The sequence below is a fragment of the Prunus avium genome, chromosome 8 (assembly GCF_965620075.1).
Source record: "Prunus avium chromosome 8, drPruAviu1.hap1.1, whole genome shotgun sequence".
NCBI classification, from domain to species: domain Eukaryota; kingdom Viridiplantae; phylum Streptophyta; class Magnoliopsida; order Rosales; family Rosaceae; genus Prunus; species Prunus avium.
The window spans coordinates 24,021,585-24,084,801 of record NC_142291.1 but is presented as its reverse complement, the minus strand read 5'-3'; the positions used below and the strand labels follow the sequence as shown (position 1 = coordinate 24,084,801).

Sequence of the window (63,217 nt, the reverse complement as noted above, 5' to 3'; positions counted from 1 at the left end):
TTCTAATTTAGAAAACACAGAAACATTATCTATAGCAAAATAGAAAAGCATGCGAACTCTTTTCACTTTCTCTTTCCACATCGTCACTATTCTTTGGTGCAATGACAGATTTTACAAGGACTCGATCTATCCTTTTCTCTTCTTAGATTTATACATGCAAATTGAGAACTTTCTCTCCTCTCTCTCTCTCTCTCTCTCTCTCTCTCTCTCTCTCTCTCTCTCTCTCTCTCTCTATATTTCATTGCTCTGTTTTTGCCTCTCTAAAATTTTCTTCAACCTCCATAGGCACGATAGATATAGAAGATTGAAACCTAACAAAACTCACTACCAAATTAAGTGGTGCAAGTAGGATAACACTGTGCAACTTTGATAATGACAAATAAAGAGGGAGTGAAGAGAGACAGTGAAAAAAAAGAGGGGAGGTGGGGGTAGCACTCGTGGTGTGGAATCTATGAGTTGGGAGAAGAAAAGTCGAGAAGATGGACGTAAAATTGTGAAAAAACCAATGCTTCATCGTTTTGTTAATAAGAGAAGAAGATATATATATTTTTTTCTACCATTGAAATTTTATTATATTATTTTAATTATATTTTTTTTAATGGATGAGATATTAACAAAAATGACTTTGAAAAACCACTCATATACTAGTTACACAATCCATTATATTATTCTCAAATTGTACTACCAGACACGTTTTCACTGTTTTTGTTTTCTGAAACTGTTTTCGAATTCAACTATCATTCTCGATTTTTGAAAATGCAAATTCATTTTTTTGTTTTCATTTTCTGAAAATATTCTTTGAAAACGTTACCAAACGAGCCCTTAGATGATAAGAGAATGACACAAAAATCTTTGCAAAGGACTTGTACCTCAATTGGTTAGAAGTATTTATCTTTCCACACGAAGTTCTAGATTCGATAATGACTAACCACGAGATAGCAAAATACAGCAACTCAAGTAAAAAATGCATCCCCAATGGTCTAAACCCCAAGTTGGACGGATACAACAAAAGCCACACATTTAAGAAGATGGTTGCAGCCCATAAAACCCAAGCATGCCCCACTTACGCGATAAAGTATGTTGCAATGTATACTCCGGTCTGCTCTGCTAGTGACTCAATCGATTCATGACAACAAAACACATGAGATAACCCTTTAATCTTTTGAGACTTCAATTGATGTGCCGTATAAGCTTCCTTCTCGATCTAACTATTGCACATCCAAAACTAAATATTCTTGTGATCTTAAATTCAATACCAAATATCCTATTAGCAACCATGTGTCTACTTATAAATTGTCAAAGTCATATGCATCATATATAAATCAGTTATATGATATATGATATGATATATGATGGATAGGTATAAAGCCGGTTGTTAGACATATGATGGAGATTACCAAGATACATTTGCTTCTCTTGCCTCTAGCTACTAATTTAGAATTACCATTATTACATGCTAATACAATACATGTTCTTTTTGTCTCTAGCTGCTAATTTAGACTGACCATTATTACATGTCAAAAATATCTACTTTCATGGAGACCTACAAGAGAGTTGTTTATGGTTCGGGAAGTTTACTACATCTATGAAGAAATTTGAATATACTCAAAGTAATTCACACCATACCTTGTTCTTGAAGTGTCCGAATGGCAAACTCACTACTTTGATCTTATATGTTGATGATATGGTGCATTACTCGTGATGATGATGAGATGAAAAAAATTGCAAAAGTATCTTGCGAAGGAATGAAAGTGCTTCCTTGGGATAGAAGTTGCTAGATCAAAACATGACATTTCTTTGTTTCAACGAAAGTATGTTTTGGACAATTGATATGGACCTTCATATTAGCCACATGATTCATCTGAATAGTAACTTCACTTAAGTTTAATGAAATGATCTTGTGGCTAATATGAAGGTCCACATGAGAGGTCCATATATGGCACTCTCACTATAGAATTTTTGGGAGTTCTCTTTATTTAATTGGGCTTTAATAGGGTTTGCACAATTCCTTATTTAAGTGGGATTGAGAGTTCTCTTTATAAATGACCAATTTAACATCACCCAAATTTATCAAGTGTGCATGCATCACAAGAATTTTGCGTTTTTTTTTTTCCTTCTTGCACATGATATGAAAGCTTGTCGACAACAGTTGTAGGTTATTTGTAATGCTATTTTTTTTCTATGACTTATGAATGACATTGGTATTGTTTAAATTATAAGGATATTTGGTTGTCATTTTTTTTTACTAAAGCTTTTAACCTTTCAAAATTGCACCTTCGTTAAAAAATTCTTGGATCTATCAGTGCCCAAAAGTGAGTTTTCTACATAAATATATATATATATATATATATGCGTTCATTCTCTCTTGCAATTAACATTATATCTGTTCTATTATAGTTGATTTGATTAAATAGAAATTTATAATAAAATAATACATATGTTCTAGAAAGTTTGGTTTACAATCGTACACTAGATATGGGTGCTATGCGGTGCAGGTTATGTTCTAGGTGAAAAGTTACACCTTATTGACCTATTAATTTGAACTTTCTTTAAAATGAAGAACAAATTAGATGGTTCTTTTTAATTTTTTCACTCAGAAATCAGATGGTTCACAACATCCTAAATTGTTATTCATCTCTCTCTCTCTCTCTCTCTCCTAATGTAATGAAATTTTAGAGATAGGAAGAGAGAGAAACTTCACTGCAAGAAGAAATAGTAATGGAGGGATGTAATCCACATATGTTTTGATCGAAAAATCCTTCAAAAAGGCATCATGCGTGACACATGACTATATAAACTTTTGTAATGGATGCCACTATTTGTGTCCATTAATTAAATTAACACACTTTCAAAAGTTTAGGAGGCTTGGTCCAATGGATTTTGAATGGGTTATGCAAATAGTATACACCTAAAAGAATCTAGAATCTTTTTCATTTTGTTTCTATTGTTGAGACGTTCAAAACTAGACATGGGTGCTATGCGGTGCAAGTTATGTTCTAGGTGAAAACGTTATACCTTATTGGCCCATTAATTTGAACTTTCTTTAAAACGAAGAACAAATCAGATGGTTCTTTTTATTTTTATTTTTTTTATCACTCAGAAATTATATGGTTCACAACATCCTAAATTGTTATTCAACTCTCTCCCTCTCCTACAGTTATGAAATTTTAAAGAGAGGAAGAGAGAGAAACTTCACTGCAAGATAGTATCTTTTTTATTTTGTTTCTATTTGTATAGCAATAATATAATGTTGAGACATTCAAAACTCGACATCTTATACTCAACCCAACACAAGTCAGGCAAGTAGGTCTGAAACTAGTTTATTTATCAACAACCAAACAAGAAAACTAGTTTAATTCGTCAATTCTGTCAATGGACTTTTAGTGAAAAATAGTTGTTTAAACAATCTACAATATGAAAATAAAAAATAGTCGTTAACTTTTTACACCTAAATATAAATAGAGCTTAAAAATAGAATCCACGTTTTCTTGTGTTATTCGACAGAGTTTGGTAGGCTTGGTCAAGCTTGGAGACCTTATCAGATCACTCGTTCTCTAAATTAAAAACCAATTTATTTATAGATTATTCGTTTCACGTGGAAAAACCTAGATTTCTTGCCTATAAATATGAACCATTATTTGCATAAGCCTTCCATCCCTACTTCAAACACTTCATTTAAACATCTCTCGTTCTCAAAACACACTTCCTTTTCAATCTCTCTTCCAATGGCACCTGCAGTAACTTCATTAACTGAGGCATCCAATGGTCATGAAACCGAAGTTGCAAGCATCAAAAGACTAGCTGCCTCAGCTGCTCTCAGTTCTGTACCTTCCGAGTACACTTATACCAAAAATCCTAATGAACAAGGAGATGCAAATGACCCCGAACACTCAATCCCCACCATTGATTTTGCTCTTCTCACCTCTGGTTCTCCTGATCAACGGGCAAAAGTGATCGAGGAGCTAGGAAGAGCTTGTGAGGAATGGGGCTTCTTCCAGGTATGTACTTCCTTTTGTGTCAATCACAGAGAAATGCTCTTTCGTGATGCTTATGTTGCCAGACTATGAATATTAAGTTGATTTTGTTTGTTTTATATGCATTAACGCATGTGATGAAAATGAAGCTAATCAAACATTAAATGTATTCATGCTGGGTTTAATAGGTGACCAACCATGGTGTACCAGAGAGGTTGATGAAATCAATGATCGATGCGTGTCATAGATTTTTTGACCTACCGGAGGAGGAGAAGAAGGAGTTTCAAACAAAGAACCTGTTGGACCCAATTAGGTGCGGTACCAGTGCCAACGTCGCCATTGAAAAAGTTCGTCTATGGAGGGATTTCCTCAAGGTCATAGCCCACCCTGAATTCAACTCACTCTACAAACCTGCTGGATACAGCGAGGTTTCACTGGAGTACAGCAAAAGAACCCGAGAAGTAGCCACAGAAATATTGAAGGGAATATCAGAGAGCTTAGGGTTGGAGGCTGACTACATAGCAAAGGCCATGAACTGGAACCGTGGCTTACAAATTCTGGCCGCAAATTACTACCCGGCGTGCCCACAGCCTGATAAAGCGATCGGCATTCCTCCTCATACCGATCATGGACTGGTGACCCTCCTCATCCAGAATGAGATGGGTGGCCTTGAAGTCAAGCACAAAGACCAATGGGTGTTGGTGAATGCTACTCCGGGAGCTTTTATTGTTAACATTGGTGACCAAATTCAGGTACCAAAATAACACCCAACTTTTTTAAATCCAAAACCCATCTTATCTAAGAATTACAAAATCTAATAATTCTCTACTTATTTTCATAAATTAATGGTACCGATTTTTTATGAGTATGGTTAATTCTTTGTGGCAGATTTTGACAAACGACAAGTACAAGAGCATATGGCATAGGGCTGTTGTGAACAACAAAGCTACAAGGATATCAATAGCTGTGCCCCATGGACCCTCACTGGACACACCAGCTTTACCAATCCCAGAGTTGTTAGAGAGAGAAGGCCAAGCCCCAAAATACGTTGGGATGACATATGAGAAATTCATGGAGCTTCAAGCAAGCCCTGCTGCCCTCACCAAGCCTTGCTTAGATCACCTCCGAATCTAGGCTATCTCGACGATCCAATGAAGAGTAGTAGCTTCTTTTATTTCTGGTCTTCAAAAATATATATTGATTATGCGTTAAGTATATATTCATGCTCTGTGTTTTCAGATAGGCTTAGAAGTTATTTAATTATGCGTGAATTCATTGTGAAATTCTCAGCAAAGAGCAATTCATGTAATACAAAATTATCTATATTATAATTTATATATATAAGAAAATTATTTAATAGCATGACTATCTACCCTAAATAGGGAACTTGTTTTGGGGATTAATTAAGAAGATCAGAGAATGGAGAGAAGATGGAGAAGACGGGGATCCACCGTCATTGTAATGCTTTGAAAACCGTCGTTAAATCGACCGCCATCTTTTTGGATGTCAAACTACGACGGCTTTTCACCGTCGTTGTTTATCTGTAAAGTCGACGATTTTTAAAGAAAATCGTCGTTGTTTAGAGGTAAAGATCGTTAATTATAGGAGGAAAGACGACGGTTTTATTAACCGTCGTGTATTGTAGGTTAAGATGACGGTTTTTTATTAAAACCGTCGTGGATTGTAGGTTAAGATGACAGTTTTTTATAAAAACCGTCATCTTTACATATAATAGACGACCCTTTTTAAAAAAAAAACCGTCATATTTACTTCACAATAGACGACCCTTTTAAAAAAAAAACCGTCATCTTTACATAAAATAGACGACCCTTTTTAAAAAAAACCCGTCATCTTTACATATAATAGATGACCCTTTTTTATAAAAACCGTCGTAAATTATCTGTAAAGACCATGATTTATTATAAAAATCGTCGTCTAATAAGTTCCCAAACTGCTACATTTTAGTTCCTTTTGATTTCCTATGATACTATACAACGATTTTAACTAGAAAACCAACCATAATGCTTTATTAATGAATATATATACTCAAAAATAGTTTCTTTCATAAAACTTGAAGATTCAATAGTTATTACATAGTTAACCAATCTTTATTCTACAACAAACATAATTCCTACCAATTAAATATAAATATTCAATTGATACATATGGTAATTAAGTAGTACATTCTTTTCCTAACAAGACCTACATACTCCTAATCCAAGCCTTCCTCATCCAAACATACAAATGATGCGTAACTGAAGTCTCCTCCACATCATCCCTGTAAATAAATCAAAATGACAGAGAGAGAAAAACAGCTAAGATTATAACCATATAAAATTAGGTGGAAGAGAAATTTTACCATTGGACCATATTTCCATAGAAAACTTGTAAAATGAGCATAAAAAAGACCATCGAGAACTTGCAAAAGGAAAAATATATAAATAAAATGATGGTGAAAAGAGAAGGTAACAAATTTTCAACAACAAAAAGACATATGACTCACATAGTAAAAGACCATAGAAAACCTGCAAAAGAAAAAGTTATAAATCTGCAAATAAAAAAAAGAAGAGTTAGAGCATGATCTCTCAAAAGAAGCACAACAGTAATATACTTGGATAAGCTATTACCTTAAAGTGTCATCAGAGAAGAAGAGCAATAGATATGGCTGAAAAGGTCATAACTGATTAACAAGGTTCACAACTTGGTGCAACCATCACGATTTACAACCGAAATAATCTCAGGGAGACAAAGAACATACCAGAAACGCAAGGAGACTAATCCAGAATTCATTAGCAAGATATAGAAGGGTATTGAGAGATTATGTGACTTTCAAATAAAACCTTTCGAAAGGTAGGAGGCTAGGGTTTCGATCTTCACAATTATCAGGAGATTAGGACAATTATAGGGCTTGGACCTTCAGAGGAGTGCGAGGGCCAAGGGCATGAAATGGTGATGACAGCCATGGGCCTAAAGTGGCATGCGCGACAGATTTCGACGAGTGTTTCTAGATCGTGACTACGAAATTGAAAAGCTAATCAGACCAAGCCGTTGAGGTTGATGAGAAAGTTGAACACCTGAGATGGAGATCATCGTTAAAGAGCATGGAGATCGAGATCTTCACCATCCAACCAGCTTTAATGGTACCCATTATTTATGTATATGGTTAATTCTTTGTGGAAGATTTTGACAAACGACAAGTACAAGAGCATATGGCATAGGGCTGTTGTGAACAACAAAGCTACAAGGATATCAATAGCTGTGCCCCATGGACCCTCACTGGACACACCAGCTTTACCAATCCCAGAGTTGTTGGAGAGAGAAGGCCAAGCCCCAAAATACGTTGGGATGACATATGAGAAATTCATGGAGCTTCAAGCAAGCCCTGCTGCCCTCACCAAGCCTTGCTTAGATCACCTCCGAATCTAGGCTATCTCGACGATCCAATGAAGAGTTGTAGCTTCTTTTATTTCTGGTCTTCAAAAATATATATTGATTATGCGTTAAGTATATATTCATGCTCTGTGTTTTCAGATAGGCTTAGAAGTTATTTAATTATGCGTGAATTCATTGTGAAATTCTCAGCAAAGAGCAATTCATGTAATACAAAATTATCTATTATAATTTATATATATAAGAAAATTATTTAATAGCATGACTATCTACCCTAAATAGGGAACTTGTTTTGGGGATTAATTAAGAAGATCAGAGAATGGAGAGAAGATGGAGAAGAAAAGGAGAATGCATGAAAAAGAACTTGAAAAGAAAAAAAATATTTGCAATTGCTTGTAAGTATTTGTTTTCAGTTTGTGTAGCATTCCATTACAGTTTCTTACCCTCTTATCCATCCCTCTCTCATCCCTTCTTTCTCATTCTTCCTTTTAAATTTTTCCCTTGTATCTTCCATATAAAAATGAAATACGAAATGTTTATCAAACTAGTCTTTGTGATAAAATGAGCCTAATGCATGAATTATTCTTGTGACACAATTCCTGAAGATATGACCAAATTATAGGAATCAACTATGTTGCATGGACACTCCACTAAGCCCAAGAGTGGGAGTGTCATACACTTCTCAGACACCCGTGTCCAATGGCTATAGCCTTGTCCACGGTCAAACACTCTCCATATACGGTCAAGACACTCTCCGAACACGGGTCAACTAATGTGTTAATTCAATTATAATTCCTATAAAATTAATAAACTACATTTGAAAAAGAGTCCACCAAAGGGATGTCTTCAATTGAAAAAGATGCCAACAAAGGGATAAAACAGAAAGAATATAATTGACTTCAAGATGCCTACGGTATAAAGAATTCTAAGCTAATAGGTAGGCGTAATATCATCCATCTCTTAAACTAATTGTTTGTGCAAATAATCTCACGGGAGAATATTTGTAGACGATTCTTCCACCCTTTGAACTTCTTCTCTCTCGCTCCTTGCAAAATAAATTTAGGTCAATGGACCATGTTGCGTCGATTCAGCTGCACCAAAATGGATTCAGCTGCATCTTCAACTTGTGATACTCGCAAGTGCACGAGCCGTTCGGTAGTATAGCATATGTAAGTGCGAGGTCGATTCCACAGGGATTGGTGATTGAATAATCCAATTCAGTTTTCCTACACATAACAGAAAAATAAGAAAGAAAATAAATAAAATAAGAAAGAAAGAAAAGAAAATAACTCAAGTAGATAAGTTCCCAAGTTCAATTAGATTAACGGATTGATTCTAGCTAAAGTATGATTAAGCCATGGTGTTTGGTCCTAACCTTGTATTCCTAATTCCCTAATTTGATCATCTGTTGTCTAACCTAAACTAAGCATTAGGAATCCATTAAGCATAGAAGAACATTTTAAACAACCAAGTATGTATCTAATCCCTGTTGTCGAATGTCCATACATACTCTTCCTATTCATAGTTCAATTCGAATTAAAGCATGGTGTCTACTCTTAATTCAAACCAAGATAGCTAACATGCAAGCCTAAATGGTGATCAATCATTCAAACTAGCATATTAACTTATAAGCATAATGAATAAGAACAAAAACCATAATTGAAACTTGGAAACTAATCAAACTTGAAACTAAAGAAAAGAATTTACATAACAATGAAAAGTAAAGTGGAACTAAGAAAAACTTAAGGAGAATTTCAGCACAAATATTTCATTACAACAATTGAAAACTAGAAAGAGAAACTAAGAGAATTTGAGGGAGAGAAGGGAAGGGAGCTCTAGAGAAGTGTTTGAGAGCTCCCCTCCTTGGGGTTTTTTTTGAAGCTTGAAGACTTCTCTATTTATAGGGCTAAGAGGGAGGAACATCATGATGAATTCCAACACCACCATTCCTCTTTTAATACAACCCATAACTCTCACTTCATCTTGTCTATGTTAGTGTGGTTGGAATCAATTCCATCCCATACTTATTTTGCTGCTCTTGAAGCTTTCTTCACATGGGTTTTCAAAGGAGTTCAATTGTGGCTGCCTTTTGCTGCCAACCCATGTGGTTTTCTTTTGGTTGCTGAAAAGAAATGATTCTTCTGAACCAGACTTGGTGTAGGAAGGCCAGAGGTTTCAAAACGTATCCAATGGGGCTCAAATTTGGATATGTTATACTAGACACCCATTGGAACAACTTCTATGAATAAAGTATTCCCATCGGAGCAGTAGAAGTGTGCGTTTTGGGCCTTGCAAGTTGGCTGCCGAACAGAGACTGGAATTGACTCATTTCATTTCATTTCTTTCTTTTTGCTTCACATGCATGCACATGCTTCTCTTTAATAGCTCCAACATGTACCAACTTGCTCCTTTAGACTTTCATAGCTGGAATGCCTCCCTACTTCACTCATTATGTTGGGTACAAAGTCAGTTATGGCTAAAAGGAGGCACATGGCTAAAAGCTGGCAGCTGCAAATCCTCCTAAGCAGGGTTCAGTGTTGGACGGGCTAAGGACTCCAGATATGTTCAATTCGGCTGACATTTGGATATGTTATAGTACACACCCATTGGAACAACGTTCATGAAGATCTTCATCTCATCCGAGCCCCAGAGCATGCTGATCCAAGGCCAAGAAGTTGACCTACGAAACTGGGCTGGCAAGGGTTTGTAGCCAAAATTAGTTTGTCTTTAAGCTCTTCTTCCATTCACCCAAATCAGGCCTTAACATGCATGGATTGCATCATTTCCTATCCAAAGCCATCATTGTTACCTAAAACTCAATGAACTGAAAGATAAACACAAAAATGATTAAAAGCACAAGTTTAACTCAAAAACATAATCAAATCATAAGCTAGAAGGGTACAAAATGATATACAATTATGAACCGATCAGACCACACCCAGGGGGTGTTGATCAAAGGCCCTCTGATGCCAAAGTCAGTTAAAAGGATCTCGGAAGATGCAACAAATACTTAAAGGAGGGAGTTTTCGCTCACGTGGAGAGCCGGGTGGCGCGTGGTCGTGTGTAGTGTCGCGTGGCTATGTTTAGTGGCGTGTGGCCATGTGCGAAAGAGAGAGGAGAGGGTGGCGAGAGAAAGAGAGAGTGATAGAGAGTAGTTTTGCTAGGGTTTCATAATTACCTCAAATGTGGTGTATGCTTGCCTTTATATAGTCTCCTTGCTTGGCTAGGATTTGAAGAATAATTCCTTATTCAATTGGAATTATTCTTACCCAAAAATAGGTGATAGGATTACTCAAGGAGATTTGGTGGAAATTTTCATCCTTGATTTAAGGAGATATTCCTATCTTAAATTGACCTAAGGAATATTACTTTTTCCACGTGTCACCTTTCTATTGGCTGCCGAAAATATGTTTTCTCCTAAATGGCCCCCAACTTTTGCATGGCGCTTGTAGGGCATGGATTTAATAATAGGTCAATAAATTTATCTTTCGCGTTGTGGAACATTGATTTAATACGACGTTGTTTTGTAATATGCAGACGTGGATTCTGTAATATTATACGACGCGGACTAAGAACAGTTGGTCGTGTTTATGTAGGAGTTAACACAACGGCTGTTTTGTTGAACCGTCGTCTTTACTTTCTACGTTGGTGGCTTCATACCTGCTGTCGTTGTTTTTGGGTCAGAATTTAACTTTGAAGAAAACCTTTTTAATAAGACAACGCTTTTTTATTTAAATGCGTTGTTTAAAAAAAATATCCAAGCGGACCAACATTTTTTAGGTGTTTAAGTTACTTATCCACGATGGTTTTCTGTTACCGTCGTGTTTCTAAACACAACTACGGTATTTTGTTCTACCGTCGTTTTTTTCTGGACGTCTTTTTCACTTTTTGTAGTAGTGAATTCCCAGATTGGAAACTATCTTCACTTGCGATTAATTTAAGCCAAACAATTAATTTAAAAAGAAGATAAAGTATGTTGCAATGTATACTCCGGTCTGCTCTGCTATTGACTCAATCGATTCATGACAACAAAACACATGAGATAACCCTTTAATCTTTTGAGACTTCAATTGATGTGCTGTATAAGCTTCCTTCTCGATCTAACTATTGCACATCCAAAACTAAATATTCTTGTGATCTTAAATTCAATACCAAATATCCTATTAGCAACCATGTGTCTACTTATAAATTGTCAAAGTCATATGCATCATATATAAATCAGTTATATGATATATGATATGATATATGATGGATAGGTATAAAGCCGGTTGTTAGACATATGATGGAGATTACCAAGATACATTTGCTTCTCTTGCCTCTAGCTGCTAATTTAGAATTACCATTATTACATGCTAATACAATACATGTTCTTTTCGTCTCTAGCTGCTAATTTAGACTGACCATTATTACATGTCAAGAATGTCTTCTTTCATGGAGACCTACAAGAAAGGTGTTTATGGTTCGGGAAGTTTACTACATCTATGAAGAAATTTGAATATACTCAAAGTAATTCACACCATACCTTGTTCTTGAAGTGTCCGAATGGCAAACTCACTACTTTGATCTTATATGTTGATGATATGGTGCATTACTCGTGATGATGATGAGATGAAAAAATTGCAAAAGTATCTTGCGAAGGAATAAGTGCTTCCTTGGGATAGAAGTTGCTAGATCAAAACATGACATTTCTTTGTCTCAACGAAAGTATGTTTTGGACAATTGATATGGACCTTCATATTAGCCACATGATTCATCTGAATAGTAACTTCACTTAAGTTTAATGAAATGATCTTGTGGCTAATATGAAGGTTCACATGAGAGGTCCATATATGGCATTCTCACTATAGAATTTTTGGGAGTTCTCTTTATTTAATTGGGCTTTAATAGGGTTTGCACAATTCCTTATTTAAGTGGGATTGAGAGTTCTCTTTATAAATGACCAATTTAACATCACCCAAATTTATCAAGTGTGCATGCATCACAAGAATTTTGCGTTTTTTTTTCCCTTCTTGCACATGATATGAAAGCTTGTCGACAACAGTTGTAGGTTATTTGTAATGCTATTTTTTTTTCTATGACTTTTGAATGACATTGGTATTGTTTAAATTATAAGGATATTTGGTTGTCATTTTTTTAACTAAAGCTTTTAACCTTTCAAAATTGCACCTTCGCTAAAAAATTCTTGGATCTATCAGTGCCCAAAAGTGAGTTTTCTAGATAAATATATATATGCGTTCATTCTCTCATGCAATTAACATTATATCTGTTCTATTAGTTGATTTGATTAAATAGAAATTTATAATAAAATAATACATATGTTCTAGAAAGTTTGGTTTACAATCGTACACTATTTGTGTACATATGTTTGGTTTATAATAAATTTATAATAAAATAATACATATGTTTTATAATGGATGCCACTATTATTTGTGTCTATTAAATTAAACACACTTTCAAAAGTTTAGGTATTGAAGAGGTTATGCAAATAGTATACACCTAAAAGACTCTAGAATCTTTTTCATTTTGTTTCTATTGTATTAAGGCTTGGTCCAATGGATGTTGAGACGTTCAAAACTAGACATGGGTGCTATGCGGTGCAAGTTATGTTCTAGGTGAAACGTTATACCTTATTGACCCATTAATTTGAACTTTCTTTAAAACGAAGAATAAATCAGATGGTTCTTTTTTTTTTGGCTCAGAAATTATATGGTTCACAACATCCTAAATTGTTATTCAACTCTCTCTCCCTCTCCTACAGTTATGAAATTTTAGAGAGAGGAAGAGAGAGAAACTTCACTGCAAGATAGTGTCGACCTAAAAGACTCTAGAATCTTTTTGATTTTGTTTCTATTGTATAGCAGTAATATAATGTTGAGACATTCAAAACTCGACATCTTATACTCAACCCAACACAAGTCAGGCAAGTAGGTCTGAAACTAGTTTATTTATCAACAACCAGAAAAGAAAAACTAGTTTAATTTGTCAGTTCTGTCAATGGGGTAAAATAGTTGAGGTTTGAACTTTTGACTTGGACTTTTAGTAAAAAATAGTCGTCAACTTGTTACACCTAAATACAAATTATATATATACTAAACGGCAATCCAACTAAACACTGTTCTTAAGCACAGTGAATTTACGAAAATGCCTTTATTTTAAACTGTTCAGCCAGCTCTTTTTTCCCCTTCCACAGTAAAATTACGGTTTTGCCCTTGGCTGATTGTTTTCTGTTTTCCCCGTTTTGCCCTCTCTTTCCTTCGGATGTAACTAGCGGCTGTTCGTTGTTGAGAGGCGTCTGGTTCGATTTCAACTGGCTGGTTGGAGAGTTTCGGGGGCAAGGATGGGAGAGCCGGGTTGCTTCTTCGATGTTCATATGGAGGCTTCGACCTATGTTGCACAGACACGGAAACGGGGACACGGGAACGCGAACGGCGACATAGCGACACGGAAAATCTCAAAAAAGTAGGACACGGACACGGCTAGGACATGGCAATTAAAATAATAATTAATTCTCAATATTTCAAGACAGAGAAACAAGACTTTTATTAAAAATAAAAAATCAAATACAGATAAAATCATACAAAGATACAAAACACATCAAAACAGAGAAACAAAATAAAACATGGTTCACATTCATTATGTCTAATAGTCTAATACCCAATTAATAAAACAAATTCAAATATACTCAACAACTAATAACAAGACTTTTATTAAAAATAAAAAAAGCTCCAAACAGATACAATCATACAAAATACCCACACACAAAAAACACAACAGAGAAACAAAATTAAAAATCTGTGAAGCCTAACCTGAGTTTGCAAGAAGGAATCGTCCTTCTTGGTCACGATTTGCAAGAAAGAATCGTCCTTCTTGTTGTGTTTCTCTTAAAAAAAAACAGAAGAAATAATCTTCACCTCACCACCAAATTCACCTCTTCTACTACTGTGAAGAGGGAGATAAGAAAAGAAAGAGTGCTGCTATTTCCACCCACCTGTCCAATTTCCATACCCATCTTATCTTCAAAATTTTAAAGACAAATTTACCCATGTATAAAATGACTTCTAAGGTCACTGATCGGTGCATATTTACATATCATTTTGTACCCTTCTAGCTTATGATTTGGTTATGTTTTTGAGTTAAACTTGTGCTTTTAATCCTTTTTGTGTTTATCTTTCAATTCATTGAGCTTTAGGTAATAATGAGGGCTTTGGATAGTAAATGATGCAATCCATGCATGTTAGGGCCTAATTTGGATGAATGGATGAAGAGCTTAAAGACAAACTCAATTTTGGCTACAGTCCCCTGCCAGCCCAGTTTCGTAGGTCATATTGAAAGCTTTGTTTCAGCAACCTACATAGCTCGGATGAGGCCACATTCTTCATGAAAGTTGTTCCAATGGGTATGTAATATAACATATCCAACATTCAGCCCCATTGGATAAATATGGAGTCTTTTACCTAGCAAACACAGAGCCATGCTCAGGATGGATTTTATCAGCGCGCAAAATGAGTTAGCAATTTGTTTTGGCCTTAACTTCCTCCTCCGACCTTGGATTGGCCCAAATGATATATGGCTGGAAATAAGACATTCTGAACTTCAAGTTTGAGTGCTTAAAGTCTTAATTTGCTTAAGGGAAGCCCAATTCGTAAGCCCTTGAAGTTGCTGGTCATGCTGACCTCAGGATGAGCTATTATTTCTGGTTGGAAGCTTGGTCATGGTGACATGAAGATGAGCTAGGGCTGCTGGTGGGATTTATTAGTGAAGTGCATCAACCATTTCAGATTTTATAATGGAAGTGTTGTATGCATTAGTGAAGTACATCAACCATTTCAGATTTTATAAAACAAGTGTTGTATGCATTAGCCATACTTAATTCAGATTTTCAGCTTCCTTAGGCCTATATATAGTGAGGTTTCCCAAGCTTGTAAACACACCCCAAGGGGGGGAGCTCTCAAACACTTCTCTAGAGCTCCCTTCCCTTCTCTCCCTCAATTCTCTTAATTTTGCTTTCTAGTTCTCAATTCTAGCTTTCCTTTTGCTTCTTAGTTGTAATTTATTTTTCTTTGTTATGTAAATTCTTTTCTTAAGTTTTCAAGTTGAATTAGTTTCCAAGTTTCAATTATGGTTTTTGTTCTTATTCATTATGCTTATAAGTTAATATGCTAGTTTGAATGATTGATCACCATTTAGGCTTGCATGTTAGCTATCTTGGTTTGAATTAAGAGTATACACCATGCTTTAATTCGAATTGAACTATGAATAGGAAGAGTATGTATGGACATTCGACAACAGGGATTAGATACATACTTGGTTGTTTAAAATGTTCTTCTATGCTTAATGGGTTCCTAATGCTTAATTTTAGGTTAGACAACAAATGATCAAATTAGGGAATTAGGAACACAAGGTTATGACCACACACCATGGCTTAATCATACTTTAGCTAGAATCAATCCATTAATCTAAATTGAACTTGGGAACTTATTTGCTTGAGTTACTTTCTTATTTTCTTCCTTCTTTCATGTTCTTTGTTTTCGTTTCTGTTTTGTGTAGGAAAACTGAATTGGATCATTCAATCACCAATCCCTGTGGAATCGACCTCGCACTTACATATGCTATACTACCAAACGGCTCGTGCACTTGCGAGTATCACAAGTTGAGGATGCAACTGAATCCATTTTGGTGCAGCTGTATCTACGCAACAAGTTTTTGGCGCCGTTGCCGGGGATCGGTAACATTGTTTGATTCTATTTGGCTTTCCTACTTTATTTTTTTTCTTAACTGAACAATTTCAAGTTTTAAAGTTAATGACGTTAATGGACAAGTTGTGTTTGTAGTCCAACAGAAAAGGACAATTGCCCAACAAGCAAGAGAACTGGGTTTAAGTCCCAGCTTACACAACCCATTAGTGCTTGTTGCTTTGAAGCATGGAATTGGACTTGTGTTGATTTTTCCCTTTCATTTTTAGTTTTTTTTTATATTTCGTAATCCTTTAATTCCGTTTCAAGTTTTTGTGTGTTTGTTTTAGCAATGTAAATAGCTCAATAAAAATGGAGAGAGATGGCAACTTCAAAGATAGGAAGTGTGGAGTAGTGGGAGAAGTCGCGACCTCCAAGTGCATCCATGCTCGATCTAATCGCTTCAAGGGGGAGCATTTCAATCCTTTCTCTTTTTTGAATTCTGTTTATTTTCGTAGTTGTTTTTGCCTTTTGGTCCGCGTTGAGTTCTTTGTTTTTCTATGCTGAATCCAACCATATAAAGAACGTAAAATTTGGACTTACGGTTGGAAAGTTATAGCCTAAAACCTGAACAGAGGTCGAAGCTGAAAAACATAGAAACGAATCTGTCCAAATGGTGATAAACGGGTGATAGAAAGTGCTGTTTGTGTTTTTCTTTGGTTTATTGGTTTGTTTCTTTTAGTACAACTATTTATGTCGTTTGTTTGAATTTGTTTAGAGTACTTAGTTCATTTTCGTTTATGGTTTGTTGTTCCATTTTATCTTAATTTGTTTTTGTTTCTTATCTTAAAAATTTTAAAAAGATTTTTCATATGAGCTGACTTATGGTAACTCCAGTGAGCACTTCCGTCAATACAGTGTCTAGGAGTTCTATAGGCGACACCTTCGGTGTCTAAGAAGTTTGGGTTTTAAGCGGGACCATTGTGACCCCTCCAACCTTCCCGGATCCCCTGGCTGTGTTTTCTGAGGCCCTTAACTGGTCATCCGTGAGTTGCTTGTATATTTGTGTGTTTTAAAAACAATAATAATAATTATATAAAAAAAATTTGAAATTTGAAATTTGGGTTTTTATTTTTCCTTGTAAATTGCAATTTGGAACTTCTTTGTTGTTTTTTTTCTTTGTGTGGTCAGTTAGTTGTAAATAATAATAACAAAAAAAAAAAATTTTAAAAATTCAATTTGGAACTTCTTGGTTTTCTTTTATGTTTTTTTTTGTTTTATTAGGTTAGTTTATTTATTTACGTGGTGTGGTTAGTTAGTTTATTTCTGAGTGTTAAAAACACATTTTTATTCAAACATTGCATTCAAAAAGATAAAAAGTTTAAAACAAAAAAACAAAAAAACATTCAAGTAAATTAAAAATAAAAACAGCTTCTTCATCTTCATCTTCATCTTCATGGCATGCCTCTGTTTTCTCTTACTTGCAGAATCTGCAGCAGCTCCACATGGTCCTCATTTTTTCTCTGCAGTGCTTCCACGTGCTGATTGGCACAATAGAGCCACTTCTGCAAGTCCGCCACCATAGCCTTCAAGGAAGCTATTTCCTCGCTCATCGCGGCACACTCCCGTGTTCTCGCCAGCAATCGCATGCCCAAATTGGTAGCCGAGACCGCGTGGAGTACAGTTAAATTGTGGGACTCCTCCACCGCTGCCTTGTCAGACCTCTGTGCCACATGCAGATGATCTGTCGGTGTGAGCTTATTACCAATCATGCCTCCCAGCAGCGCTGCTCTGTTCGGCATTGCCTCAGAAAAGTTCGGTATTATCTCAGCAAAGTTTGAGGCCGTACCGTGATGATATGTGGAGTTTGGGAAGACATGGTTTGGAGGAACCCTTATCTGCGCATTCGGTGGCGCAAGGGACAATTCAAGGTTAAGATCATCAAGGTGAGTGCATGAGGATGCCATTGTTTTGTTTTTGGATTTTTTGATGTTTTTCTCTGAATTTGCATTAAGAAATGCGGGGTGCTCTTCTACTTCACCGAGATGAGTTTAAATAGACTTATACAGATGAGGGAGCCGAAAGCACTTCGGATCTCGAGGGTGCTATCCTGTGCTCTTTTCTCTCGGATCCCTTCATTTCCGGCGCAAATTGCGAGCACGTTTTTTTTTAAAAGGGAGCATGCTTACACTTTCACTTACTTTTGCCTCCCTGTTTTCTGATGTTTGTGTTTTTGCTTTTTTCAGTTGTTATTTTATTTTATTTATTTTCAATTGTTTTCTTCTTGTTTGTCAGGTTTCTCAAGAATTTAGTTGGAAGAAGAGACAAAATTAAAGATGCGTCTTGGACACCTGGTGCAAGAATCCCATCTCTTCTTTTAAATTCTTGTTTGAATTGCGTGTTTATTTCAGTTTTTATTTATTTATTTATTTATTTATTTATTTTTTATTAGGTTTTATAATTTAAAACTCATAGGATATTCTTTGAAGGAGCTAAATTTTTGGTAACTCCAGTGAGCAACCGCAGTCTATACAGTGTCTAGGAGTTCTTTAGGCGGCACCTTCGGTGTCTAAGAAGTTCGGGTTTTAAGCGGGACCATTGTGACCCCTCCAACCTTCCTGGAACCCCTGGCTGTGTTTTCTGAGGCCCTTAACTGGTCATCCTTAAGTTTTTCTCTTAAAAGAAGAAGCAGCTATTTGTGTGTTTACTTAACTAATAAAAATTTCATGTTTGGGTTTTCGTGTTTTTGTTTGATTGTCATTCTTTAAATTTAGGGTCAATCGTCTCTTTGAGATAGCATAACATTTTTATAAATAAAATTAAAAAAAAAAACTTTAAAAATAAATAAATAAATAAAAACTGAAATCATTTCTTCTTGGCGCTCGGTGTCTCGACCATAGGAGCTTTTAGTTTGGCCGTCTGGATGTCCACTTCTGGGTCTTCACGCACAGCCTCTTGGGGCTCATCACTTGAGCTCCCAAAGATCGCAATCTTAGCTTGAGCGTAACTACTCTCGTGATCTGCTTTCTTGCGTTTACCCGGTCGGTCTAGGTCCTCCAGCTGCTTTCGCATGTCGCGAGAATACAACTCTACCATCTTTGATAGGTTTTTATTCTCGTCCCGCAATACTTCTAGCTGGTGTCGATTCACCTCCACTATCCTTGACCTTTCCCTTTTCAAGCTTTTTATAGCACTCTGACAATCTTCAACCATACTTCGCTCCGCCGCCAACTGAGCTTTGAGCACCTCCACCTCATGGGACTTCGCAAGTAGGCGATGACCCAAACTTGCGACTATTGCTGTACTCTGCACGCTCAGTGCCAGGGCATCGCTCACGACCCGGTTGTCATCCCTTGTCCCCAGCACACGTATATCTTTAGGAGTCACTTAATTTCTGCCAACTCCAATGGCAACATCGTTGTCCAGGAGTATTGAGTCATTGACAGTCACATGCCCCCGTGCGGAAGCAAAGTAGGGCATCCATACTGGTGCCGCTGCTTGGCCTCGTGTCTGAGTCGGTGGAGCTAGGTTGAGATCCAACGAAAATGGGTAGTTAGAGGCCATTTGATTTCTCACTCTCTTTTCTTCTTTCTTTCTTTTCTCTTTTGTGTGTTTCTGAGTTTGCGTTTTTTTCACCCTTTCTTATAGACTTAGTCTTTGACAAACCCTAGCCATTACAGCATCTGAGCATTTTCTGAATTTCCAGCATTCCTTGAGTCCCACAACCTTCTCGCCTTCCAACCATACCCAACTCATTTATCACGACGTGTCTTTTCTGAACGAACGCGTTCAGTAAAGTCTTCGCGCCTTTCCATGAGCCCGTAATTTTTGCTTGTGGAGTCTGCGGCGCCTCTATGCATCGACACGTGTCTCGCCCTGTCTGTTGGTCCCTTACACTGAACCGAGACATCATGACCCATGTTAAAATCCCGCTCTTTGTGTTGCTAATCACGGTTCGATAGTTTGTTTTTACAAAACTAAATAATAATAAAAAGCCGGAAATGAAAACAAATTGTGGGTCGGGTTTCACTTTAGTTTGGGTTTCAAAGTGGGTTAAATTCACCGTGGTTTGTGTTTCGAAATTGTGGGCTTTGAGCTTCAAAATTTTTTTTTGGGTTTCAGAATTGTGTGATTAGGGTTTACTGTTTCTTTTTTTTTGTTGTTTGTTTGTTTGTGTTGTAATTTTTATTTTATAATTATTTTGTTTTTGTTTTCTTTTGTGATTTTGTGATTTTATTTTATTTTATTTGCTTTAATACCTTTCATTTGTTGTTATGACATTGTTTGTGGCTAATTTTTAAACATTGAGGACAATGCTCATTTCTAGGTTTGGGGGTATTGGAGTTTAGCAAGTAAACTTGGTTTTTCTTAAAAATTTTTTTTTTAAAATTTAAATTTCTTTCTTGTTTTGAATCTTGTTTTGTTTAGTCACTTTCCGAACACATTTGATGAGATTGTGATAAATGTTGCATGACTTAAATAAAAAATTGAATTTTATTTATTATTTATTTTTTTCCTTGTAAATTTTTATTGTAAAAAATAATAATTAATTAATTAATTAATTTGGCATCGTTCTAGCATGACATGTTCGAAACCTTCTTTGCACTTGCCATTTGTTTCATAATTTTCCAATTAAAGGATTTGCATGATCTAAAGAATTGTATGAATCATAAATTAGACTTATTTAACCAACTATATAAAGTGAGCTTTTGAACCTTGTACTTCAATTCATGAGTGTTATATACATACTCTTATTTTCTTGTCATCAAAGTTGTTGTTTGATCTCATTATTCATTGATTTGGTTGAACACTTAAAAGTCATTCATTCTTATGCAATTTGATTTCATGACATTTAAGAAGTGATATTAAGGCCCTCTTTGGATCGTTTGTGCCTTTCAAGCTAACCTTATGCATGCTTAAGCATGATTTTCCATTGTTAACCATTTTGAGCCTACATGTAAACCTTTTCTTTCATTTTACCAATTATATTTCCTCGCCTTAGCCCGAAAAACAAGAATTTACCTTTCTAAGGAACTCATGAGCTCTAATTCGGATGTGTTTTTCATGCTAAGTTTGGGAAGGGATATTACATAAAGAAAAAAAAAAATTCACTCAATTGGTGAAAGAAAAGAAAAGAAAAGAGAAAAATTGTGATTAAGTGGTGGTTGAATGAAATTTCATTTTTGGGTTTCATTTTTGGGCCTTCAAAATAAATTGGTGGTTGTTCAGGAAAGGAGTGAATCAATGTAAATGAAGGTATAAGGAGTTTTGATCATGTAAAAGAAAAATAAATTCTCATTGTGATGATTCGAAGTCTTGTAAACAATTGTTTTATGCTCTTATATTTTGAGTTCCTTGGACTTTGTTTTATCCATACCTTTCATTTCTTACTCACCTTACACCCTTGGCCCCATTACAACCTATGTTAAAGACCTAAATTGATCTTAAATGTCATGTGGTTGAATTGCATTTATTTTTCTACTTTTAAGTGTTTGGCATCCTTCTTGAGATCATATTAATGCAAGTTCTTCATCTTTCTATTGCGAGTTAAGTCCCTTATGGTTTAAGTCTAATCTCATGTTTATAACTGAGTGTTGCATTGTAGCCCTCTTCCGAGTGATTCATTTGTGAGAGGACAATTTTGGTGAGATTTGAAGTTGAATTTGTGCTTTGTATGATTTTTGAAATTATGTGAAAACTAAGATTGGGGAATTTGTTGCATTTGGCTATCACACTACCACACTTTGAGCATATTATGTTTTGACCTTTGCCGCTTTGTGAATAATGTCCAAAATTGAGCTTTTATTGTTAAAAACTTTTGAGTCATGTGCATGAGTCATTTCTCTTCAGAAAATGTTCGGAAAGATTGTTTTGAGTTCTTTTTATTTTTTTAATTGTTTTTCTTTTTGTTTTATTTTTTTTGTTTTTGTTAATGTATTTATGTTTGTTTTTGTTTTTGGTTTTGCTTAAGGACTAACAAATCTAATAAGTTTTCTAACCATTTTATTTTGCAGAGTTAGAAAAACGTTTGTGGGTATCGTATCTGTTAAACCCTCAGGAGACACAACTCCTCCTACTAGGGATGCCTAGAGGTTTAAAGGCTTGTTGCATATGCTCAATGCAATCGAGTTACCTACGAAAGTGGTCTAGTTAACTTCTTGTTTGTTTTTATCTTTGTTTTCCTTTTGTTTTGCTCGAGGACTAGCAAAATCTAGGTTTGGGGGTATTTGATCGGTGCATATTTACATATCATTTTGTACCCTTCTAGCTTATGATTTGGTTATGTTTTTGAGTTAAACTTGTGCTTTTAATCCTTTTTGTGTTTATCTTTCAATTCATTGAGCTTTAGGTAATAATGAGGGCTTTGGATAGTAAATGATGCAATCCATGCATGTTAGGGCCTAATTTGGATGAATGGATGAAGAGCTTAAAGACAAACTCAATTTTGGCTACAGTCCCCTGCCAGCCCAGTTTCGTAGGTCATATTGCAAGCTTTGTTTCAGCAACCTACATAGCTCGGATGAGGCCACATTCTTCATGACAGTTGTTCCAATGGGTGTGTAATATAACATATCAAAAATTCAGCCCCATTGGATAAATATGGAGTCTGTTACCTAGCAAACACAGAGCCATGCTCAGGATGGATTTTATCAGCGCGCAAAATGAGTTAGCAATTTGTTTTGGCCTTAACTTCCTCCTCCGACCTTGGATTGGCCCAAATGATATATGGCTGGAAAGAAGACATTCTGAACTTCAAGTTTGAGTGCTTAAAGTCTTAATTTGCTTAAGGGAAGCCCAATTCGTAAGCCCTTGAAGTTGCTGGTCATGCTGACCTCAGGATGAGCTATTATTTCTGGTTGGAAGCTTGGTCATGGTGACATGAAGATGAGCTAGGGCTGCTGGTGGGATTTATTAGTGAAGTGCATCAACCATTTCAGATTTTATAATGGAAGTGTTGTATGCATTAGTGAAGTGCATCAACCATTTCAGATTTTATAAAACAAGTGTTGTATGCATTAGCCATACTTAATTCAGATTTTCAGCTTCCTTAGGCCTATATATAGTGAGGTTTCTCAAGCTTGTAAACACACCCCAAGGGGGGGAGCTCTCAAACACTTCTCTAGAGCTCCCTTCCCTTCTCTCCCTCAATTCTCTTAATTTTGCTTTCTAGTTCTCAATTCTAGCTTTCCTTTTGCTTCTTAGTTGTAATTTATTTTTCTTTGTTATGTAAATTCTTTTCTTAAGTTTTCAAGTTGAATTAGTTTCCAAGTTTCAATTATGGTTTTTGTTCTTATTCATTATGCTTATAAGTTAATATGCTAGTTTGAATGATTGATCACCATTTAGGCTTGCATGTTAGCTATCTTGGTTTGAATTAAGAGTATACACCATGCTTTAATTCGAATTGAACTATGAATAGGAAGAGTATGTATGGACATTCGACAACAGGGATTAGATACATACTTGGTTGTTTAAAATGTTCTTCTATGCTTAATGGGTTCCTAATGCTTAATTTTAGGTTAGACAACAAATGATCAAATTAGGGAATTAGGAACACAAGGTTATGACCACACACCATGGCTTAATCATACTTTAGCTAGAATCAATCCATTAATCTAAATTGAACTTGGGAACTTATTTGCTTGAGTTACTTTCTTATTTTCTTCCTTCTTTCATGTTCTTTGTTTTCGTTTCTGTTTTGTGTAGGAAAACTGAATTGGATCATTCAATCACCAATCCCTGTGGAATCGACCTCGCACTTACATATGCTATACTACCAAACGGCTCGTGCACTTGCGAGTATCACAAGTTGAGGATGCAACTGAATCCATTTTGGTGCAGCTGTATCTATGCAACAGTCACGCAACCCACTTATTCTAGACTTCAGTTCCTTAGCTAATTTGTTGACACCTAGACACTAATTTACTCTAAGTTAACGCTGTTAATTCAAAATAAAAGTTAAAAAAAAAATTAGAAAGAAAGAAAAAAATATACCCAGGAAACAACCACCAAACAACCCACTCGACCCCACGACAACCAACCTCCCCTCCTCACCTCACCGCCAGCCACATCTCTCTCCCAACTGAGCAACTTGAGAAGGAAAGGGCGACCAGACTACCCACGCGACCAATTGTGTATTAGATGACTATATTTCTGACAAATAAGCCAGGCCATTCTTTTACCATTTGATGCACGTATGTTGTGTTCTTCTAGCCTTCTGTGTCTAGTCAGTACATAGGCAACCATCACACTAGGAGGTTGATTTGTCATTGAGGCTTAGGCAAAATGTTGAACTACTAAAACAGAAACTCAAAGAGAACCCCAGATACAAACCTTTTAAATCCTTGTTTATTTATTCGTGGGTTGATTGAAATAGTGAATGGAGAAGAAGGTTAGATTGGGATTTAGGTGGACTTAGTGGGTCATAACATAACAAAGGTTTGACAGAGGGTTTGAAGCAGTTTTGAAGCTTTTGTTTAATACAACTGAGGAGGAGGAGGCGACGGCGGCTTGGCTGGCGGTGGAAGGTACGTGGTTCTTGTTAGGTTTAATGGACTGTGCGGCGGGTGGCTGCTAAAACTCTTCATTTTCTAATTTTCTGTATTCATTTATTTTTTAATTTTTTTGTACTCAACAGTGTTAAGTTAGGGTTAAAAGTGTTAAGTGAATGTCCAGGTGTTAAGGGTATTTTAGGAATAATGGTGGGTGGAAAGATAAGATTGTATTTTTTAAAATTTAAATGGTGGGTGTGAAGATAAGGTGGGTGGAAAATAGGACATTGGGGTGGAAATAGCAGCACTCAAAAGAAAATAGAGATAGAGAACATAAAAAAAGAATTTGAAAACAAAGGGAAAAATGTGGGATTCATTTAGGTTTAAAAAGTATTTTTCCACTTTTAACCCATCTTTTTAAAAATATTTCAAATCAGTCCATTAAAGTTTCAAAAATCACATTTAGACCCCAACTTTTATTTTCAAAATTTCAATCTGGTCCCTGCCGTGTCTTGACCGTGTCGGAGCCATGTCTTGACCGTGTCAGCGACGTGTCTTGATCGTGTCCCAGCCGTTGACCGTGTCCAACGCGTGTCGTTGGCGTGTCGGCGTGTCCGACACTCCGACACTCCAGCAGTTTGGAGTGTCGGTGCAACATAGGCTTCGACTTCCATTTCCCTAAGAGCAACTTTATGTTTCTTTTCCTTCCGAACCCATCAAAGCCTCCTCCTCCTTCAAAACCCTTCCAAATTCCCAAACACCCTCCATTGCCATCTCCACTGCAAATTTCTTCGATAACCAGATCCAGCGGATGAGGCAATATCTTGAGGTTAGACACGACGACGGGCATCAATTGGCGCAACAATCTTGGTAATCTTAGAGACACAACTCGCCTTTTATTCTTCCTTGCACATACAATTTGTTTTTGGGTCTGAATTTGATGACAGAGTGAAAGTGAAACGCTAAAAACTGGAGATTTTGGTACAAAGATGGCATTTTGAATCTAAGTGTTTCTGAAGAATTTGTTTGTTGGCTGGGAGATTTTTTGTCCTTTGTACGAATTGGGGCTCATTTATTTGGTTAATTTAGGTTCATTTATTTGGTTAATTTGATTTCAGGTTCTTGGGTAATCCCTAAGGCTATATAAGAGCTGAGGTATTTATATATCACAACATATTGGTAAGCTTCAAATCAGGTTCAATTTTCTCTATTAATTTTAGTTTTTATTCTTTGACTGTAGCACTGACCTTCGTTTTTGGTGGTGTAGGGTTATGAGATAGAATTTTCAAATCTTTGATGACATATTAATATTTTTGACTTTTTCCTTTTAGTTTATGGAAGATATGATGTATTTGGAGACAGGGACGGATCCAGGAATTTTCCTTGCAGGGGTCAATGTCTAAAAGGGTAAAAACTTTCTATACAAAAATAAACTCATAAAAATGAGAAGATAATTTATAATTCATAATTAATAGAAAAAACCACATTACAATTGTCCACGACGAGTTTTCATATTCTGAAAACGTCCCATAATAGTTTCATTATCAATACTAACAAACACATCTTTCTCAATATAAACAAGTAAGCTATCACTCAACCATTGATCTCCCATTCGGTTGCGAAGTGGACCTTTGATAACATTCATAGCAGAAAATGCTCTCTCCACCGAAGCAGTCGCAACCGGTAAAGTTAAGGCTAATGTCAGAAGCGAATAGACATAATTAAATGTTCTATGCAACCCTTTCTCCACCATTTTTCTTGCAAGGCCACCGATCCCTTTCAATTGAGAATAATCATTTTTCTTGCAAGGCCACCGATCCCTTTCAATTGAAGTGTCACTCTCATCACGACCACGAAAAGGAAGACCTTGCTTCAACAAAAATCTCACACAATCAAGAGAAGCTGTCAAGCAAATACGATAATCAATGCGAGATTGGTCTGATTGCTTTATCAAAACTGTTTGGATGTGTTGCTTCTGATTCATAAGATCCACACAATATTGTCTAGATTGATTATGAACACTCCCAACACCTCCAATATGTTGCCTAATTTTATCTTTCTTCTTCCAATTTCTAAAACCCATCTCTGTGAAGGCATCACTACACCCTTGACCAATTTTGAAATTGGATTTGAAGAGATAACAATAAAGGCAAAATGCAGCATCTTTACTAATACTGTACTCCAACCAGTCAAACTCATCAAATCACTTGACATTAAAGCGTCGATCATACCCTGAAAGATCGGTTTGTGGAAATGTGTGATCTTTAGGTTGACATGGACCTTTTTGTAGATATGCCCTTCGAACTTCGTCTCGAATGTTAGGATCATAATCCAACAATTGGGGCCGAAGTCCAGGGTCTGCAGGAAGATTAGCCAAGACATCTTGCAACTCACTTTCTTTCGTACTACCCACCACATCTTTCGAAATACCCACATCTCTTACACTTGAACTACCCACATTATCCGAACTAGAAGTAGTTGATGAAAACTTTCTCTTATAATATCGATCCATAACTGTATATGTATGGTAGAAATAATCAATAGAGCATACAAACTAACAAATATAAAAACAATCTATTAAACAAATCCCTAATTTATTCAAACTAATCAAAATAAAATCACAAGAAGTAATAAAAAAATAATATTTAAGAATCTTCATAAATTAACAAACACAAAAACTAATTCAAAACATATTCTTATCACAGTTTTCAGTTTTTGCCCGGTTTCTCATGCAACAGCCAACAATACATTATTCAATTATTGAATTTCCCATTGTATCACAATAAAAAAAACAAAAAAAAAAGAATTATTTCAGATAATAGGGTATCTAGCTTAGCTACCCCTTATTTCACAATACCATGAATAGTGAAGAGCAAAAACAACTTAATAACTGCTACGAAATGTGAAATTGTTACGAAATGTGAGAACTAAGCAAAAACAACTTAATAACTGCTTGGGAAAGCTAGTAAACAAATAAGCAACTAACCTTTAAATCCCGAACCTTGGAATTTGTCCTTGGAGCCTGTTGAAAGACAAATTCAACTTTGAAATCAAATTGAATTTGGGGTTGATTTTTTTGCTTTGTTGCCGCCACTAAGGTGTCGCTGTCGCCAGCCCCGGATGGGTGGATTAGAGAAGCCGTTCGTCGGATTGGGTGAAGATTGGTTCAATATGATTAGGGGTTTGGGGATTTAGGGTTCAAAATGGAGCTGAAACTGATATGAGGAGGGGAGGTATCGGGCTCTCTGTGTTAAACAGAGTCTGCGCCCAATTTTTTGTTTTTGTTTTTTTTAAAATCCTGAGCCAAACCTGAGCCAAAATGACGTCGTTTTGGCCAGGTTTGTTTAAAAAAAAAAAGACATTAGTAGAACGACGTCGTTTTGATGTCGAGGAGGAAAAAAAAAAAGGGAAAGCGCGCAAGAGGGCTGCGCGCTGGAGAAGCAGACTTTGGCTCTTTGGGGACTTTCATCAAACACTTTGCAGGGGTCAATTTTCTCCTCTTCAATGGCAGATTTCAGAGGTTGCAGGGGTCACTTGACCACCCTTGCTCCTCTGTAGATCCGTCCCTGTAGACAGTGTAGCATCCCCATTGCAATACAGTTAGTGAAAGAACTTTTTCTTAATAAATGTTTTTTTTGTTTTCAATTCATAGTGGAAATAACTTTAAAGTGGGAAAAGATCATCAATTTTTAACAATGAGGATGAGATTTTTTTTTAAAAGGTTGGCTACACATCAAAACACTGTCAAAGATGTAGCACATGTGGCACTAATGCTCTAATTAGGGGATCACCAGGTTGTTCAAAGCTCTGTTTTAGAATCTAGAATGTCTTTATTTTTCGCTCTTTAGGTTGTTGCTTGATTTTATTTCAAATTGCTCCTCTGCAAATGATTGGTTGCAAGTCACAATTATGGGCCGTTGAACTAATTTCCAGAAACAAATTCATCACATTGGGTTAATTAATTATATAGGGTTTGGTCGATGTTTGGTTTTATGGAATTTGTTTTTTACAGAACATTTGGCATTGGTCTACACTGTTTTGCATGCATATGGATTTTGAAATGAGTTGTGATGTGTGTATTTATTTTTCTCTTTATGGTGTTGGTTACTTTTCAACCAATTAACATGTGATTCTCCTCTCAAGGAATTTGAAAAAAAACCAGTCTTCACTTCGTATAATCATATTTTCATGTTTTCATTTGTTTGTGTAAGAAAGGGAAATGTAACAAAAAGTATAGTTTCTGTTGGGGTCTATATTCTTGATATTCTTCAATACCAAGATTAGTATTGAAACAGATTAATTAATTAATTGAGACTGTCTTATCTCACAAGCAAAATCAAAATTATATTTATTAACCTAATTTTGTTTTTCTATCTTTGTATTTTAGATAGCTGTTGTGATCCTGCTTTTGTGTGGCTGTTTTTGGAAATGCTTGATAGCTTCTTTGACTACAGGTTAGTGTTTCATCCATTTTTTTAAAGACTGCATGCATGGTGGCTGTAGCTTATTGATTGCCAAATATTATGACAATTGAAAATTCTCATTTCTGTGGTTCTGTCAATATCACGGTGCATTTGCTTTGCTTAATTACAGTTTAAATGTGATTGATAATTTAAAATTTTATAAATGCATGTTTTTTCTCCTTTCCAGTTATCAATCTGTTGCCTGGGGTTTAAAATTTCTGTGCATAATGCGTAAAAGGACTAGAGATAGCAAACGAAATCAGCTGATGCAAGAAGCTCATAGTTTTGCCATTTCAAATGGTATAGAAATCTCTTATGAAAGTGTTTGTCTTGCCGATGATAAACATAAAACCAGATAAGAAAATGTGTCTGATTCTAACAATTTACCAATTATCAGTTTGAAGAAGAAAAAAGCCCATGGCAGTTCCAAAATTGCCTCTCCTACTTCCACATCAGAGTTTATGCTCTTTTCTTTTCAATTCATTCATCTCATTAACGTACACATTACATACATAATATTTCATCGTTCACAGCTTATTTCTTCATTCAATTTCTCTATATTAAGTGGTAGTTGATTGAATTGAATTTGGGCAAAGTTTCCTTTCTCATAATTGTTTTCAATTATGATTCAATTTTAAAGAAAATTTATCAACTCTTCTTTTAAAATATGATTTTTCTCAAACGTCTTTTAGAATGCAATTTGGTTTCATTCCTTTGAGCCAATGTGTTTGATTTTAAAGCATTTGCCTTGCATTAATTTTTGTGGTTTACACAAGTGATGTACATATATTTCAATTCTCCTTGATTCTAATATTTTAGTCACTCGAAATTTTTGTTCGACGTTTTTGCAGAACCATCTGCCCAAGCCTTCAGTTTTTGTTTCCATCGTTCACCTTCTTCGTTGCCTTCTTCTTTCCATCCGCTTCCATTGTTCACCTGTTTCCTCGCCTTCTTCTCTTTGGGTCATGCTAGGGAGACCAACTTGGGAGACCAACTTGGGTACCAACTCTCTAATAGAGGTGGAGCCCACCAATACAATGGGTCCCACTCTCTATTAGAGAGTTGGTATCCCAAGTTGGTCTCCCAAGTTGGTCTCCCTAGCATTTTCCCTTCTGTTTTGATTCGAAAATCGATCTCCATCTAAAAGCTGTGCGCAAGGGTAACGCCGCCGTCGGCGTACGTGGCACCGACACCATCGTTCTCGGTGTCGAAAAGAAGTCCACTGCCAAGCTCCAGGACTCCAGGTCCATCTCTCTCTTTCAAACAATGTTTTTCTGTGCTTTGATCTAACAGATTGAAAATGAGGTTGGGTTTAGGGTTAGGGTGCAAGAAAAAAAAGAGTAATTAATTTTGATGATTCAGAAAAAACAAAAAGCAGAGTAATTAATTTTGTATCTTATATTTTGATTTGTATTTGCGACTATTTGATTATGCAGCCATACTTACTAACCATTTGTTTGTTTGTCCTTGATATTTATATACGCAAAAGAAACAATTACTTCTGGAAACCCCAAAAAAAAAAAAAAGATCAACAAATAAACTTTTCATAACCTTCACCATACTGAAGTTATATTAATGATGTTCTAACAAAATTTGGAGGACTTTTGAAAAGTTAATTATGGGCAAACAATTTTAGGACAGCGCCCTAAATCTTTCTTTGGAGATGAGTTTTTGTGTACAAAACTACCAATTTTCAGAATTCCACAGAAGCTAGGAGATAGTCTAGCTGTTTATGTATGTATATAATTTGGTATTTATGTATTGTAGTGTTTATCTTGCAACTGAGGGTTGCTTTGAATATGGTTATTCTCTTAATTTGATTTGGTAAGTTTGAGTAGTTTAGAAGAAACCATGATAGAATTTTGTACTGCACTCTTCTAAAATCTTAGTGCACTATAAAAGGTGACACAAGTTATTTCAGTTAATTGTTGGGGATTCTGAGAAAGAAAGATAGATAGATAGATAGTTCTTTTGGCAATGGTTGATGTTGAAAGTTTTGAGAAACTCAAAGCTACCCAGCAATCATTAAAGGCTAGCCTAGAGAAATCTACAGCTCTTTCTTCAGCTATTGATGAAACGGGGTCTAGGATTTTGAAAATTCTTTTTGACATGTTGAACTAGACTCGATAAGGGTCGTTTAAGAACGGATTTTTTGTAAACTGGTGTTGTATATAACTTGGTTGATTATATAAACTCAAATCATGTGCTGGTATTTGCGTGAGTAAAATTTAATGACATTATCCTGTTGCCTGCATATTGTTTGCCTTTTGTATTATTGGTATGGCATTGTCATCTTTCATATATAAACAATACCAGAATGAGATAATTGTGTAATAATTATGGAAGTTGTAGTATCAGACCAAAAGTAAAACAGAATTTGTAATACATCATACATTCTGTATGTTCATTTTACTGAATTACATATCTTTGAAGAAAATTATTTCTGGATCACTTTAGGCCAGGTAAAACAAAAGGGAGAATAGTGGAGAGAAGAAAGGATGCTTTTATTTTCATAGGTTTGGAAAGATGGAGAAAATCAGTAGTTTTTCATTTTCTATGAGCCGACTTTCTCTCAGCTCTCAGCTATTTTGTAGAGTAGCTGAGAAGGAAATCTAGAGTTATTCAATCTGATCCTCTTCGTATTTTTTTTCTCTTTAGATATGAGCAATGGCGGATCTAGGATTCTCGGGCCAAGGGGTCACAGTATAAAAGTTTCAAAATTTTTTTAGAAAAAAATAACACTAGAAAAATAGAAAAATAGTACTTTCCATCCAACCTTCAATTGTACACGACGAATTTTCTTTTAAAAACATTGCATTGTAGCTTCATAAATCATTTATTTATTTAATAATTTTAGGCACTTTTGTTAATATCTCATCTAAAAGAGAATATCATTTTTTATAAAGAATAAAATTATAATGTATAGATCTGCTCTGTCTTGCCTTTCCTTTTCTCTATCTCTGTCCAAAATTAAAACTCACCCACCCGTTACCATCGCTGTAACCCACCCATTACCTTTCCTTTTCTCTCTCTGTCCAAAATTAAAACTCATTCCTTTTCTCTATCTCTGTCCAAAATTAAAACTCACCCACCCATTACCTTCGCTGTGTAACCCACCCATTACCTTTCTTTTTCTCTATCTCTGTCTAAAATTAAAACTCACCCACCCATTGCCATCGCTGTAACCCACCCATTACCTTTCCTTTCTCTCTCTCTGTCTAAAATTAAAACTCACCCACCCATGACCATCGTTGTAACCCCCCAACCCACCTCCCTATCTCTCTCTCTCTTTGGGGACTTTCGTCAAGTGCATTCAGTGCACCTAAGGGGTCAACAAGCTGCTGGCCTGAGACCTCCACAGCCAAACGCCGACATCCCAAGGGGTCAATTGACCCCTCTTGTCCCTTGGTGCGTAAGCCCCTGGATATGAGGACAACATAATGAAAATTTATTATGTAAAACATTTCTCATCCACCCCTCCCTGACAAGGACAAGTTAGGTTAAGGGAAATCAAAATAGGGGCAGCTCTATTCATGCAAGACATGAAAGAGAAAGGTTAAAAGAAACTGAACTCAGGAATTCAACATGGTTGAATGAATCCCATGGAAGGAAACTAGACACACATTACAAAACTTCAGTATTATACGAAGTTGTCCCTCACACCAGCCTACAGACACTTAATAGTTTTCGAGATTGAACAGGAATTCACAAGCAGAGTGGAGTAAAAAAATTTAACATTTCAAGGGAAATTTGTACCTGGAAACAGCATAGGCAAGGACTCCAATTGACACTGAACCAAGAAAAATCCCACTCCAGAATAGTACTTTTGTGCGTGATGTAAGATCTACAACCATTTGATCCTTAGACATCTCAGAGCTACAAAAGATACAATATTAGTTTAGGGCAATTAAGCAACAAATAAATTTACCTCCCTACAGCCACACATTATCAATCAGGGAGGGTGAATGAATAAAGGAAATAATTGGAATCTTCACAAATAAAATTTGAAAAAGGTAAAGCTGTATATAATATTTCTATCCTATCGTTGAGCTTTAAGAATTGTTCTTCCGTATTACATTTGTCTTCCTCTAAATTCTCTCTCAAGTCAATTCCCTTAATTTTTTAAACATGTTTCATTTAAAACAAAAGTGTGTTTTAATAAGTGTCATATGATACTACCCTATAATATATCTATATACACACACACAATGATCTATACTCTTTGTTCATTATGAATGAAAGTAGTTTGTGCTACTTGCATTCAATATATTAGTCTTGCTCTACACAAATGAAATACTACAATTGTCAAGCGCGAATGAATATACTTATCTTATATGTGTTGTTTCATGTATAAAAGAATTTATAATTAAAAGTTTAAATGAAGATAGTTTAATTTTTTTTTAAATATACACATACATATAATATTTGTATGTGGGTAGTAAAATATATATGAATATAAATATATCCATAGTTCTTTCTTTATGTTTGTGCGGTGTCTTTCAGCTTCCAAATTTTGCTTCAGTTTCTTTCTACACTAGCCACTGATTTGTGTTGGACTTTCTATTTATCGTAAATCATGTGCTTTTATACCATTATCACAAACAGAATCTCTGTGGATTTTTATCATATTTTTCCTTACCGAATAATGATTCTGCTATTTATGGATCCTTTTCTTTTCTTAATGTTGCTTAATTGCTGTTTTGCTTTAGCAAAGTGTTTGAGTTTGATCATATTAATTTGATCTTTCTGTTAATAGGAGGTTTTTACCCAAGAATGCAGGTATAAATATTCATATATATAGTGCCTTGAAAGAGTTTTACAATAAAGGATCCTTTATATATATTCCCAATGTGTCTTCATTTGGTTACAAAAGGATCCTTTATATAGTTCTACTGGGTTAGTTTTTTTTTTATTAAAATAAATAACATATCTATGCTTAGAAAATATGAATGTAACCATCCTCAATCTGTTCTTAGTTTGTGAGTTCTAATTTTATTGAGATCCCTCTTTGAGTAGGAGAAATCCGGCAGCCTAATACTTTATAAAACTATTTTTCAACTTGGTTATGCTAAGCTAGATTCAAGCTTTCTAGAACTCTAATATTTGTGTTAATTGGAAAATCTGATATAGAACAATACTCATGTCAATGTCTATCGATCTATAATTTTGCTAACATTTTAATTAATTTGATTAATTACTTGATTATGGTTGCATTGTGATATTGTCAATGTTGATTATGGTTGCATTATGAATCTTTCTTGCTTTTTCTCCTCTTCTTATAAGATTCTCTCTACTTATTATATAGGTCTAAAAACCATTTAAACCACTATTGAATTACGTATAAATGAAATTTTTGTATGCTGAACGTTTGAGAATACTATTAAATTGTTATATTTACAGGTGAATTTTTTTAGGAAATATCCGTTTTTCGGGGGAGACTGCCCGTTTTTCGACAGAAATGTCAAACCTTTTAAGTAATTTTAACTTGAAATAAGGGCAAAAGACATTTTAGTCATATGTGCCTAACACATAAAAGAATTAAAAACTAAAAATTATATTTAGTTCCTTTTCTTCAATTTTTCTTCAATATATCCAACTATAATTATTTTACCTCTTTTCAACTTTTTCTTTAGATGAATACAGAATTTAAAATATGTTTACTTTGTGTTACTTCAATTGAAAACCCATCTACAACTTGCTCATTAGTTCTCTTACTCCAACATTAAAGTTTGTATTCTCTCTTTTACAATTCACTCATCTCATTAAAATACATATTAAAACATTTATAACTTTCTTATTAAATTGTTAAATTATATTATTCCTATTTATACATAATTAAATATTTATGATTATTGTCCTAACTCAATTTTCCCCATTCATCAACATTAACACTTGCTATTTTCCCACTTTTTTATAACAGAGTGAAGACCTCCATCAAAGAAAAGAAAAGTCAGGAAGAAATTGCAAAACAAAGCCCAACCAATTAAACAACATGCTGTTCAAAACTATCCAAATTTTGTTATTGTAATAGCCGCTTTCCACTATTAGCATCTCAATGTATATACAAACATGTCGACTATTTTAACATAACAAGTAGCTTATTAAATATGTTATTACTTCCTTTTTTGCCACTTATACTAAGTTAAGCATAATGCTACAAGTTAAATCTCATTGTATATATAAATAATCTTATTTTGTCTACGTAATTTCAAAACCCGCAGCATTGCGCGGGCTCTTTTGCTAGTAGAGCTTAAAAATAGAATCCACGTTTATTTATAGATTATTCGTTAACTTGTGTTATTTGACAGAGTTTGGTAGGCTTGGTCAAGCTTGGAGACCTTATCAGATCACTCGCTCTCTAAATTAAATACGAATTTATTTATAGATTATTCGTTTCACGTGGAAAAACCTAGATTTCTTGCCTATAAATATGAACCATTATTTGCATAAGCCTTCCATCCCTACTTCAAACACTTCATTTAAACATCTCTCGTTCTCAAAACACTTCCTTTTCAATCTCTCTTCCAATGGCACCTGCAGTAACTTCATTAACTGTGGCATCCAATGGTCATGAAACCGAAGTTGCAAGCATCAAAAGACTAGCTGCCTCAGCTGCTCTCAGTTCTGTACCTTCCGAGTACACTTATACCAAAAATCCTAATGAACAAGGAGATGCAAATGACCCCGAACACTCAATCCCCACCATTGATTTTGCTCTTCTCACCTCTGGTTCTCCTGATCAACGGGCAAAAGTGATTGAGGAGCTAGGAAGAGCTTGCGAGGAATGGGGCTTCTTCCAGGTATGTACTTCCTTTTGTGTCAATCACAGAGAAATGCTCTTTCGTGATGCTTATGTTGCCAGACTATGAATATCAAGTTGATTTTGTTTTTTTTATATGCATTAACGTGTGTGATGAAAATGAAGCTAATCAGACATAAAATGTATTCATGCTGGGTTTAATAGGTGACCAACCACGGTGTACCAGAGAGGTTGATGAAATCAATGATCAATGCATGTCATAGATTTTTTGACCTACCGGAGGAGGAGAAGAAGGAGTTTCAAACAAAGAACCTTCTGGACCCAATTGGGTGCGGTACCAGTGCCAACGTCGGCATTGAAAAAGTTCGTCTATGGAGGGATTTCCTCAAGGTCATAGCCCACCCTGAATTCAACTCACTCTACAAACCTGCTGGATACAGCGAGGTTTCACTGGAGTACAGCAAAAGAACCCGAGAAGTAGCCACAGAAATATTGAAGGGAATATCAGAGAGCTTAGGGTTGGAGGCTGACTACATAGCAAAGGCCATAAACTGGGACCGTGGCTTACAAATTCTGGCCGCAAATTACTACCCGGCGTGCCCACAGCCCGATAAAGCGATCGGCATTCCTCCTCATACCGATCATGGACTGGTGACCCTCCTCATCCAGAATGAGATGAGTGGCCTTGAAGTCAAGCACAAAGACCAATGGGTGTTGGTGAATGCTGCTCCGGGAGCTTTTATTGTTAACATTGGTGACCAAATTCAGGTACCAAAATAACACCCAACTTTTTTAAATCCAAAACCCATCTTATCTATGAATTACAAAATCTAATAATTCTCTACTTATTTTCATAAATTAATGGTACCGATTTTTTATGAGTATGGTTAATTCTTTGTGGCAGATTTTGACAAACGACAAGTACAAGAGCATATGGCATAGGGCTGTTGTGAACAACAAAGCTACAAGGATATCAATAGCTGTGCCCCATGGACCCTCACTGGACACACCAGCTTTACCAATCCCAGAGTTGTTAGAGAGAGAAGGCCAAGCCCCAAAATACGTTGGGATGACATATGAGAAATTCATGGAGCTTCAAGCAAGCCCTGCTGCCCTCACCAAGCCTTGCTTAGATCACCTCCGAATCTAGGCTATCTCGACGACCCAATGAAGAGTTATAGCTTCTTTTATTTCTGGTCTTCAAAAATATATATTGATTATAAGTTAAGTATATATTCATGCACTGTGTTTTTTTTTTTGGCTGAACCATGAGGTGGTCCTGGATGGGCCCCAACTATGGGTGGCACATGATCTGTGTTTTCAGATAGGCTTAGAACATATTTAATTATGCGTGAATTCATTGTGAAATTATCAGCAAAGAGCAATTCATGTAATACAAAATTATCTATTATAATTTATATATAAGAAAATTATTTAATAGCATGACTATCTACCCTAAATAGGGAACTTGTTTGGGGTTTAATTAAGAAGATCAGAGAATGTAGAGAAGATGGAGAAGAAAAGGAGAATGCATGAAAAAGAACTTGAAAAGAAAAAAATATTTGCAATTGCTTGTAAGTATTTGTTTTCAGTTTGTGTAGCATTCCATTACAGTTTCTTACCCTCTTATCCATCCCTCTCTCATCCCTTCTTTCTCATTCCTTCTTTTAAATTTTTCCCTTGTATCTTCCATATAAAAATGAAATACGAAATGTTTATCAAACTAGTCTTTGTGATAAAATGAGCCTAATGCATGAAGTATTCTTGTGACACAATTCCTGAAGATATGACCAAATTATAGGAATCAACTATGTTGCATGGACACTCCACTAAGCCCAAGAGTGGGAGTGTCAGTCACTTCTCGGACACCCGTGTCCAATGGCTATCGCCTTGTCCACGGTCAAACACTCCCCATACACGGTCAAGACACTCTCCGAATACGGGTCAACTAATGTGTTAATTCAATTATAATTCCTATAAAATTAATAAACTACATTTGAAAAAGAGGCCACCAAAGGGATATCTTCAATTGAGAAAGATGCCAACAAAGGGATAAAACAAAAGGAAAATAATTGACTTCAAGAAGGCGTAATATCATCCATCTCTTAAACTAATTGTTTGTGCAAATAATCTCACGGGAGAATATTTGTAGACGATTCTTCCACCCTTTGAACTTCTTCTCCCTCGCTCCTTGCAAAATAAATTTAGTTCAATGGACCACACTCGGGGGGTGTTGATCAAAAAGGCCCTCTGATGCCAAAGTCAGTAAAAAGGATCTCGGAAGATGCAACAAATACTTAAAGGAGGGAGTTTTCGCTCACTTGGAGAGCCGGGTGGCGCGTGGTCATGTGTAGTGTCGCGTGGCTATGTTTAATGGCGTGTGGCCATGTGCGGAAGAGAGAGGAGAGGGTGGCGAGAGAAAGAGAGAGTGAGAGAGAGTAATTTTGCTAGGGTTTCATAATTACCTCAAATGTGGTGTATGCTTGCCTTTATATAGTCTCCTTGCTTGGCTAGGATTTGAAGAATAATTTCTTATTCAATTGGAATTATTCTTACCCAAAAATAGGTGACAGGATTAATCAAGGAGATTTGGTGGAAATCTTCATCCTTGATTTAAGGAGATATTCCTATCTTAAATTGACCTAAGGAATATTACTTTTTCCACGTGTCACCTTTCTATTGGTTGCCGAAAATATGTGTTCTCCTAAATGGCCCCCAGCTTTTGCATGGCGCTTGTAGGGCATGGATTTAATAATAGGTCGATAAATTTATCTTTCGTGTTGTGGTACATTGATTTAATACGACGTTGTTTTGTAATATGCCGACGTGGATTTCGTAATATTATACGACTCGGACTAAGAACAGTTGGTCGTGTTTATATAGGAGTTAACACGGCGGCTGTTTTGTTGAACCGTCGTCTTTACTTTCTACGTTGGTGGGTTCATACTTGCTTTCGTTGTTTTTGGGTCAGAATTTAACTTTGAAGAAAACCTTTTTAATAAGACAACACTTTTTTTATTTAAGTGCGTCGTTTTAAAAAAATATCCAAGCGGACCAACATTTTTTAGGTGTTTAAGTTACTTATCCACAACGGTTTTCTGTTATCGTCGTGTTTCTAAACACAATGACGATATTTTGTTCTACCGTCATTTTTTTTCCAGTCATCTTTTTCACTTTTTGTAGTAGTGAATTCCCAGATTGGAAACTATCTTCACTTGCGATTAATTTAAGCCAAACAATTAATTTAAAAAGAAGAAAAAGAAAGCTTGTTAAAAGCCTTTTTGTTTTATAGCCATTTATCATTTTTTAAACAGCCCATACATCAGAGCTTGTTAAAATAATTTTTGTTTTTGTTTTTGTTTTTGTTTTTTTGTAAACCCTGGTGCAAAACGACGTCGTTTTGGCCAGGATGTTAAAAAAAACAAAAACAAAAAAAAAAAAAAAACGCGCTAGGCTGGTTTTGCACTAGGGTTTACAAAAAAGAAAAAGGAAAAAAACAAAACACGCTGCACGCAGAAACGGCCCAACACCTTCAAGCCTTGGTTAAGGCAATTTGTTGAACACATGGAGCACGCGCACCACGAAACCTCAGCAGAGGGGCAATATGCAGCACATGAAGAGGCTTTTCTGGTGAGAGGATGTGCAGCTGCACTTCCTTGAGCCTTAATAAGTCCGTCAGTGTCGACATTTACTAAAGAGAAACACCACTAAAAGATATTTGCTACAAAATGACACTGAATATATACATGGCAACCAAATAAATAATATAAAAACCCTTCCACCGAAAGATAAATTGTTAAATATCTTTTTAGTCATTGCATTTTAATTTGGAACATATTTTTGTTACTGTGTTTTGAGTTTAGCCTCTTTGTTTTTTTTTGTTTTTTTTTTGTCAACGTTTAGAAGGGGGAGGGAGGAGGTGTCAATGGGGTTTCAACTTGAGACCACTTATATGCAAACAAATACTCTTACCATTAAGCTATGGACCGTTGGCTTGAGTTTAGCCAATTTAGTCACTTTATTATGCAAAGTTTGCATTTTGAGTCACTTCGCATGAAAAAAATATTTAAAACATGTGTTAACCAATTAAAATTAATATATAAAAAAATATTATTTAAAAACTTGAGAACTTGAGAACTTGTATTAATACCAAAAAACAAACCATTAAAAGATACGATCTATTATTTTGTCCTTTGGATGTGGTGGGTTGCCCTTTCCTTAAGAGCAGTCACCTCAAGTTGTCCTACGATGTCCTTTTTGTGTAGAACAGAGCAAAAGTGAGAACAAAATATGCGGGTAAGTGGATTCAAAGAGGTTGGAGTTGGAGATAAGGAATGGAGAAGGAAATGGCAATTCACGTGTTCTGAATAATATTATTAGAGTGGTGCTCAGTGGCAGAGCCAGGATTGTATGTGTGTGGGGCCAAACCGTAATACAAGTATAGAAGAAAAAAAAAATTTCAATCTTACATCAATAATATATATAAGAAAAAATGGACATTTTCATAACTTTGTACTCAATTTCATGTATCAAAACGGAAAAGTCTACTGATCAAATCTCATTTCCCTTTAAACTATTTATTTTGGATTCCCTTTTTTTTTTTGTCAAACTATTTTCTATTCCCTTGGCTCATCAGTTTAATTATTAGAGGATTAATACTTCCTTTTTTTTTTTTTTTTTTTTATGTTAGTTGTGTAATGGGCTCACAAACATTTTACATATAATTATAAATGAAGTTATTATGGATTGCGATTGGGGGGCCATTAGAATGATTATATAGTTTGCATTGTTAAATATATGAACTAAAACCCAAGCTTTACTGTGTTAAGAACAAATTGTGGAGGGGCCAGGGCCACCTCAGGCCCTAGAGTACCTCCGCCCCTGGTGGTGCTATTTTCACCCTTCTCCTAATTCTCCGTCCCATCCACTTTATCTTCCTATCCACTATATAAAATTCAAATCTCAGTTAAAGGTCCTTTCGTATTATTGATACTGAAAATTTAGGGGTGGGTCTGCTTGGGATCTTTTGCTTGTGGGGTGGTGACTGTTGCCATGTGGAGATGGCAAATTCGAGGGAAATAAATGAGTGATGTAAATTTGACTCTTTTTTTTTGGGGGAAATAGTAAGGTTTCATTCAATTGTCAAAAGTTACAGACTCGAGTGAGTAAACGTGGCCTCATCAAAACCTTGCCTAAGAAACCCCAATGGGAAAAACCAGAGACGAAGGAAAAAGAATGCCACACGCTTCATAAAGGCTACAAACAAAAAAACTCAAAACAAAACCAAATAACGTCAACTAGAAGAGACACATTGGCCTTGGAGGACCCTCTTCAAGCCAAGCGTCTAAAGACACACTACCAAGAGCAAACTTAGCATGGCTACAATAAAACAAACTGAGAACAAAGACAATAAGAATATTCAACTCGATCATATGCCATACTGACATCAAGCTTCACAACAACCTTTGGCTCCTTTATTCGTCTTTTTTTGTTGACTGAATGCATGGACTCAAAAGCAAGAGATTATCAATAATGGACCGGACATGAACAAAGGCGTTTTGAATACTATAAATCACTTCAGGCAAAATGATCACCAAAAAATTAGCTAGAGTCTTTGCACCAAATAGGAATCTTGAGCTGGGTTCTCAAGCCCCCTCACATTCCAATCCATTATTGAAACTAACAACTTGACGCCAGACCTTTCGTCAGATGCAGGAAACTTGATGTGCATCCCACACGTGCATGTTATTACATTAACTTTGTTTAATGTAAGTAGTAGGCCCACACGTGCACGGTGCATCCCAAGAAAGATTTAATTTGTTCTAATTTTATGTATAGATTGTTGGTCGTCAGACCTTTCCTCACATGAAGAAACTTGACGCCAGTAGAGGATAGCGGACAGACGAAGATGGGAGGGATTAAGAAGCTGTCTATTGTTGACTTAGCCATGAAAAAAGAAGATTAACAATAATTTTAATATCTGAAAACTTGTTTGATACTAAACTTCAAAATTATTTGTAAATTGAAAACAAGGAGAGAGGGGGAGAAGGAAAACAATCACAATGAATGCACCTGAGGTCGGGGTTGATCCAAGATTTGAAAGCCAATTGGGTGAAACTTACATAACTTGACAATACAAGTGAATTTTTTTTTTCTAGGTCAAACAAGTGAATTTTATTAATAAACATAAAAAGACACATAGTCAAGGATGTAATGAGTGTTATCCTAAAATGCATCTCTATACGTAAATAAAAGTTTAACAAAAACAAAACCACAAATAAATGCAATGCAATACAAAACAACACTATTTAAATATAAAATTTTTCCCTACAAGAAGCTTAGAAGTCTTAAATTCTTCAATTATCATTGCATTATTGATATTATTAGCAAATTATCTTTCATATATGTTAAGTACATATTAGCAAACTCTCTTTAATACATGTTTTAGGTATCCAAGAAAATCGACCAAAAAAAAGAAAGATATTGGCTTTAAAATAAACAATTTTGAAGTAAAACTTTCACACAAGGTAAGTACAACCTAATAACACACTAAAAGGCCTATTAACAAGTTGATAAATAAAATGGAAATATTTTTGCTCACCACTTTAACCCAAGGTGTATCCTCACCACCCTTCTTAATACTTGACATATGTCCATAAGCATAACTATGGTGAACTTTTTATTTTGTAATATGTAACTACGGTTATGCATATGGACACGTGTCAAGTGTTGAGAAAAGGTGGCGAGCATATACTTTGGATAAAATTAGTGACCAAAAATGCTCTCTAAATAAAACCATTGACAACCCAACCCGTTAAAAAAACAAAAAAGCCTAAACATTAATGATTTATGGTAAGGACTAAATTAGTTCATCAGTTTGAAAATAATCCTCTTCCATGATGCTCTCCTTGAAGAATGTATTGTGAGTTGTTACCTCTCATTTTCAAAAAATATGGCATTGAACAATTGGGTCGGCAACGATACACAATCTTCTCTTATCCTAATTCAGTTTTGAAGTTGGGAGTTTCTATAATGTTGTAGAAGGAATCTCCTCATTTTTAATAGGATTAGAGCACGAGCCTCTGCATTTAGAGTTTACGCATTTTTGCACATTTCGCTTAATCTTAGTCATCGTAATAATCTAGCGATCTATAGCATGACACGTCAACTACTATCAATTTAGGTTTACTTTTAACATTCTAAAACTCCAATTTTACCCTTTCAATAAAATTAAAAAATGAAAAACTGGAAACTTAAAAGAAAAAAACAGAAAAAAAATTAAAAACCAAACCTAGCATAAACTTCCCCATCGACGACCCCTTACCCAGGCCTCCTCCGACCACCGCATTGGTCACTGGTGGCCTTTTCTTCTCTATCAACACATCTAAGATGTAGAAACCATACCCAGAAAATTCTTACTGTAAAACAACCCAATTGACATACCCAAAAACACATAATATAACCAAATTGACACCCAATTCAGAAAGGAGTCAAAATCTAGAAAGAATTTTGACTAGAAAAAGTTTACAAGGATCCAATTCATTAGCCAATTCAGGAAGAAATCAAAACCCCAAATCAGAAGGTTGAAGCTAAAGTATACACTAGATTCCCATAGAAAACCTAAATCAATAGCTACCTCATGGATTAATGAGATCAAACCAATCCCCACCATAACCAAATAACAATCCAATGGTAATAGGTCAGTTTTCACAATACCCACAACTTCTCTCTCTTTTTGAAGTTCTCCAGAGTGTAGAGCTCTCAACCTTAATTAAGTGGCTAAAATTCATTTGATCAAAGAGATGCAGTTAATGCAGGAAAATGAGTAAATTCTAAATGCAGAAGCTCGGGAACCTTCAGTTAATACTGTTTCATTTATAAAAAAAAGGGTATTGAATAATTGGATTGGCAACAATACTCTCAATCTTCTATCACCTAAATTAGGTTTCTCAGTTGGTAGCACTTTGGTGGGCACGAGGAATCGCCTCATTTTTTTTAGGATTAGCACTTGGCAATGAGGGTGCCAATTGGTTTTTTATTTTTATTTTTATTATTATTATTAGCCCCTTGGCACATGCGTGGCCAATTGGTTTTATTTTTTATTTTTTATTTTATTTTTAAAATTAAGAAAAGATAATATGGGTAGTTATGTTCCATAAAAATAGGATATATTATCTGATTTTGTTTTAATTTTAATTTTAATTTTTTAATATTAAAAAAAAAGTGAATTTACCATATTATTCTCATTTAATTAATAATTTCAATTCTTAATGTTTGAATTAACCAAGGGCATTTTCTGGTATTTTGAATGTTTCACCATTCTTTGCCTTTTGCTTTATATATACTAGCCTCTCCGCATGCGCTTCCCAGCCTGCGAGAGGCTTTTTTTGTTTTTAAAAAAAAAAAAAAATTTATTTTAGAATTAAAAAAATATAATGGGTAGTTATGTTCCATAAAACTAGGATTCATTGTCTGAATTTTCTTTTAAATTTAATTTTTTAATATGAAAAAGTGTGAATTTACCATATTATCCTCATTTAATTAATTAGATAATAGATCCTCTTTTTATGGAACACAACTACCCATTATCTTTTTAAATTCTGGTATTTTAAATGTTTCACAATTCTCTGCTTTTTGTTTTATCTATATATATAAAGCAAAAGGCAGAGAATGGTGAAACATTCAAAATACCAAAAAATGCCCTTGGTTAATGCAAACATTAAGAATTGAAATTATTAATTAAATGAGGATAATATGGTAAATTCACACTTTTTCATATTTAAAAAAATTTTAATTAAAAGAAAAATCAGATAATGGATCCTATTTTTATGGAACACAACTACCCATTATCTTTTTTAATTCTAAAATAAATTTTAAATTTTTTTAAAAAAGCCTCTCGCAAGCGCGGAAACGCGTGCAGAGAGGCTAGTATATATAGATAGATTACATTCGATCACTATCTACTTTAAACTTTGATTATCACAAATAATATATATTTTAATTTTGTTGAATTGTTTCAACCTTTTTGTCCTCATTATATCTAAGCGTTTTCCCACCCAACCGTCAAGCTCAACGACCTAGACGCTGATTTGCTACACACACCTGCCAGAATAGTACAACTAATAATTCTGTTTTTTTTTTTTTTTTTTCTCCTAAAGAATTTATTATAACATGTACGGTTTTAGTTGTTCATAAATAACATAGAATTTGCACTGCATTGATTTATTCTTTGTTTTTGCCTATTTTCAGTTGTTCATAAATAACAATATCGGAAAACTGATTAGCACTAATTCTATATTGTATATACCTTCCATCCGTCATTTTTGAAAATAAGTAATAGTATATTAATGACGAGCAAATAAAAATACAAAGCAACTATGAGCCGAATATGAAGCCCTAGACTAACATCTCTGCCATTCTTGAATCAAATTAGTTCATCTTCCACACTTGCAAAAGAAAATGATAGAAATTTCTATGAAGCCGTAGCCTAATTCTAAAGAGGAGGCTTGGCAATGGATATTTAATGGGTTATGCAAATAGTATCGACCTAGAAGACTCTAGAATCTTTTTGATTTTGTTTCTATTGTATAGGTGTAACAAGTCAGGCAAGTAGGTCTGAAACTAGTTTATTTATCAACAACCAAAAAAGAAAAATTAGTTTAATTCGGTTCTGTCAATGGGGTAAAATAGTTGAGGTTGATCTAAGTCAGGTTCATACTTTCGACTTGGACTTCTAGTGAAAAATAGTTGTTTAAATAATCTAAAATATGAAAATAAAAATTAGTCGTTAACTTGTTACACCTAAATATAAATAGAGCTTAAAAATAGAATCCACGTTATCTTGACAGAGTTTGGTAGGCTTGGTCAAGCTTGGAGACCTTATCAGATCACTCGCTCTCTAAATTAAAAACCAATTTATTTATAGATTATTCGTTTCACGTGGAAAAACTTAGATTTCTTGCTTATAAATATGAACCATTACTTGCATAAGCCTTCCATCCCCACTTCAAACACTTCATTTAAACATCTCTCGTTCTCAAAACACTTCCTTTTCAATCTCTCTTCCAATGGCACCTGCAGTAACTTCATTAACTGTGGCATCCAATGGTCATGAAACCGAAGTTGCAAGCATCAAAAGACTAGCTGCCTCAGCTGCTCTCAGTTCTGTACCTTCCGAGTACACTTATACCAAAAATCCTAATGAACAAGGAGATGCAAATGACCCCGAACACTCAATCCCCACCATTGATTTTGCTCTTCTCAGGGTTCTCCTGATCAACGGGCAAAAGTGATCAAGGAGCTAGGAAGAGCTTGCGAGGAATGGGGCTTCTTCCAGGTATGTACTTCCTTTTGTGTCAATCACAGAGAAATGCTCTTTCGTGATGCTTATGTTGCCAGATATTGGAAGCTGTCCAGTGGTTGTCCAGTGGTTATCAGGATTTCCTGAATATTAGGATGGTTTACGGTAACACTAGACAATAAGGGGACAGGTGGGGTATTGATATTGTGTTGTCTACTCCTTAATTCAAGGAGCTGTTATTTGTATTCCCTAAGCCACAAGTTGTGGCGTAAATCAAGGAGTCAACCTCCTTATATATTGCTGAACATCTGTAATGAACTCATGATAGAATATACAAACATTCATTGAAAATTCAACATGGTATCAGAGCAGGAGTCTTACTGATCAAAGCTTCTGCAAGATCTCAATTTTTTTGTTGACAATAGGAGAACAAAAATGAATTTCAGAGGAAAGAAAAGTTCTGCCACCTGTGACTCTGGACAACGTCGACATATCAAGGAAACGTCTGCACCAGGTTCTAATTCCAGTCAAGTCACCTCTAATGAGACTTATGCAAATCATGGTTCTTTAAATTCTCCTACCTGTTTGGTGAGCTTACTAAATTGCTTCAACAGTTTGGTAAATTGGAAAATGCAGCACTTGCATCACATATCTTCCAAGCTTTTCTATCTGCCTTATCTCATAATTGCTTATCGAGTATTTGGGTTGTGGATACTGGAGCAACAGACCACATGACAAACAATAAAAATTGTCTTTTTAATCTTCAAATCCCAGAAAAAAGTCAATCAGTTTCGGTGGCAAATGGAACTTCTGTACCTGTCCTTGGACATGGGGAAATCAATTTCTTCAACTCAGAAGTTAAATCTACTGCTCTTTATGTTCATTCTTTCCCTGTTCAACTGTTATCAGTAGGGAAGTTAACTAATTCCTTAAACTGTGATGCAATTTTCTCTCCTCATTCTGTGATTTTTCAGGACCGAATCACCAAGAAGACGATTGGTGAGGGAGTTTATTCCAATGGCCTATATCTCTTGCATCAATCTCTAGATAATTCAAGAGCTTTTCAAGCCAATTCCCCCCCAAATAGTTTGTTGTGGCATCAACGCCTGGGGCATCCTTCTAATCAGGTGTTGTCATGCTTGTTTCCTTCTTTTGTTGTGGACTCAAATGTCTGTGAAGTTTGTCAGTTTTCTAAACAAACTCGTAAGCCTTTTGCTTCTTCGTTGTCTAAAGTTGATAAACCATTTGAGCTTATCCACTCTGACTTATGGGGTCCTGCTCCTGTGAATCACATGATGGTTATAAGTATTTTGTCACATTTGTTGATGATTTTTCCAGAGCCACATGGTTATACTTGTTGAAATCAAAAAAGGAAGTTGTTTCGTGCTTTAAAGATTTTCATAAACTGATTGTGAATCAATTCAATTATCAAATTAAGGTATTGCGATCTGACAATGGTACAGAGTTTATGACAAGTTCTATGTCAGAATTCTTGACTGGTGAAGGCATCATTCATGAGACGAGTTGTGTCGGTACTCCTCAACAAAACGGAGTAGCCGAGAGGAAAAATCGTGATCTTCTTGAGAAAACCAGATCTCTCATGTTTCAAATGAATGTTCCAAAAAGGTTCTGGTCACAAGCAGTTCTTACTGCTGCATACTTGATAAATAGACTTCCCAGCCGTATCCTTGGCTCCAAAGTCGCCACTTGAAATTCTCAAGAATCGAAAAATTGATCTTTCTCATCTATGAGTGTTTGGGTGCTTATGTTTTGTTCACGTTCAAGCTACTCAACGAGATAAATTTGATCCTCGAGCTGCAAGAAGTGTTTTCCTTGGATATTCTTCAACACAAAAAGGATATAAATGTTATGATCCTAAAGCAAGGAAAATGGTTATTTCTCGTGATGTTCACTTTGTTGAAACAGAAGCTTTCTTTAAGGAGAAATCAGGGGCTGAGTTTCAGAGGGAGAGTCCATTTGATCAAGTTCCTTTACCAATTATTGACACAATTGAAGGATTTTATCCATCAAATACGGATGGAGATGGTGTTGATTTCAGAAATTCTATCTCACATAATGTGGTTGGAGACAATGATATTTCACCTCAAAATGAGGAACAAGATGATCCTCACAATATGGTACAAGATGTGAACGAGTGTGAGGCAACTCCTCCTGCCCCATGACGCAATCCAATGCGTGTTAGGCAACCTCCCACAAGACTTCAGGACTTTGTCATCTACAAACCCACACATCCCATCTCCAATTGTGTGTCGTACAAGAGAGTGACACCAGCCCATGCCGCATTCCTCAGCACCATATCAAGTTACAGTGAGCCTCATAATTTCCATGAGGCCAACAGCCAAGAGATATGGAAGAAAGCCATGCAAGAAGAACTTAAAGCTCTAGATCAACACAACACGTGGAGCATCACCAAACTTCCAAAAGGCAAGAAAGTTGTGGGTTGCAAATGGATTTATAAACTCAAATTCAAGTCAGATGGATCAATTGAGAGGCATAAAGCAAGATTGGTGGCTCGAGGATTCACTCAAACATTCGATGTGGATTACAAAGAAACTTTTGCACCTGTTGCCAAAATGAATACAGTGAGAGTTCTACTGTCCGTGGCTGTAAACAAAGGGTGGTCCATGTACCAAATGGACGTGAAGAATGCATTCTTGCACGGTGATCTCAAAGAAGAAGTCTATATGAAATTGCCACCCGGGCATCCTCAAAGCAATGAACCAGATTTAGTGTGCAAATTGCACAAATCCATTTATGGCTTGAAACAGTCCCCACGAGCTTGGTATGCCAAGCTAAGCTTAGTTCTCACTAGTGTTGGTTTCAAAAGCAGCAATGCCGATTCCTCACTTTTTGTTCGCACAGGAGCTGTGGGCAAATTGGTTGTGCTGATCTATGTAGATGATCTGATAATTACAGGTGATAATGCTGACGAGATCTTCAACCTCAAACAGTCTCTCAGTCAAAGGTTTGCAATTAAAGACCTTGGGATATTAAAGTACTTTCTTGGTATAGAAATGGCAACCTCGCACAGGGGACTATTTCTTAACCAAAGGAAATACGTCCTGGATTTGCTCAAGGAAGCTAACATGAGCGATGCTAAACCGGCCATTACCCCTTTTGACAGTAAGCTCAAACCTAGTTTGGAGGGCACACCACTCACTGATATAAGCTATTATCAGCGACTGGTTGGTAAGTTGATATACCTAACAATCACCAGACCCGACATCACATATTCTGTAAGTATTGTGAGCCAATTCATGCACTCTCCGACATTTGAGCATTTGACCCTTGTTAAAAGGATCTTACGCTATTTAAAAGGATCAGTGGGTCGTGGTATCATCATGAAGAAGAATGACAACACACAAATCATGGGGTATTGCGATGCTGATTGGGCAAGGAACGCAATCGATCGTAAGTCCACCACTGGCTACTGTACATTTGTCGGTGGAAACTTGGTCACATGGAAGAGTAAGAAGCAAACTGTTATCGCCAGATCAAGTGCCGAAGCTGAGTATCGTGCAATGGCTTCAACTGCGTGTGAATTGATATGGCTCAAGGCTCTTCTGTGTGATTTAGGTGTTCCTACAACTCTTCCTATGTCCTTGTTTTGTGACAATCAGGCAGCCATGCATATAGCATCAAACCCCGTGTTTCACGAGAGGACAAAGCACATTGAAGTTGACTGTCATTACGTTCGGGAACAAGTTCAGTCGCAAGTGATTCAGACACATTATACAAGAAGCTTTGACCAACTGGCCGACATCTTCACCAAGCCCTTGGCTTCTCATCAATTTCAACGACTTCTGTCCAAGCTTGGATCCATAAACCTTCTGGATCCAGCTTGAGGGGGAGTATTGGAAGCTGTCCAGTGGTTGTCCAGTGGTTATCAAGATTTCCTGAATATTAGGATGGTTTACGGTAACACTAGACAATAAGGGGACAGGTGGGGTATTGATATTGTGTTGTCTACTCCTTAATTCAAGGAGCTGTTATTTGTATTCCCTAAGTCACAAGTTGTGGCGTAAATCAAGGAGTCAACCTCCTTATATATTGCTGAACATCTGTAATGAACTCATGATAGAATATACAAACATTCATTGAAAATTCAACACCAGACTATGAATATTAAGTTGATTTTGTTTGTTTTATATGCATTAACGTGTGTGATGAAAATGAAGCTAATCAAACATTAAATGTATTCATGCTGGGTTTAATAGGTGACCAACCATGGTGTACCAGAGAGGTTGATGAAATCAATGATCGATGCGTGTCATAGATTTTTTGACCTACCGGAGGAGGAGAAGAAGGAGTTTCAAACAAAGAACCTGTTGGACCCAATTAGGTGCGGTACCAGTGCCAACGTCGCCATTGAAAAAGTTCGTCTATGGAGGGATTTCTTCAAGGTCATAGCCCACCCTGAATTCAACTCACTCTACAAACCTGCTGGATACAGCGAAGTTTCACTGGAGTACAGCAAAAGAACCCGAGAAGTAGCCACAGAAATATTGAAGGGAATATCAGAGAGCTTAGGGTTGGAGGCTGACTACATAGCAAAGGCCATGAACTGGGACCGTGGCTTACAAATTCTGGCCGCAAATTACTACCCGGCGTGCCCAAAGCCTGATAAAGCGATCGGCATTCCTCCTCATACTGATCATGGACTGGTGACCCTCCTCATCCAGAATGAGATGGGTGGCCTTGAAGTCAAGCACAAAGACCAATGGGTGTTGGTGAATGCTGCTCCGGGAGCTTTTATTGTTAACATTGGTGACCAAATTCAGGTAACAAAATAACACCCAACTTTTTTAAATCCAAAACCCATCTTATCTAAGAATTACAAAATCTAATAATTCTCTACTTATTTTCATAAATTAATGGTACCGATTTTTTATGAGTATGGTTAATTCTTTGTGGCAGATTTTGACAAACGACAAGTACAAGAGCATATGGCATAGGGCTGTTGTGAACAACAAAGCTACAAGGATATCAATAGCTGTGCCCCATGGACCCTCACTGGACACACCAGCTTTACCAATCCCAGAGTTGTTAGAGAGAGAAGGCCAAGCCCCAAAATACGTTGGGATGACATATGAGAAATTCATGGATCTTCAAGCAAGCCCTGCTGCCCTCACCAAGCCTTGCTTAGATCACCTCCGAATCTAGGCTATCTCGACGATCCAATGAAGAGTTGTAGCTTCTTTTATTTCTGGTCTTCAAAAATATATATTGATTATGCGTTAAGTATATATTCATGCTCTGTGTTTTCAGATAGGCTTTGAAGTTATTTAATTATGCGTGAATTCATTGTGAAATTCTCAGCAAAGAGCAATTCATGTAATACAAAATTATCTATTATAATTTATATATATAAGAAAATTATTTAATAGCATGACTATCTACCCTAAATAGGGAACTTGTTTTAGGGATTAATTAAGAAGATCAGAGAATGGAGAGAAGATGGAGAAGAAAAGGAGAATGCATGAAAAGGCTATTGGGAATCTGTATTGAGAGATGGAAGAGGCTATTTCCTGGTTGTTGATCGTAAATCATCTTTTCTACTCTTTAGTGGAATCACTATGAATGCGCATGGATGTAGCCTAATGTGGAGTGACTACTACATTTTTTAGTTTGCGCAACCACAGTTTGCGCGACGCACAAATATTTGTCGCACAAACTTCCAAAGATAAAAATTTTATATGTTGTAAAGATCGCGACAAAAATATTTGTCGTGCTAGTGCACTTTGCGCGACAAATATTCCCACCGTCACGCAAACAAAGGAAAAAAAACCCGGGAAAGCCAGTTTTGGAGGCAAAACTTGCGCGACGCTTATATTTATTGCGCAAATGTATTTAGCGTGACGGAAACCGTACCTGTCGCGTAAAAAAACCGTGGGAAACCAAACAGTTGTTCAGCTACTTCGCGCCAATTTGATTGCGCGACGGAACGGATTGGTCGTCGCGTAAGGTGGATGTCCTGCTGCATGCGTGTCAAAGAAGGGATTTGCGCGACGACACAGAGCTTTTGCGCGACTGAACTTTGCGGTACGGGTGTAGGTCGTTCATCACGCAAAGACGTGATGTTGGCACCCCTTTGCGCGTCGTTAAATTGGATTTTGCGCGACGGAATATGTCGTTTGCGCGATGAAGGTATTTTCCGGTACGGATATACTCGTTTCGTCGCGCAAAGAGGTCATGTCGGCACGTCTTTGCGTGTCGTTAAAGTAGATTTTGCGCGACGGAATATGTTTTTGCGCGACTAAGTATTTTGCGGGACGAAACAGACCCTTCGTCGCTCAAAAGGCGTCTTCTTTATCAGATTCAGTTTCAGCCATTGCAGAGGCAAACTGAAAAAACAGATTTGCCTCTGCTTCTGCCCCTCTCTCTCTCTCTCCGTCTTCTCAGCCCGCAAATTTCAACTAAAGAGATTGGATTTCATTTCCTGCCTCTGCTACGTGCGTTGGGTAAGTTTTTTTTAGTCGTTAGTGTAAAAGTATTATTGTAAATTCGTATTAATATCGTTAATTTCGTTGTGTACAGGATATTATATGTGAATAACGCTTGGAATTTGACATATTGAAGAAGGTATTTTATTTGTTTTATATTTATTTAAAATATTAATTTAATTTCTTTATATATTGTTTTTGTGAAATTATATTTTTATTCTGTTGTTAAATTATGCACGGTGATGTACGAAGTTAATTGAAATTAACTTCGTACTTTTTTTTTTGTAAAGCTTAGTTCCCGTTCGAGGTTAGTTGGATGTTGCGCATGGATGCGTAAAGCATGACTGCAGTCCAATTAATTCTTGAATTGTCCCATATTTTGGACAGTTTGGAAATGCATAGTCGTGTCACGTAGTTTACAGCTACAGGATTAGGTTTCGATTGTGGAGATTTCAGTGTCATCTCGGTACGTTCTTCGGGTGGTACGTAGGTATTTTATATCTACGGTACACCTCAAGAACTGTACCGAGATGCTGCCGAAATTCATCCACGTCGAAATCTAATCTCATGTAGCTGTAAATTACGTGACATGACTATGCATTTTCGAATGGGATAGGGCCCATACCGGAGGCATAAGGTGACGTTATGATTTTGTAAGAATACAACATGATTATTGTATTGTGATTGTGGTTCCAGGAATTATGAGCAGAAGGTGGATACAGAACCCTAATAGGTGCGCAGACGAATACTTGGATGGAATCGAGGAATTTATTCACTTTGCACGGTCACACAACCCTGGTGCAACTAGAATCCGGTGTCCTTGTAGGAGGTGTAACAATATGTTGTGGGATACAATTGAAAATGTTCGATTTCATTTAGTAATGAATGGAATGATTGAGACATACAGCACTTGGAACCATCACGGGGAACAATTAGAGATTGGTTCGTCTTCAAGGGCCACAAGAGTGAACAATGTTGAACCTATTGTGGATCCTAATGAACAAGTCATGGATATTATACATGATGCTTTTCCATTTGCATCGACTAGCAGCAATCAGGAAGGGGAAGATGACGTGCCTACACCAATGGATAGTGCAGAGTTCAAACAGTATGAAGAACTGTTAAGAAATGCCAACCAAGAGTTATATCCGGGGTGCGAGAGCTTTTCCGTATTGACGGCGATTGTGGAGCTAATGCACGGAAAAATAAAGTATCGTATGTCAAACCTGTGTTTCGATTACTTTTTGGGGGTTTTCAAGAGTATGCTTCCGACGGACAATTGTTTGCCGAAAGACCACAGATAGGTGCAGAAGATGTTGAGTGGTCTTGAGTTGGGTTATGAAAAAATCCACGCTTGCAAAAATAATTGCATGTTATTCTACAAAGAGTATGAAACATTGGATACTGCGACGATGAACAAGGTCTTGGTTCCCGCCGCCGGGCATTCCCCATCCCTTGACAGTATGTCCCTGGCCGCCTCCCGAGAGTCTGATCCAAGGCTTCCGTCAAGATCTGAAACCTCGCATCCTGTGGAGGAGCCACGGACTCGAGCGGCGTATCGGGAGGAAGCTGGGAGGCGGACTCCTGAAGAACCAACTGGCTCTTCTCCATCATGGTCGTCTGTTTAACATAACATAAAATATTAATTAAAACATTCATATAATAACCATGAAACTTGAACGCATAAGATAATAATTCAAATTAAAGGCTACTTACATGAAGGGACTCCACCAACTCATTCCCAGGTCGAACATAAACGTCGCCAAAGACGTCAATCTCTGGGAATTTGGACCCCCCTAAATTGAACAAGAGAAAAAAAAATGTTAGTACGAAAAAAATAAATTAATATTAATGACATCTTAAAAATTATATAAAAACGACTTTATTATTACTCACCGCCGCTCCTCCATCCTATAGGAGAAGGGCCTGGAACCTGAATGGTGGAGAAGAGCCTTCTTCGCCCTATTGCCCTTATTTGCTTTGGCCATCTTCTGTTATACAAAAAATAAAACGTATTAGTTGAAATTCAAATGAAATATAAAAAATTAAATAAACATTAGTAAGAAACGTGTAATAATTTTGAACTTAGTATAACAAAAATACCACATAATCGGCCCCTTGAAAATGACCCCAGAGCCACTCCCAACTATCCTCCCGCCCCTCAAGCTCCTTCGGGCAACCCTCCTGAAGAGTGACCTGCGGATCATCATATGCCTGAAAATGGTGGTGCAGGTCGCTCTTCCACTGCTTGTACCTCTCAACAAAGAGTCTGTTGATGTACGCCAATAACTCGTCGTCGAGGTTCTCTAAATTGTAGTTCATATGCAATAAATTATTTACATACATTAACTATTAGAAATATATAAAATTTGAAGGGAAAACAATTAAAGGTAGGATACATATCGACAGCTGTCCACGCACCTCCATCTACACCTCGTCAGGCATGGCCTTCCAAGACTTCCATTTCATCGGACAATGGGCCCGAACAACTGAACCAACATCGTGGGTCAATGAGCTATGTTGGTCCGCCGTTGGTGCAGCCCGATGACGCTCGTCGTATACGATGTTGATACGAGTGTTGGTCACCCGAGTGACCTTTGCCGTCTTCAACTGGCGACAAGGTCCCCGGGTGTTCTTCTTGGCTGCAAAGAAATATAAAATTAACGTTAAATAACAAATTGTACTAAAATCTTGATACGAAACATCTATAGTTGAAGGAAATCTTTACCTACTTGAGACCCTGACGCACCAGCAGCGGAGCTCGAAGTGGTGTCGGTCATGCTGGGAGGGCGATGAAGCCGCCTGGCGCTAATAGGTTGCGCCACTAATGACTCCGATGACATCGGTGCATGGGAGACGTTGAGAAAAACTGGCATGTCGTGCAACTGTGCTGGAGCAATGGCAGCTGACATCGTAGTGGGGGGAGGCAAACTATGTGGAGTCGTCACCGTCTTACGACGTCTGATAAGGTCTGACATCTGCACAACTGATAAGGTCTTAAAATTAAAACATCCGTGGCTAATTTTTTTTTTTTATAAAAAAAAACCTCAACAACTAATTCAATATTTAACAAAAACACAGAAATATGTATTCTTATAAAAAAAAAATACAGAAGCACATTTTTGAAAGCAAACAAAACAAAAACGTGTATGCTTTATTAAAAAAACAAAAGCACATAATAAAGAAAAATCCAATTGCTGCCCAATCTTTAAAGAGTCGGCATGTGATTAAAAAAAGTAGTTGCATAGATAAACCTCCTAATAAAAATCATAAAAAACAAGTAAACTATAGCATGTTTTATTAAACAAGCTACCAAAGTTGTTGGCATATACACAGTGTAAAGTAGGGGTGGGCACTCAAACCGGCAAACCGGAAATTCGAGCCGAACCACACCGAACCAAACCGGAAAAAAATCGAGTTGACCAAAAAGTCAACAACTGGTCAAAAATCGAACCGGACTGGTTTGGACCGATTTTGGATCCGATTTCATGTCTTCAAAAATCGGACCGGGCCGAACCAAACCGGTCAAATTAAAAAATATATAATTTCAATATTTATTTATATTTAATGCTATTTTTTTAATCTAATAACTAATATTTATTTAAGTTCAATTTCAAAATATCTCTCTTTTCTAACTTTAATATTTATTTTTATATGAAATTGAATAATTTGTTAATTTTCAAGTCTAAATAAATAAATTTTCAGTTGAAAATTAAAAAATAATTAAAAAATTATACATTTTATAATCTGGTTCATCCCGAATCGAATCAAAATCGGACCGAAATCGATTCAACCCGAACACGGACAGTTTTTGAAATTTTTTTAATTAAAACCAAACCGATCCAAACCGAATAAATAGTACCGGATCGATTCTAATTTGAGGCAAAAATCGATCCAACCCGAACCGTGCCCAGCCCTAGTGTAGAGATACGAGCACGATACATGGACCACAAAAATCACATATTCATCTCAACAAAGCAAAATAAAAAAATTGGTTAGTAGCACATAGTTTAAAGCCCCCGAAAAGGAATCAAAATACAAAAAACCAGAATATTGTGCTCCAATTAAATCTGAAATCTAACAGCAATACACCTACAAAATCACAAATCCAACACCACAATGCAATTTTAACACCTCCAATCAAATCTGAAATCAAAAATAAAAATCCAATACAAAAAGGAAATTGAAACATAGGCTTCCTAACCAACCATCAGACTAAGCAATTTAAACACTTACAAAATAAATATAGAAATTGAAACAGCAAAACAAATATACAAATATACAATTCCAAACTTAATCCACAAATTTCAGAAATAAAAATTCATAGTTGAAATTATTAATCGGGGCTAGAGAGGGACAGAGAGGGATGAGAGGGGATGAAGGAGAGAGAGCGGCACGGAGGAGCGAGGGACTGAGAGGGATGAGAGGGGTTGGCGGAGAGAGGGACTGAGAGGGATGAGTGGGGACGGAGGAGAGAGGGACAAAGAGGGATGAGAGGGGATGAAGGAGAGAGAGCGGCTGCGAGTTTTAAGGTTCGAAGGAGAGAGAGAAAGAGAGAGAGGGGCTGAGAGGTTTAGGGTTCGAGGATGAGAAAGGTTGAAGACAGAACAAAACTGCACGTTTTTTTCACAAAATGTTTGCGGACTTGCGCGACGAATATAAAATTTATCGCGCAAAGTTAAAATATCACACTTTGCGCGATGGAAAAAATAAACGGTGTCGCCTAAACATCCCTCGTCGCGCACCCTCTAAACCCTTCAACCTAAACCCTAAGCCCTAAACCCTGAGAATTACATTGCGAGACGGAAATATTTGTTTGCGTTGCTCTATGGTTGATTGCGCAACGGAATAGAGATATATTCGTCGCGCAAGTCGTGTTTAAAGTTATAAAAAGTTAACAATATAAAAGCATGGAAATGTTAGTGAATATATTCTACGATACTAGTTTCACCGATCCAACCGTCAAACTTGTTTGTTTATACTTAGAGATTGTACACGCCAAAAATTGAAAAAAAAATATACATTCATAGATGATGTAACGGGACCAAAATTTTCGACGGTTATAAACTAAAAATCATGATTTAATGGTTGTTTTAACTCCGATTTTGATGATTTTTTACGGGTACCCTCCTTTACTGTATATGAATACAATGATTGAATTTGATCATCATTTAAAAATATGTACACTAGTGGATACCACAAAATCGTATGTTATATTTAACAAACGTATACAAAAACTCTTCATTTTTTGAATATATTGTTTTGATGACATACGCATTCTACAAAAGTAGTTTCAACGATCCAACCGGCAGACTTGTTTGTTTATACTTAGAGATCGTACATGCCAAAAATTGAAAAATATATACATTCATAGATGATGTAACGGGACCAAAATTTTCAACGGTTATAAACGAAAAATCCCAATTTAACGGTTAATTTAACTCCAATTTTGATGATTTTTTACGTCTACACACCTTGACCCCATATGAATACAATGATTGAATTTAATGTTCATTTTAAAATATTTACAGTAATGAATACCCCCATTTAATTTCTTAAATTTATTTTGTGAAGACTTTGCGCGACGAACAATTTCAAAGAGTTATATGACTCCATTGCGCAAAGTCATACAGAAAATAACAAATAAATTATATTATGTAATTTTTTAACGACTTTGTGCGACGAGGATATTTTAGTCGTCGCACAAAGAGTATACAAGCGACGACATCATATTACTTCGTCCCGCAAGGATGATTTCTATTATTTCGCAATAATTGAAGATTTTTTGGGAAAAAATCCTTGGGAGACGAATAACGTCGTCGCTCTAAGAGTCTATGTGCGACAAATGATACGGATTCGTCGCGCAAAGGTATTTCTATTTTTAATATTTTTTTGCATTTTTTTTTTTTGGATACCCCTTGCGCGACGATACTTTGCGTCGCGCAAAACTCTCCTTGAGCGATACCAATAATTTATTCGTCGCGCAATGGTTTTTTTTATTTTCTATTATTTGAAAATGTTTATGCTTTTTTTTGTTATATATATTTTTATTTTACTATATTTCTAAAATTCATGAGATTCATTTGTACTTTTTTAATAATTTGCATTTACGCCATAATTAAATGTAAAAGAATTTAATTTAAAAAGTATGAATGAGTTGATTTTATTGCTTTTTACATTAAACTTCTCAGTAAGTATAGCCAAATGTGTTTAACTCCGTTTTATTTCTCCACATATATATAATTGGAAATTAGATATAAAAAGTACATATATTCAAAAAAAGCATAGTTGACAATATAATTACACTAACATAATTACATTACAAAAAATTACATTTACTAAAACATAGTAAGTCACAAATAAATTGCATTATTCATCATCTAAACTATAATAACCTTCGTTATCGTCGCTATCATCACTTTCAGTTTCCAAATCATCCTCCTCATCGTCCTCCTCCTCAGTAACTACATCATAGTCGTTGTTCGGGCCCACTGCAGCATCGTATCTAGGAAGATCACTGAGGTCAATTGTAATTGACTGAATCGGTATTTCTCTTGAAGACACTCCTTCAAGCTGAAACGGTTCTTGAACAACATTTGTATCGCGAAGCGTTTCTGCATCATTTTCTATGCAAGATTCTGAACGTTGGTCAGGGACATCGACGTCGTTGTCAGATGGGTCTAGTTCTGGTATAACATACACGTTCCTATGATTCATTTGTTGAACAACTTTCCACCCGCTCCCTGCTTTAGGGTCATCTAGATAGACAATTTATTTTGCCATGTTTGCCAAAATGTAAGGGTCGTTATCATACCAAGTTTTGTTCATGTTCACAGATAGTAACCCATGATCGATTTTAACACTTCCCTGCCTATTTGGGTTTGTATCAAACCATCGATACTTAAACATGATCACTTGGTATCGGTCTTTGTAAAGCAATTGCACGACAGTTGTGAGTTTGCCATAGAAATCAATGTCCGTACTTTCGCCTCCACCTGGAACATGGACACCACTGTTTTGCGTACACGACTTGTCATATCGTGTAGTCCCCAAAAACTTGACGCCGTTAACATGGCAACCCGAATTGGGCCGAATGCCAAGTTATATAACTCTTCACTGTAAGTGGGGGAATTCTCTGATTTCAACTTATTCACCTAATATTATACAAAAACATTCACATGTTAGGTTATAAAAATTAAATACTACAAGATATACGTCAATTATAGAACACTTATAACTTACATATTCCAAAAACCATTTTGGAAACAATTTATGGTGTTTCTTGGAATACAAATGTGATGGATGGTCTTGCTTCATCATCTCTTCATGCTCATCTAAGTATGCCATTATCTCATCACAATTGTTCAATACGAATCAATGAGCTACCTCCATGTCATTTTTGGAAAACGACTCTCCTCGTACAGGATCTCCAAAGAGTCGTGCGATTTGGGCAAAAACAGAAAGTTGCTCATTTCTCACACCTCCGTCATTATTGCACTGAGGTCGATTGAAAGCAGTGTCCACATCTTTTAAATACATTCCACAGAAAGTAAACGCCTCATATTGAACCCAAGCCTCTACAATTGATCCTTCGGGCTTCGTTCTATTGCGTACGCCTTTTTTTCAGCTCTCCGAGAAGCCTGCCAAATTAAAACGAAAAGATGCAAATTAGCAAGTAGCAAGCATGAGATAAAGATGCATACAGAAATGATGAGGATTATATACCTTTCTATTGGATACATCCAGCGATAGTTGACTGGACTAGCAAGCAATGCCTCTTCTGGCAAGTGAACCATCACGTGAATCATACTTGTGAAGAAAGCTGGAGGGAATATCATCTCAAACTTGCATAGAACTTGGATAATGTCATGGCGCAACTGATCAATGTCTCTCTTTCGCAACGTTTTTGCCGTCAGTTGAGAAAAAAATCTGGACAACAATATGATTGGCTTGACTACATCTTCCGGCAATAAGTGTCGAATCCCCACAGGAAGTAGGCGTTGCATAAACACATGGTAGTTATTGCTCCTGAGTCCAGTAAATTTACCCCCGTCAACATTCACGCAACGTGCAATATTAGAAGCATACCCGTTAGGAAACTTTACAGACGATACAAACTGTAGAAACTCCTTTTTGTCATTCGGTTTCATGGAAAAAAATGCAAGATTCCTTATAACTTTATCACTGCCCCTTTTCAACCATAAACACCTTCGTATGCCCATTCTTTCCAAATCAAGACGAGCTTTTATCGTGTCCTTTGTCTTGCCCTTGATATCTAGAATTGTTCCCATCAATGTGTCAAACACATTTTTCTCAACATACATAATGTCAAGATTGTGCCTCAATTTTAGTTTCGACTAATATGGGAGCTCAAAAAACATACACTTATGCATCCAGTTCATATGTGTAGCAGGTCTGGTCTGACTAATTGTTATCCCGAACAGAGCAAAATCCAAACGGTTAAGCTGTTCCAAGATATGATCACCGGACGATTCTCTAAGTCTTGCGTGACGCTCTTTGTTCCCGTCGAACTCTTTATCCTTTTCCCGCCACTCGTGCTCCCATGGCAATCATCTTCGATGCCCAAGGTAACACATTTTTCAAGCGTGCCAACCAGAAGTTACATCATCCTTGCATACAGGGCATGCCATATAACCCTTTGTGCTTCACCTCGAAACCATTGCATATGCAGGAAAATCATTCACAGTCCACATAACTGCCATCCACAAAGTGAACATCTTCCTAGTGGATTTATCATACATGCGAACACCGTTTGTCCATAAATCCTTAAGCTCATCAACCAACAGCCTTAAGTACACATCGATTGACGTGTCAGGATCCTCAGTTATCAAAACAGTCATCATCATGTACTCTTTTTTCATGCATTTCCAAGGTGGCAAATTATATGGGAATACGAAAATCGGCCAAGTGTTGTGGTGTTGGTTTAGAACCCCGTACTGATCGAATCCGTCAGTGGCAAGTCCCAACCTAACATTTCGGGGATTAACAACAAACTCGGGGAACGTTTGATCGAACTCTTTCCATGCCTCCCCATCTGCAGGATGCCGCATCACATCGTCATCCTTCTAACATTCTTGGTCTGAAACAACTGGAGTTGAAGGAAAATCTTTACCTAGTTGTGACCCCGACGCACTAGCAGCAGATGGCGATGTGGTGTCGGTCATGCTGGGAGGGCGGTGATGCCGCCTGGCACTAACTGGTTACGCCACTGATGACTCTGATGACACCGGCGCATGGGAGACGTGGGGAGAAACTGGCATGTCGTGCGACTGTACTAGACCAGTGGGAGCTGACACCGCAGTCGGGGGAGCTGAACTAGGTGAAGTCATCACCGTCTTACGACGTCTGATAAGTTGTGACATCTGATAAGGTCTTACAATTAAAAACATCCTTGGCTAAAATTATTATTTTGTAAAAAAAAAAAACCTCAAAGCCTAATGAACAACAAATTCAATATTTAAAAAACAAACAGAAACATGTATTCTTTATATGGCAAAAAACAGAAGCATATTTTTGAAAGCAAACAAAACAGAAACATGTATGATATTACAAAAAACAAAAGCACATAATAAAGAAAAATCAAATTGCTGCCCAATTTTGAAATAGTCGGTATGTGATCAAAATACAAAGCAAAATACAAAATTTGGTTAGTAGCACAAAAAATAGCCCCCGAAAAGTAATCAAAATACAAAAAATAGCAGCAGATGCTCCAATCAAATCTGAAATCTAACAGCAATACACCTAAAAATTCACAAATCCAACACCACAATGCAATTTCAACACCTCCAATCAAATCTGAAATAAAAAATACAAATCCAATACAAAACAAAATTGAAACAGCAATTTAAACACTTAGGATGCCGCAATACAAATCCAATACAAATCCTAACCAACCATCAGACTAAGCAGCAATTTAAACAATTACAAAATAAATATACAAATTGAAACAGCAAAACAATTCGAAACTTAATCCGAAAATTTCAGAAATAAAACTTAACAATTGAAAATATTAATCGGGGAGAGTTGGGAAATTTACCAACTGGGTTTCGAGGGAGACCGAAGAGCACGGTAGTTCGGCAGTGGCGAGCGAGACAGAGAGTGGGGGGCCGCCGTCTGACAGGGATGAGCGGAGACGGAGGAGGCGACAGACTGACAGGGGACGGAGGAGAGAGGGACTGAGAGGGATAAGTGGGGACGGAGGAGACTGAGAGGGATGAGTGGGGACGGAGGAGAGAGAGCGGCCCGGAGGAGCCACGAAATGCGAGGGATGAGAGGGGTCCGAGGAGAGAGGGATGAGATAGAGGGAAAGGAGAGAGAGCGGCTGCGAGTTAGGGTTCGAATCGGAGGAGAAGGGGCTGCAAGTTAGGGTTCGAGACTGAGAGACTGAGAGACTGAGAGAGGTTGAAGACAGACCACAACTGTGCGTTTCCTTAATGTTTAAATTTCGTACTTTGCGCGACGGAAAAAATAAACGGCGTCGCGCGAGAAATTTTTAATAGGCGGGATTGGAACCGCCAAAAATTTGAGAACTTGCGCGACGAAATAAACAACATCGTCGCGCAACCTAAACCCTAAACCCTAAACCCTTTCAGAACCCTAAATCTTGAGAATTACATTGCGCGACGGAAAATGTGCTTGCGTCGCGCTATCGTTTATTGCGCGACGAATCAGACAAATATTC

The 63,217-nt window shown here is 36.5% G+C and overlaps 2 protein-coding genes, 1 long non-coding RNA gene and 1 pseudogene across 5 annotated transcripts; all 4 read left to right on the top strand.

The window, feature by feature from the left end:
• The first annotated feature begins 3,670 nt into the window (after positions 1–3,670).
• LOC110766076 (2-oxoglutarate-dependent dioxygenase 19-like) lies at positions 3,671–5,268 on the top strand. Its single transcript, XM_021969332.2, has 3 exons — positions 3,671–3,998; positions 4,163–4,726; positions 4,863–5,268. Exons 1-3 carry the CDS (start codon positions 3,726–3,728, stop codon positions 5,106–5,108), a joined length of 1,083 nt encoding a protein of 360 aa, XP_021825024.2. The 5' UTR covers positions 3,671–3,725; the 3' UTR covers positions 5,109–5,268.
• Positions 5,269–25,259: 19,991 nt separating this feature from the next.
• LOC110766071 (uncharacterized) lies at positions 25,260–29,945 on the top strand. 2 transcript variants are annotated; one of them, XR_015826214.1, is made up of 5 exons: positions 25,260–25,398; positions 25,647–25,707; positions 28,916–28,982; positions 29,179–29,291; positions 29,843–29,945. It is a non-coding gene; the product is annotated as an uncharacterized LOC110766071 (long non-coding RNA). The 2 variants fall into 2 exon arrangements; XR_002528099.2 differs by lacking the exon at positions 29,179–29,291.
• A 5,525-nt stretch (positions 29,946–35,470) lies between these two features.
• Positions 35,471–37,116, top strand: LOC110766077 (2-oxoglutarate-dependent dioxygenase 19-like). Its single transcript, XM_021969333.2, has 3 exons — positions 35,471–35,791; positions 35,956–36,519; positions 36,656–37,116. The coding sequence occupies exons 1-3, from the start codon at positions 35,519–35,521 to the stop codon at positions 36,899–36,901; spliced, it is 1,083 nt and encodes a 360-aa protein (XP_021825025.2). The 5' UTR covers positions 35,471–35,518; the 3' UTR covers positions 36,902–37,116.
• Positions 37,117–45,720: 8,604 nt separating this feature from the next.
• On the top strand, positions 45,721–51,477 carry LOC110745603 (2-oxoglutarate-dependent dioxygenase 19-like; annotated as a pseudogene). Its single transcript, XR_015826602.1, has 3 exons — positions 45,721–46,087; positions 50,290–50,853; positions 50,990–51,477. The product of XR_015826602.1 is annotated as a 2-oxoglutarate-dependent dioxygenase 19-like (transcript).
• The last annotated feature ends 11,740 nt before the right edge of the window (positions 51,478–63,217 follow it).

Coding starts and splice junctions, on each gene's coding strand:
- LOC110766076 (XM_021969332.2), top strand. CDS start 3,726: ATGGCACCTGCAGTAACTTCATTAACTGAGGCATCCAATGGTCATGAA. Junction 3,999..4,162: donor AGGAATGGGGCTTCTTCCAG/GTATGTACTTCC, acceptor TGGGTTTAATAG/GTGACCAACCATGGTGTACC. Junction 4,727..4,862: donor ACATTGGTGACCAAATTCAG/GTACCAAAATAA, acceptor TCTTTGTGGCAG/ATTTTGACAAACGACAAGTA.
- LOC110766077 (XM_021969333.2), top strand. CDS start 35,519: ATGGCACCTGCAGTAACTTCATTAACTGTGGCATCCAATGGTCATGAA. Junction 35,792..35,955: donor AGGAATGGGGCTTCTTCCAG/GTATGTACTTCC, acceptor TGGGTTTAATAG/GTGACCAACCACGGTGTACC. Junction 36,520..36,655: donor ACATTGGTGACCAAATTCAG/GTACCAAAATAA, acceptor TCTTTGTGGCAG/ATTTTGACAAACGACAAGTA.